The sequence below is a fragment of the Molossus molossus genome, unplaced genomic scaffold (assembly GCF_014108415.1).
Source record: "Molossus molossus isolate mMolMol1 unplaced genomic scaffold, mMolMol1.p scaffold_m16_p_1, whole genome shotgun sequence".
NCBI classification, from domain to species: domain Eukaryota; kingdom Metazoa; phylum Chordata; class Mammalia; order Chiroptera; family Molossidae; genus Molossus; species Molossus molossus.
The window spans coordinates 75,887,754-75,959,842 of NW_023425344.1; the positions used below are offsets into that span (position 1 = coordinate 75,887,754).

At 37.9% G+C, this 72,089-nt stretch overlaps 1 pseudogene; it reads left to right on the top strand.

Annotated features, from left to right (window-relative positions):
* Positions 1-10,903: 10,903 nt before the first annotated feature.
* Positions 10,904-43,071, top strand: LOC118629434 (annotated as a pseudogene).
* Positions 43,072-72,089: the final 29,018 nt, after the last annotated feature.

Genomic DNA, 72,089 nt, shown 5'->3' on the forward strand with positions numbered 1-72,089 from the left:
AAAGAAAGCCCCAAGTAAGAACCCAAACAGGCCCACACCAAGACACATAGTAATTAAAATGCCAAAAATTAAAGATGAAGAGAGAATCCTAAAAGCAGCAAGAGATAAGCAACAGGCTACCTACAAAGGAAACCCCAGAAGTCTCTCAGCTGACTTCTCAACAGAAACACTATAGGCCAGAAGGGAATGGCATGAAGTAATCAAGGTCATGAAAAACAAGGATCTGAATCTAAGACTACTCTATCCAGCAAGGCTATCATTCAAAATAGAAGGTCAAATAAAGAGCTTTCCAGACAAAAGAAGACTAAGGGAATGTATTAACACGAAACCAGCACTGCAAGATATGTTAAAAGGACTGCTGTACATAGTAGATGAAAAATATAACCACACTAAACAAAAATGGCAATAAATAAGTACATATCAATAATCACCTTAAATGTAAATGGTTTGGATGCTCTGATAAAAAGACACAGACTAGCTGACTAGATAAGAAAGCATGACTCACATATATGTTGTTTGCAAGAAACCCACCTCACAACAAAAGACTCACATAGGTTGAAAGTGAAAGGATAGAAATAATCTTTCAAGCAAATGGAAAGCAAAAAAAAGAAAAAGCTGAGGTAGCAATACTCATATCTGATAAAGTAGATTTTAAAATGAAGGCCATAAATAGAGACAAAGAAGGCCACTATATAATATTGAAAAGATCTATCCAACAGAAAGATATAACCTTGGTAAACATATATGCACCTAATATAGGAGCACCAACATATATTAAAAATCATTTGGAGAACTTCAAAGGAGAACTCTACAGCAATATAATCATAGCAAGGGACTTCAACACACTGCTTACATCACTGTATAAATACTCTAGACTAAATCTTGACAAGGAAACAGAGACTTTAAAGAAGCCCTCGATTGGATTTAATAGATATCAAAGAGAATTACACCTCAAAACTGCAGAATTTGCATTCTTCTCAAGTGAACATGGGACATTCTCAAAAATAGACCACACCTTAGAGCACAAACTAAGTCTCTACAAGTTCAAGAAGATTGAAATCATATCAAGCATCTTCTCAGATCACAATGGCATGCAACTAGAAATCAATTGCAATAAGAACATGCAAAGACATCTGAAAACATGGAGGCTAAATAGCATGTTATTGAACAATGAATGTGTTACTATTCAGATCAAGGAAGAAATTAAAACCTTCCTGGAAACCAATGAAAATGAACACACAACAACACAAAATCTATGGGATGCAGCAAAAGCAGCTCTGAGAGGGAAGTCCATAGCACTACAGGCCTATGTCAAGAAACAAGAAAATTTCTAATAGACTATCTAACCTCACAACTTAAAGAACTAGAAAGCAAACAAAAACAAAACCCCAGAGCAAGTAGAAGAAAGGAAATAGTAAAGATCAGAGCAGAAATAAATGTCATGGAGACCAAAAAAGCAATTCGAAGGATCAATAAAACAAAAAGTTGGTTCTTTGAAAAGATAAACAAGATTGATGGACCCTTAGCTGGACTCACTATGAAACAAAGAGAGAGAATCCAAATACACAAAATCAGAAATGAAAGAGGAGAAATAATAACTGACACCACAGAAATACAAAGGATTGTTAACAAATATTATGAACACTTATACTGTAACAAATTAGACAAGCTAAGTGAAATGGACAAATTTCTAAAAACCCATAGTCTCCCAAAACTGAACCAAGAAGAGATAGAAAACTTAAACAGACCAATAATAACAAAAGAAATTGAAGATGTAATCAAGACTCTCCCAGCAAACAAAAGCCCAGGCCCGAACGTCTTCACAGGGGAACTTTACCGAACCTACAAGAACTAATACCCATTCTCCTCAAACTATTTCAAACAATTCAAGAGGAAGGAAGTCTTCCAAACTCGTTTTATGAGGCCAGCATAATTCTAATTCCAAAACCAGAAAAGACACTACAAAGAAAGAAACCACAGTGCAATATCCCTGAGGAACATAGATGCCAAAATCCTGAACAAAATACTATCAAGTCGAATCTAGCAATACATCAAAAAAATTATTCACCATGACCAAGTTGGAGTCATCCCAGGGATGCAAGGTTGTTACAGTATTTGCAAATCAATAAAAGTGATATACCACATAAACAAAATGAAAGATAAAAATCATATGATCATATCAATAGACGCTGAAAAAGCATTTGCCAAATACAGCACCCATTTCTGATAAAAACGCTCAGCAATGTGAAAATAGAGGGATCATATCTCAATATAATAAAGGCCATATATGAAAGGCCTACAGCCAACATCATACTCAATGGGCAAAAACCAAAAGTGTTTCCCTTAAGAACAGGAACAAGACAAGGATACCCACTTTTGCCACTCCTATTTAACATAGTACTGGAAGTCTTAGCTACAGCAATCGGACAGAAAAAAATAAATAAAAGGGATCCAAATTGGAAAGGAGGAAGTGAAACTGTCATTATTCACAGATGACATGATTCTATACATAAAAAACCCCAAAGACTCCATCAAAAATTTACTAAACTTAATAAAGGAATTTGGCAAAGTAGCATGATACAAAATTAACATCAAGAAATCAATGGCATTCTTATACACCAATAATGAACTCACAAAAAGAGAAACTAAAAAAACAATCCCATTTACCATCATGGCAAAAAAATAAGATACCTAGAATAAACTTAACCAAAGAAATAAAAAACCTATTTGCAGAAAACTACAGGTCATTGAAAAAAGAAATAGCGGAAGATATAAAAAAGTGGAAGCACATACCTTTTTCATGGTGGGTTGGAAGAATTAACATCATTAAAATGTCCATACTACCCAAAGCAATCTATAGATTCAGTGCAATCCCCATCAAAATACCAATGCCATACTTCAAAGAAATAGAACAAACGCTTCAAAAGTTCATATGGAACCAAGAAAGTCCCTGAATAGCCACAGCAATCTTGAAAAAGAACAAAGTAGGACGGATCACATTACCAGATTTCAGGTTATACTACAAAGACACTGTAATCAAAACAGCGTGGTATTGGCACAAGGACAGACATATAGACCAATGGAACAGAACAGAGAACCCAGAAATGGACCCAAGGCAATATGCCCAATTAATATTTGACAAAGGTGACAAGAGCATACAGGAGAGTAAAGACAGCCTCTTTAATAAATGGTGTTGGGAAAATTGGACAGCTACATGCAAGAAAATGAAAGTAGACCATCAACTTACACCGTACACAAAAATAAACTCAAAATGGATAAAAGACTTACATGTGACTCATGAATACATAAAAATCCTAGAAGAAACTGTAGGCAACAAAATTTCAGACATCATACGCAGTAGAATTTTCACTGATACATCACCTAAGGCAACAGGAACAAAGGAGAAAATGAACACATGGGACTTCATCAAACTCAAAAGCTTCTATACAGCAAAAGATACAATCATCAAAATAGAAAGGCAACCCACTGTATGGGAGAGCATAATTGCCAATGATGTATCAGATAAGGGCTTAATTTCCAATATATATAGAGTGCTCATACAACTCAACAAAAGGAAAACAAAAAACACAATTAAAAAATGGGCAGAGGAGCTGAATAGACACTTCTCCAAACAGGACATACAAATGGCTAAGAGACATATGAAGAAATGCTCAACATCACTAATCATCAGAGAGATGCAAATTAAAACAACAATGAGGTATCACCTCACACCTGTCAGAATGGCCACCATCAACAAATCATCAAACAACAAGTGTTGGCGAGGGTGTGGAGAAAAGGGGACTCTAGTACACTGCTGGTGGGAATGCAGACTAGTGCAGCCACTATGGAAAACACTATGATGTTACCTCAAAAAAATTAAAAATTGAACTTCTATTTGATGCAGTGATCCCACTTCTAGGAATATACCCTAAGAAGCCTGAAACACCATTGAGAAAGAATATATGTACTCCCATGTTTGTAGCGGCACTATTTACAATAGCTCAGATCTGGAAACAGCCCAAATGTCCATCAGTAGATGAATGGATAAAAAAGCAGTGGTACATATACATAATGGAGTACTATGCAGCTGTAAGAAAGAAAGATATCTTACCTTTTGAGATGACATGGAGGGACCTGGAAAGTATTATTCTAAACAAAACAAGCCCAACAGAGAAATACAAGTATAATATAACCTCACTTATTTGTGGAATATAATGAGCATTAATAATCTGAGGAATGGGGTTGTCCCAGAGACGTGGAAGTGGGGTACACACTGACAATCCCCAGAAGAGGGTGTGGTGGGGGAGAGATAAACCACAGATGTTATATGCATTTATGCATTAAAAATGGACATGGACAACAAAGCTGTGGACAGAACAGAGAAGGAGGAGGAGGAGGTATCAGTGGGAGAAAAAGGAGAAACATCTGTAACAAAAATTAATTAATTAATTAAAAAAAAAAACTGAATGATGTAAGTATATGGTCACATTTCCCCTAGCAAACCAGATCTTTGGTCATCAGCTTCTTACAACTTTGCCTTTAAAAATCATGCCATATTCTGTCCATTTTGGGAGGTATTCTTATTCATACTGAGGGCCACATTTCCTGATTCACAAATCATTGCTAAACATACTCTCTTTTAATTTTTCAAAAAGATCTTGTGGAGTGTTTTTTACAAACCCAGAGTGGAATTGCTGGATCATGTAATAACTCCATTTTAAATTTTTTGCTGTCCTGCCACACTGTTTTTCATAGCAGATATACCATTCTACAGTCCCACCAATAGTGCATAAAACTTCTATTTCTCCACATCCTTACCAATGTTTGTCATTTCCTGCAGTTTTTTGTTGTTATTTTGTGTTTGTGTGTGTATGTGTAATTTTTTATTTATTAAAAATTTTAAATTACAATTCACATTCAATATTATTTTGTATTTGTTTTATGTGTTTTTTGTATTTCCTTTCAGTACTTTTTATATTTATTATTAAGAGTATTACAGAGGTCCCCCCTTTTCCTCTAGTGACCCCCTCCTCCCCACTCCTACTCCCTTCCTGCCTTCCCCACACTAATATCTGTATCCATTGGATATTCATATATGCACATAAGTGTATTAGTTTTAATTATACAGTACAGTGGCTAGACAATCGTATACTTTACATAGTGTTCTCTCTGATATTTTCAGTACCCAACAGGCATCATACATAGTTATTGTGATATTATTGACTATATTTCCTATGCTGTACTGTACATCCCCATTACTGCTTTTTAATTTCCAATCTGTAATTCTCAATCATTTCACCTTTTTCACCCAGTTCCAACAACCATCAGTCTGTTCTCTGTATCTATGAGTCTGTTTCTGTTTTGTTTGTTTATATTATTCTTTAGATTCCACATATAAGTGAAATCCAACATGATGTTTCTACTGCATTGATCTCTTTCAGAGGTAGTATATATACTTTGCATTGGTAAATGTTGAGGTATGATCCTTCTATTCCCACATTGGTGACCATTTTTATTAAAAATGGGTGTTGGATTTTGTCAAATGCTTTTTCAGCATCTATTGATATGATTTTTATCTTTCATTTGGTTTATGTGGTGTATCACATTTATTGATTTGCAAATATTGTACCAGCCTTGCACCCCTGAGTTAAATCCCACTTTGTCACGATGAATACTTTTTTAAAATATATTGCTGGATCTAATTTGGTAATATTTTGTTGAGAATTTTGGCATCTGTGTTCATCAGAGATATTGGTCTGTAATTTTCTTTCTTTGTGGTGTTTCTATCTGATTTTGGAATTAGGATTATGCTGGCCTCATAAAAAGAGATTGGAAGTCTTCATTCATCTTGAATTTTGTGGAATAGTTTTAAGAGAACAGGTGTTATTTCTTCTTTAAATGTTTGGTAAAACTCCCCTGTGAAGCCCTCTAGACCAGGGCTTTTGTTTGCTGGGGATTTATTGATTACTTCTTCAATTGCCTTAATTGTTATTGGTCTGTTCAAGTTTTCTGATTCTTCCTTGTTGAGTTTTACAAGACTGTATAATTCTAGAAATTGTCCATTTCACCTAGGTTGTCCAATTTGTTGGCATATAATTGTTCATTGTATTTTCATATAATCTTTTGTGTTTCTGTGGTGTCTGTTGTTACTTTACCTTTTTCATTTCTGATTTTATTAATTTGGGTCCTTTCTCTTTCTTTCTTGGTGAGTCTGGCTAAAGGTTGTTCAATCTTGTTTAGCTTTTTCAAAGAGCCAGCTCTTGGTTTCATTGATCTTTTGTATTTTATTTTATTTTATTTTTTGGTTTCTATGTAGTTTATTTCCTCTCTGATCTTTATTATTTCTTTCCTTCTACTTACTCTGGGTTTTTCTTCTTGTTCTCTTTCTAATTCTTTAAGTTGTAGGGTTAGATAGTTTATTAGAAATTTTTCTTGTTTCTTGAGGTGATGCTATGGACTTCTCTCTGATGATTCCCTTTCACTGGGTCCCATAGATTTTGTGTTGTTGTGTTTTCATTTTCATTAGTTCCATGAAGTTTTTTATTTCTTCTTTGATCTAATTGGTAACCCATTCATTGTTTCATAATATGCTATTCAGCCTCCATGGGTTTGAATGTTTTTGAGTTTTTATTGTAAGAGGTTTCTAGTTTCTTGCCATTGTGATCCAAGAAGATGCTTGATAATACTTCAATCTTCTTGAAGTTGTAGAGACTTAGTTTGTGTCCTAATGTGGTTCTGTCTTGGAGAATACCCATGTGCACTTGGGAAGAATGTATATTCTGCAGGTTTAGGGTGAAGTGTTGTGTAAATGGCAATTAAATCCATCTGTTCCAGTGCATCATTTAGGGTCTCTGTTACCTTGTTAATTTTTTGTCTAGATGATCTATCCAGTGATGTCAGTGGCGTGTTAAAAACCCTGCTATGACTGTATTGCTGTCAATCTCTCTCTTTAAGCCTTCCAGAAATTTAAAAAAATATATTCTGGTGCTCCTATATTGAATGTATATATGTTTACCAAGGTTATTTACTCTTGTTGGATCAATCCCTTTTATATTATGTAATGACCTTCTTTGTCTCTTTTTATGGCCTTCCTTTTAAAGTCTATTTTATCAAATATCAGTATTGCTACCCCTGCTTTTTTGTTTGTTTCCATTAATAATTGTAATAGAGAATGAAGATATTGATACTTTATAATCTGGTCATTGATCTTTCTCTCATATAGTTTAAAAATGCACACATAGAAATCCAAGGTGCTAAATTTTTCTTTTGCCCTATAAGAAAGTTGTTAAATTTGTGTATTTATTATTGCATAATAATGATTTATTTGTTTAGCCTTCATCCCTAGTTCTTAAGAAATAACCTCCTAACTTTTGAAATTTCCTAAGTGTTAGCAGTATCTTTGTTATTCAGGGTGGGCCTTTGGACCACATTTGATAGTTTATGTTAATAATGACTCAAAACAGGAGCTGGCTGTACCTTAAAAACCTATCATGTGGTTAGAGGGTTTGGATTTGAGCACTTGTCCTACCTCCTAGAGTAGGGAGGACGTAGATTGAGTTCAACCACACAACCAATGTTTTAACCAGTCACGTCCACATAATGAACACTCGGTAAAGACTTTGGACACCGCAGCTGGGGTGAACTATCCTGGTTAGCAACACTCTGAATGTTGTCACACTTTGATTCTGACAGGGTAATACACCTTCCGTTGCTATAATAAAAACTAATTGTAAGTTTGGTCTTTTCAGTAGTCACCTTGTATCTTTCCTATAAACTGTTGAATCTGAGGGAAGTTATGGAAAGCCTTGGATTTATAGCTAGCACATCAGAATTAAGGGTGGTTCTGGGACCCCCCCAAACTTGCAGCTGGTTCCTAAAGTGAGGATTATATTGTGGGGGACTGTACACTTAATCTCAAATTTTGCAAACTTCTATTACTTATTCAAATAAATACTGTGTGACTAAAAGAATAGCCAGCTACCTTGTGCCAGGATACCTTAGTGCTACCCTTCCTGCCACCCCAAACAGCTGACATTTCACTATTAGAGAAATACAATTAAAGACCATGTATCTCCAGAGATGCCCTTTAAAATTCAAATGTAGCCCGGCTGGTGTGGCTCAGTGGTTGAGCATCGATCCGTGCACCAAGAGGTCACTGGTTTAATTCCTGGCCAGGGCACATGTCTAGGTTGGGGGCCCGATCCCCAGTGGGAGTATGCAGGAGACAGCCAATCGATGTTCTCTCTCATCAGTGTTTCCATCTCTCTCTCCCTCTCCCTTCCTCTCTCTAAACAATAAAGAAAATAAATAAATAAAATAAAATTCAAATGTATCTGTGATTGAAAACACATCAAAGTGATTTTAGTCACTCATAAATCTAAAGCCACTCAATCTATTAGTCAGTAAAAGCAACCTGTAATCACAGTGTGAGGAATAACAGTTTCAAGAAAGAATAGTAATCTGAGATAGTTTTCAAGGTTGGCTTTGATGCAGAGTCCCAGAGAGCATCATGTACTCTGGAGAGGTAAATGGAAAGTGAGGTTGTAAAGAAAAGGGGCAAGATACTGTAAGAGCAGGGGGGAATTGTCCCCAAAGCAAATCACCAACTTCATCATTTTGCCTGAGGCTAACCATACATTTCAAAATAAAAATCGCTACTCTCAAAATCCCCAGAAGATGCAATGCATATTTGATTTTCTTTGTAAAAAAAAAAAAAAAAAAAAAAAAGCCTTCCTAACCTCATCCCACTTAAGATAGATAAGAATATAGCAGGGTAGTCCCAAGCCATTAACCAACAATGAAAGCCATTGACCTTTATTTGTTGTTGTGGGTACCTGCGGAATTATAGACAAGTGACCTAAGTAAGTGTGTGGCAAACTCCCTAAAGGGACTTATGAATTGTGAAATCCGTGCATTAAATAGTCATTGAGAAGTACCTATCGTTCACCCCTATACTAAATTGTATAGGGTAGTCAAAAGAACAGCCAGAACCAGATTATCTTCAGAAATCTTCTAACTATGTTGAAAAGTCATTTTGCAATTTCTTAATAAAGACAAATATAGTAAAAAATAATTCATTCTGAAAAGTTGATGAAGATGAAGAAGTACAGAAACACACGACAGTCATAAGTTCTTTCTGGTGGTGATGAGCATAGCACCAGGTGTTAGACCAGTGGGGTCAGACTGGACCTTGGTTCAGCAACACCAGTGATTGAGTTCTGTCATAACTGAGTTCTGTCTAGGAAACAATTCAGCGTCAAGACTCAAACTATAAGAAAAAGTTTATTTAGAAAGTCACAGAGGTGGAAGAAGTGGGCCATAAAAGAAATGGGCTCAGGAAACAAATTACAAAGGCAAAAGAAGGGCCCTTGGAGCTTAGGAGAGAGGAAGGTAATGGTAACATGCCTGGGGGGAGGAAGGGTCAGGGAAAGGAGCAGGTGTTCCCTAGAGGGAGAGTGCACTGGGTCCTCTGTCCTAAGGGCTTTTAAGGGGGGGGGACTTTAGGGGAGGACCCAGGGGGAGGATCTGGATAGAATAGTCCTCAGCTTTCCAGGTATAACAGGGCAGAGGGTCATTAGTCAACGAAGCTGGTCTTGAGGTCAGCCTTGGGGTCATTTGTCGGTTTTGCTGCTTTTCTGGGCCTGGAGCTGAAACACAGCTGAGGTCTAGGTGTATTTGATTCAGGTCAGAACCTCATTGTCCTGGGGGTTAATGCTTAAGTGTGGGCCTCCAGCCTTCTTGTTCATTCCCTCCTCTAAGGGGCTCTAACTCACATGACTAGCAACATGCCAGGGGAGGAAAGGGCAGGGGTCTAAACAATGTGACCAGCCACATTCTAGGTGGGAAAGGTTGCTCTGGGGTGAGGTCCTTGTTTTCCCAGTTTTACCTGCTGCTAGGCACCCAGGGCTTTCTGCCTTAGTGACCTTCTGTACCTGGCCCATCGTCCTTGCTCTGCTTATGTCTGTCTAACTGCCCAGCACAGCTTTGCATAAGATTACTTCTGAGAAGGAATTTATAGATCAACAGGAATTGCACAGGCAGATCATGACAGGATGTGTATTTTGAGTGGATAAAACAAAGTATGATATGTTTGCAGAACAAAAGGCAATGGAAGCATAGATTAAAAGCTTAGATTAATAGCAGGACAGTATCTACCTATAAATCAACAGCTAAACAGAATGACCTTTCTGGAGGTAGGGAAGGTTCAGTCAAGGTCCTGTACCCTCCTCCAGCACTTGGGTTTTGTCAGGTAGTGAAAACCAAATAAAGGGTAATTGGGAGTAGTGATAACTGTTAAAAATAAAATAGAACTCTGGTGTTAGTGTGGAAGACAATTAGATGGGAGGGGATGAGAAGCAGAGAGATGAGTTAGGGGCATTACTGCAATAATATTGCTAACTAATAATAAGTATTTAATAATTAATATGATGGGAGCAGGTTTAGGGCAGCGGTAGAAAAACTGAAGATATACAAAGATTCTTTCTCAGGAATTGGGTAGATGGTGATGCTACCAACTGTAAAAGGGAATACAAAATGATGAGCAAATTATTGTTACTGGGTGAGAAGGATTAAGAGAGACCTTTAATCCGTTCAGTTTTAGCATGTTGTATTTCAGGTATCTGCGAAAGATTTAAGTGTACACATTCATAGGATAGATAGAAATATTAGCATAAAACTCGAGAGAAAAGTCACATCCTGCTTTACATCAGAGTCATCATGACATTGATTCTAGTTGAAACCCTGGTAGTGGGTGAAATCACACAAAAAGAGGAGATGCAATAAAATGAAGACAAGAAAAGAAATTTGGAACACTAATCCCAAAGGAGATGAAAAAGACGAGAATTGAGTAAAGAAGACTTTTGTGGAATAATCTTAAAAGGGGAAAGAAAATGAGGAGAGAACAATGGCAGCCAGTGGAACAGCTTTTCACAATGAAGTGATGGCTGATGATTTCAATCACCACACGAGCCCCCGAAAGAAAACGACTGAAAAGTGCCAACTGGGTTTGAGAATCAGAAGGTTACGGGCAACCTTGTGTAGTACAGGGTCAGTTATGTGCTGAGGATCAGTGACGCTTCGCCCAGGGGGCCTGGAGAAGGAGGAAGTGGAGGTATCACAGGTGAGCTGGGCGGGAGGCCCCAGGAGCCGGAGAGCTTGCTCAAAGGGCCAGCGAGAGGCTCGGGCGTGTGCAGAGGCGCGGAGAAGCGCCCACTGGCATATCTGAGGGACACACAAATGGAAATAAAGGACAAGTACTGGAAGAGATAGGAAATGGCATCAAGGGTTCCCGTGGAGGATTAACACTTGTGATTAACGTAAACACATAATGTGCTGAATATGAGGAAAAAAGACGGTGCTGGGCTTGAGGGACCTGAGAGAACTCCTTGCAGGTCCAGGCTGTCCCGATCCTGAAGGTAGACCAAAGAGAATGGGAGCGAAGATGAGGGCATCCCAGGCAGGGGACAATGTGACCAGAGCCACAACGCTGCTCATCAATTTTAAGAGAAGCTTCATGGGGTGAAGATCTAGAGGTACAAACTGAAACTGAGAAATGGCTTCAGTTTTTTCTAGAATTCCTCTTCCAAATTAAACTATAAAAGTTTGATAGCCTATGAACTGGACTAGGGCATATCACCATGTTTGTCTTATTTTATTAGTGTATAAAAGACAGAATCAAAAAGGAGCACATGCCACAAAATATACCACTTGCACTCACCACAGAGAGCTAGGGTCCATGGGGATGTGGCCTGTCCTTTTATTTTCACTTGCACACTAAATTTGTTTATATGTATTATTATAAAAGTTAATTTTCATAAAGTTAATATAAAGAAGCAAAATAAAATCATCTATACTACTTTCAACTAAGATAATAATTACTGTAGATAATAACTATATATCTTTCTAGGTAAATACCTTTCTAGTCTATGTACTTTTTACATAGTTGCGATATTACAAATAGACACAAAGACAGAATTTTACTTTAATTGCATAAATTTATAAACAGTTTCCCATGTCTTTAAAACATTTTGAAGGGTTGAAAAACATACTCTAATATAGTTAGCCATCTGTCTATAATTACGTATTAGGTTTGTGTTCATTTTCACAAATCCAAATAATTATTTATGTGCATAAATCACTGTATACATTGTAGATTATGACCTTATAATAAGTATGTAGACATTATTACAAAAACATTGAATGGAACTGAGATACTTTATTTTGACAACCAACATCTTTATCAAATTCACAAAATATTTGTCTTATATAATTCAATGAATGCCCAAGAATGAAACCCACACCCTCACATACACAGAGCGAAGTAGAGTTTTCTCTTCTTGGGGTCTCTGATATTGTAAGGTTGGAATGAATTTGTGGAAAATCGTTCTGTAGAAAGCACTTGGTTTCTTCAGCTGAGCTTAAGGAAAAGAAGTGAAACAGTTATACTGATACCTGGGACCATGGTGCACGTCCACAGCAATGCACGTCACGAAAATAACACATGATTTATAATGTCATTTAGAACAAGAGGCACATCCTATCAAGGGGTATCCATGGAAGAATGCTCACCAGAAATCCGAGCCTGCCTGCACCGCCCGAGCCCACAGCTGAAACTAACAGAAAGCTTCCTTTTATTGAACAGCTTAATGTAAGACTCAATGAGGAAAGGTAGTACGCCCTCCTAGACAGACACTAGGTAGACTGATAATTTTATACACCAACCTGGATCAATTAGGGTGTCCAGTTGTTTGGCAATATCAGTCTACATATTACTGTTTAGGTATTTTTTAGATGTGATTCATATTTAAATAGGTAGATTTTGAGTAAAGCAGATTACTGTGCATAATGTGGGTGGGCCCCATGCAGCCAGTTGAAGGCTTTGAGAGAAAACACTGAGGTCCCTGAAAAGGAAGGCTGTCTGCCCCTGGACTGAAGACTGCCTCAGCACCTCCTGCTCCAGCCTGCTGGCCTGCCTTGCAAAGTTCAGGCTTGCCAGCCACAGTCACATGCACCAGTTACTTCAAATCTCTCTCTCTTTCTTTGCAGGATAGCAGATAAATAGGGATCTATCTATTATCTATCTTTCATCTATCTATCTATCTATCTATCTATCTATCTATCATCTATCTATCATCTATCTATCTATCTATCTATCTATCTATCTATCTATCAATCATCTATCTATTCCATTGGTCTCTCGTTTTCTCCGGAGAACCCTGACTAATATAGTGGATGGATAGAGAGGTGAGTGGACATGATGGAAAGGTGGCGAGATGGACAGGTAGATAGAGGTGCTGCTCCCAGGTGATCTGAGTGTGCTGAAAGTGCTTTGGAAAAACAGTCATAAGACTGGGGTTTGATTCCTGGCTCTACCATTTTTACAAGTTGTGTGCCCAGAGAAAATTCTTTTAAACTCTCTGACTTACAGTTTTATCATCTATCAATAAAAGCAACAGAAAAAATATTACCTTTTTTGTCCATCTTGCCAGAATGTTGTGAAAATTTGTGATAAAAATAACATGGATAGTGGCTGCTAATATTTATTGAGTGTGAACTATGAGTCACGGAGTCTTGATTACTTCTCACATATGATTCATTTACTCCTCAACAAACACCTTCAAGGTAGATGCAATTGTTATCTTAATTTCACAGACAAGATTTCTGAAAGACCTTGATTATTTTACCTAAAGTAACACCTTCTTTAAGCAATTCTCACCTTTATTCCTTAAGAGCACTAATCACAATCTAAATGACTTGTTTATTGTTTTAACTCGGTAGAGAGTAGAATCTCTTTTAATACTTGAAAAATAAATGAGTCGATAAGTGAATGAATGAATGAACAAAACTTGTTTTGGGGAGATTCAACATATGTAACCATTAGAAGTAAAAACTCTAGAGGTAAACATTACTAATGTTTACAATACTATGCAAGCAACGGGGCCTGACAGACGCATTTCCACTCTTTCTGGAGGGGCCTGAAGGGCAAAGCCCCTTTCCCAGCTCCGCCTCCACGGTCCTCTGGAGCCGGAGCGGAGCGTGGGGAAGCCAGGCTGGGGAGGGAGATGCACTCCACGTGGTACTTCCTCCCTGTGTAGTACTCACCCAGGAAAATATATGTAGTGCATAATGTTGACTTTTGCCCTCCTCCACCATAATTTGCCCTCCTCCACCCCATTCTTTCAGTAACGCAGTTCATTTGGCCTTGCTATGTTGGTATTATGGTCTTGTTTTATTTGAAGGACCTAGATGACAAAGAGGAGGACTTCCACCTCTCCAATAACTCAAGTAAACAGCAGGCTGTATCTTAGAGAGACGAGGAGTTCTAGAAGGTGGCCAGCACTGTCATGAGTGAGCCCCAGAGATGCTGTGTCCATGTGCCAATCAACAGCAACCAAGAACCAACACCCGCATTCCCCACTGCAGTCCATGGTGAACCAATCTAAAACACAAAACAAAACAGGGGCTTGAGGAATCTGCAAAGAGGTATTTAAACTGCAGTTTTATTGGGGAAACTGTGACCAGACGGGTCATGAATTGCCTAGGTTTACACCTCAGTGACGGGACAAGCTCTAGAACTCTAGTAATTTTTTCCACTATGTGGTCTTCACTTTTTTTTTCCTTCTTAACTGATAATGAGCATCACAGAGTTTGTTCTTAATAAATACATTTCAATAATAAAGAGAAGAATTATTTCGGAATATAATAGATGAATATCTGCATTGGGGGAGGCATTTTCTTCCCAAAGGCACAATTAATGCTTTCAGACACAAGTTGCAAAGGGCACGTTCCATTTGGCTCGTATTTAGTGTCTTATGGCTTGAATATCATATATCATCCAGCAGAAATAGCATTCTCTGGTAGACCAGTGCTTCCTTTCATTGGAAAATTGTGCTTTGAAGTTGTGCAAACAATTTTTTTTTCCTTTATTGATTTTAGAGAGGGAGGAAGGGAGAGGGAGAGAGAGAGACATCCATGAGCGAGAACATCGATTGGCCGCCTCCTGCATGCCCCCCACTGGGATCGGGCCCACAACCTGGGCATGTGCCCTCACCGGGAATCGAACCAGCGACCTCTTGGTGCATGGGTCGATGTTCAACCACCGAGCCACACCAGCCAGATGTGCAAACGATTATTCAAATGGTTCTGACTTCAGACTGAACAAGACAAACTGAGCTCAAGTGGATGCAACACAAGCTTCCCCATCGGTATTAGAGGGCAGCAGGCCTCACAGGGCTTCATTAGTTATATTTTTGATGATAACATAATTTCATAGCCTCTTCTTCCCTAAAGACATTCACATCCTGAATCCCTTCCTTTCTCTATTACTTGGTATTACTTTTGCGTTATTTCTTTTGTCCTTTTTTTTTTTACCCCCTGGGTCTTTGTCCTAAACTAATTCTTTTCATCTTTTTTTGAACAAAGTATTACCAGAAAGCAAACTTTGTTTCAATGTGTCACTGACTTGGCATACTGTATCTTTACCAGAGTGGAACAAATTTGGAAGCTGCTACAAAGATATGCATGGTTTCCCTTAGGCCTTAATTATATATTTCTTTTTACAACACAAGACGATTCACTAAAATAAATGTTTTCACAGCATAGCAGTGAGAGCAGTAGCCATCTAATTAAATCTCTTCCAAAGTGAGAGACAGCAGATAAAAACATCTAGGTGGTCTCTAGGTAACACCTCGTCTACTCTTTCTCGAATTTTCATTTATCTTCCTTTAAACAAAGAGGGGAAAGGGAGCCCTCACTTGTGAAAATGTAAAGAAAGCCATCAAACGGCCACCAGTGGCCCCGGGAAACAGGTCTTGTAGAATGAAACAGAATGTAGCCCTGGCTGGTTTAGCTCAGCGGTTAGAGCATTGGCCTGCAGTCCAGAGAGACCCGGGTTCGGTTCCCGCTAAGGGCATGTACTTCAGTTGCAGTTTGTCCCCGGCCTGGTTGGTCGTGTGGGTGGCAGCCACTCGATGTGTCCCTTTCACGGTGATGTTTCTCTCTCTCTCCCTCCCACTCTATTTGAACAGAAAATGGAAAAATGTCCTCAGGTGAGGATAAAAAAGAAAAAAGAATGAAGCAGAAATGTAGAGAAACAGTTCTGCTGTGCCAGTATTCCCTCACATATGTAACTGAATAGACTGAAAGAAGACAAACACGATGTATATACCCTGCTCTGTACTAAGAGGACAGAGTTTACGAATAAAGATCACTCCTGGGAGAATGTGCATATACAGACAGACCACACCCACCTCCATGGTTTCGGGAAACCTGTGAATTCTCCCTGAAGATAAATGCTGACTGTGACCCTCTCTCATCCACTTCACTGCCACCAAAACCTGAACATATCAGTGACCTAATTCCCTTGCTCCCACCCCTTACTCTTTATAGTATTTTATCAACTCAGCACTTACAGTGATGCTCTTAAAATATCATTTAAATAAAATTAATCCAGCTCAAATGTGGCAGTCTCTCACTCAGGGTTGAAGCTGTACAATGGCCTCAAAAGCTGTACTGGGTATTAAAAGCAGTGTTCTGGTTTTTTACTAATGATTTACAAATCATCCCTGAAATTAGTGGATGAAAAGCAGTGATCATTTTATTATTCTCTCCTGGTTCTGGGGTTGATTGGGCTCAGCTAGGTGGTTCTCTCTCAGGTTCTCTCATGCACTTCAATTTGACTGTGGCTGGGCTAGAATCACCTGACTGGCTTTCTCACGTACAAGTCTGACAACTGGTGCTAGAGGAAGGGAGAGGGAGAGAGAGAGAAACATCGATGAGAGAGAACATCAATTGGCTGCCTCCTGCATGTCCCCCACTGGGGATCGGGCCCACAACCTGGGCATGTGCCCTGACCAGGAATCGACCTGGCAACCTCTTGGTGCATGGGTCGATGCTCAACCACTGAGCCACTCTGGCCGGGCAATAGCCTCTCCATGTGGCCTGCACTTCCCATGGCCAGACAGCTATTCCAAGAGCAACCACCCAGCAAATTGTAAGGAGAAGGCACCAATTTTTTAGGGTCTGGACCTAGAAACTGCACAGCACAGCTTCAACTATATTGACCAATTTGTCACCAGGCCTACATTCAAGGGGAAAGACCTAGGATCCACCTCTCTATGCGAGCAGTGTCAAAGAATTTGGGGATTGTGTTTTAAAACTGCTATAGATGATCACTTCTCAGACCTTATCCCTATACCTCTTCTCTTTGCTCACTCAGTTCTAGCCATACTCACCTCCTTGCTGTTCCTTGAACAGACTGGCTATGCCCGTTCCTTAAGGCCTTTGGACCATGGCTCCCTCTACATACATAAATCAAAATGCCCCTGCCCCTCTCTAAATTCAATAATGCTCCTGAAAGCTAATTCTGAAGTCCCCTCTTTGAAACTATGCTATATTCTACATGAGGTTATTTGTTTCTTAAAGAATCTTGATCTTAGTCTTCCTTTGGTATGCTTAATGAATCAAGTCATTAAACTCATTACTGAATATAGAGAGGGCTGAAGGATGATTATTCACTGATATTTATAATAATGACAAAAGAGCAAAAACACCTTGACTCATCAAACATTAAATTATGTTTGGTATGATGTAGTTAGTAAAGCAAGGGCTTAGTAATTTAATTTTAATAAGATTTCAATGACAAATATTGATCTAAAGAGAAAACTCTGGCAAATTTAGGGTTAACCATAAAAGGATTTAAAATAATTATTTTCCTAGATTTCTTTTAGTTCAAGTTTCTACTGAAATAAACATATAAAGTTCTTTCACAACAAATGAAAATTGTTTCTTATATACACATGAGTTGTATGTCCAGGTTTTTTTTTTTTTACTGGAAAAGTAATGTGATCATTTGTTTAAAGATACATTTTATTTTTTCTGTTTTAGGACTGGACAATAAAAACCATTATAAATGGATGAACATTTTCAGCCTTTCACAAGGGGTTGGAGAACGCATGCTTCGGTGAAGAACTATAAAACATGGGCAAGTACAGTGTTACAAAAACGTCCTTTGATGAATGATGAAGGAGGAAGGGCTAAAACATAATTATCCTAAGTCACTCCTCATGTCCAATTAACCACTAAGTGCTCTCCATTCAATCTCTTGAATCTGTCCTTTCTGCTGCACCCTAGCTCCAGCACCTTGAATTATGGCGTCATCATTTTGCACTTCACCATGGTAACAATTCCCTAAATGGTTTCCAAGACTCCTATCTTGCCCTCTTAAGTTCACTTTTCACATTGTCACTGAGGTAATATTTCTTTAAAAAAAAAAAAAGCCGAATTACGCAGTGACACAATTGCTTTCTTAAAATTACTCAACGGCTCTCCATTGGCCTAAGGAAAAGTTCCAACTCCCCAGTGTGACATCTAAGTCCTTGTATGGCCTGGCCCCTGCTCCCCTCTTCAACTCCCACACATGCCTTTCCAGGTGGACTCCTTCTGAGGAGCCTGGATCCCTGAAAGAGCCCTGCTTCTCTTAGCTCTGAGGTTTTGCACTTGCGATTCCTTCCGTCAGGACACCTCTTCACAGTCCATTATGTCTCTGGTGATAATGTAAACAGGTTACCTGCCCATTATCTAGTCCTCTGTATACGCATGCACTGGGAACAGTGAACTCGGAAAATTATGAGTAAGTCAGATGGTTCTGAGAAAGTGGGACTAAGACCCGGAAGGACTGATCAGCATGAGTTGTCACACGCAGTACCCAGGTTAAGAAAATCCAACAGTGTGCTGCGGTGGACCGCTGAGCCTTGGGCTGAGGCTGGACTCACAGGCCCTTGACCTCAAAGCCAAGTGCGTGTAGAGTCACCAGGAAATTCTCCTGGCTGCACTGGATTTGGTGCTTGTACATTGGGACATTATTGCAAGAAACTGGCCAGCAGTCAGATCTGAGGGTTAATAGTCACCTGCTCCTGGAAGACTTAGCTTATTCTTCCTGGCCTCTTCTTCCCAGACAAGATGCGTGCCCATGGTAGCCCATGTTCATCTCGGTAGCAGCATGTTGTGAACCTCTGTTGTAAATTTCTATTGATTCTTTTACCTCTTACACCTATCTATATGTTCTTTAAGCACAGGACTATAAATAATTCCCCATCACCTAGCACCTGACACACTGTGGACTCCAAATTAATAACGTGTGTGAGACTTAGAAGGACACCGAAGTTCGAGACTGTCATTATAGAGGGTTTACCCTCACATTGCTGTGGGGGTGGGTGGGAAGACAAGTAGAGGACAAGACTTCCCTAAATATGAATATCTCAGCTTACTTGGTAAGAACCTGTGGTTCCAATACACGTAACAGCATTATGTTATAACGCAGTGGTTACAGTTGACCTCTTTGCCTTATTGCCAATCTCAAAGGAAAAGTGATAAATGTTTCATCTTCAGGATAATGTTGGTTCCAGGTTTTTCATAGCTGCCCTATACCACACTGAGGAAATGTCCTTTTGTTTCTCATTTGCTAAAAGGTCTTATTAAAATGGGTCTTAAATTTTATCAAATGCCTATTATGATACTATCAAGATTAATTTATGATATTTTTTTCCTAATATGGTAATTAAATTGAAAAAGAATGTTATTTCCGAACAAACGATTTTTTTGACATAAACTCTACTTGATTATGATGTTTTATCATTTTAATGTATTGCTTCATTTGATTCCCTATATTTTGTTGAGGATGTTTGTGGCTACGTTCACAGGTTTCATATTTAACAAGTTGTATTGACATAGATTCAAGTTCACTGGATCTTTCCCCATCGGTGCCCAGACCACATTAATTCATCAAGTAAATTCTTCTGATTATATGACATATTTCTTTTATCCCTAGGAATGCTATTTGATTTTTTTCCCTATATTTTTCATCTCTCCTCTGTTGTTCCCTTAAGTTGCCAACCCTTTCTATAGAATATTTAACACATTCCTCATAGTTATTTTTTTTCTTTATTGATTTTTAGAGAGAGAGGAAAATGGAGAGGGAGAGAGAGATGGAAACATGCATGAGAGAGAACATCAATTGGTCGCCTCCTGCATGCCCCCCACTGGGGATCGGGCCCACAACCTGGGCATGTGCCCTGACTAGGAATCAAACCAGTGACCTCTTGGTGCATGGGTCGATGCTCAACCACTGAGCCACACCGGCTGGGCTCTCATAATTATTCAAAGTCTCTGTCAGAAAATTCCAATATTTGAGCTATCTCTGAGTCTGATATTATTGACTCTTTCCTCTTTTGACCATATGTAAATAATTTTTTTTCTTCTTTATGTCTTACAAATGTTTATCATATAACAGTTACTATGCAACAAAACAAAACAAAACAAAACAAAACAAAACAAAACACAGTAGAATGTTTAACAAATGTTATTTAACACCTGGACAAGTCACTGTGTTGGGAAAGGCAATCTCATACTCATCGACTCCTGCACCCAGCCTCATAAGAATGAGCCTTGTGTCTGGAACACTTCCTTACCAAGAGATAAAGCCCACACAGCCTCCGCCAGGTGTATCACCTGGTTTGAGAATAGCTTTCCCTATTTTGCGCTCAGTGGGTGCTCCTTGGTTCTGCCTAGGTTGTCCTAGAGCATCTGTCCAACCTCACTTCCATATCTGTTTTCCATGCGGAGGGGAGGTCCTTCCACTAGAGCATAAGAGAAATGTGCACATAGGAGAAATGCTCTGTGCTTGCTGCTGAGAGAGACCCTCGCTGGCCACGACAAACTGACACCCACTATAGAAGCTGGTCTTTCTCTGTCTCTTCTCTAGGTAGGTAACGCATTGTTCCTCCCAGAGCTTGCCTGCATTGCGTTTTCCTTGGTGACTCCAATACCAAGATGCAATGGGCAGAAGTGTTTGGACTTCTGCTTTTGGTGGTTGGTACAGTGATGGTCTTTGTTATCCCCATGTGGATGTAGTCCTTCCTGAGACTGGGAACGCATGCAAGATATTCTGCTGGATGCTATGTCTTTTATTTTACCGGGTTATTGGCATGTGGGCCCGAATTTTGTAATCTTTATATATAAATATGTATTTTTTTTATTTTTTGGTCTGAGCTTTGTGGTGCTTTTAGTCAAATGCAGTTCACCACTGGTTTCAAATTATTTAAAGGCAAGATCATAATCTTTCAGAAGTTAAGAGGTTAGAAATGCAGGGCCTGCTTCTGAAAACAGCATTATGATTTAGGAATGATCTTTGGAGGCTGCAGTGCATTTTTAATATCCATGTGATAGAACAGATTGTTATCCTTTAAATGGACTTTTGGTGTTTAAAAAATAGATTATCTTTGAGTCAACTCAGTTAAATAAAATTTGAGTGACCAAAGGGTAAACATTGTTATGATTACAGCGAGGTAGTGTGGCCACGAGGAAAAGATAATGATTACTTGTGGTGTTTTATGATTTGCCCCAAAGCAAAGTTTTAGCAGGTTTCAAACAATGATAGTCTCTTTGAACTAGGTGTACTACTCAAGGCAATTACTTGGAAAAGGACTAAGTATCTGAATCAGCAGTTTGTTTTAGTCTAGTGCTTCTCAGAATATAGTAAGCTTACAGATCACCTGAACATATTACCAAATAATAGGTTCTAACCCAGTAGATCTGAGAGGAGACCTGAGACTCAGCATTTCTACTCATCTCCCAAGTGATGCCAACCCTCGGATGATACCTTAAGTAGCAATGATTTAGCTTCCTAGCTCTGACTCCCTCTTACAGTAGCTGGCTTCCCAGATGGCCCTCGGTGGTCTGTGCCTCCTGGTAGTAACTCTTGAGTAGTCCCTTCCACATTATACTAGGTCTGTCTATGTTACCTAGGGCAGACGTGATGGCGTGTCACTGCCAAGGTTAGATTACAAAGGCACTGTGGCTTCTGTCTTGGTCTCCCTTTTCCTGTCTTGGATCCTTCACTTTGGTAGATGAACACGGCCACATCATGAACATCTCTGCGGAGAGGCTGGCCTGGGGAGGAAGCGACGCCTAGAGCTGCCTGACAGCGCAGAACGGAGATTCGACGTGGGTCCTCCAACCCTACTTAAGCCAGCAGATGTCTATAACGTCAGATGAGTTTGACGACAGCCTCATTAGAGACTGAGCTTGAGCCACCTAAGCTGCTTCTGGATTCCAAACCCTCAGAAACTATTAAGTGATAAAGGCTTATTATTTTCATTTGGGGAGCTGTTTTTTATAGAGCAATAGATAACTAATCCATCTTGCTTACCTTTTCTATCTTAAACCCCATAGTGTCCTGGATTTTAGGAAAATTACGTCAGTACTTTTTTCACTGTGGGTGCTTTAGTGGATGGAATGGTGTTACCTCCCCTCCCCACAAATATGTCCCATTCCTAACCCCAGTACCTGTGAATGTCCCCTCATTGGGAAGGAGGGTATTTGCAGATGTAATCAAGATAAACCATTCTGGATTTGGTTACTAAATCCAGTGACCGGTACCCATACAAGGAGAGACACAGACACAGCCGCACAGGGAAGAAGGCAGGCGGCAGAGGGGGCAGAGGATGGAGCGATGCAGCTGCCAGCCTAGGAGAGCCACAGGGTGCCGCCCCCACCAGAAGCGAGGGGCAGGCCAGGAAGATTCTTCCCTTTCAGAGCCGTCAGAGGAGCACGGCTCTGCTGACACCTAGCCTCCAGGCTGCCAGGGAATACTTGCAGCTGTGCTAAGCTACCCACTTTTTGATACTTTTTCATGGCAGCTCTAGGAAATGAATACAGCTGCCCAACAGAATGATCTGTGAAACATCTAAAAATGTAGATGTCAGGTTCCCATGAAAGAAGCGGTAAATAAAAACTCAAATTCTTATTCATACATATCTAGGGCTCAGGTGTATGTATTTCTATTGCAAAGCTTATTATAATGCATAGTCAAGCTTGAGAATCACGGGAAGACATGATTTTGAAGTGCTAACTATAACAACTCCTTGTGGACTATTTTAAATAAAATAATGTATTAACTTATAGTCCGCTTTGATTAGCTATGCAAACACACAAAAGCCATTTGCAATTGTTTGCATGGATTCATGCAAACACCTAGTTAACCATTTTGTATACAGACATTCTAGGTGTTGAGTCGTTCATAGTAAACTATTTGTTTTGGAGTTAATATCAGTGTTGAAGACAACTGCATTTAATGTTTAAAGATTTATAATGATGCCAAACAAAGAACAGCATATGGTTTCGCTCCTATAAGTGCTCCACAAAAAATAACTGACTATATTGTTATGTATTTTTAATTGGGTGATAAAGTGAAAAATTATAAGATTCTGGCTTTTTAGTTTTTGCTAAAATAATTACTAAAAAAATTGAATTGGATGTCAATAAGTTTCATGGACTCAGATATTTGGGGATCTTCTGTGGATCAGGGCACCACTTGTAACGATATATTTATGACGGCCTCAATGAAACGATTATTTAAGACTTTCCCAGGTCAGTGCAATCTCTCTTCCAAAGGCACCGTAGCAACATGGAGTCTGAATGTCAGAGTTTACATCTGGCATCAGGAGGGCAAACAGGCTCTTATTCCTTTACAACCAGAGATGCAGCAGTCATAAATAACTTCCAAAACAAAACTGCTCTTCTCTTTTATTCTTTACAGGCAGTACCCATAGCACAGGAAGTACAACACCCCTACTGAAAATAGAGATTCTGACATTTGTTTCTGTGGCTTATAAAAGGAGAGGTGATGCCCACAGAATGTGACCACACAGGTCTCGGCACACCCGGCTCCTCAGCACACAAAGGCTGCCGCTCCTCTGCATCATCAGGTCTACCAAAGAGGACTGACAAGTACCACTCGTGGGAATTAAACCTAGAACTGTGATGGCTGCCACACTCAGAGTAATACAGGTAAAATAAGATGAGCAGGCACAGAAAAGTGGAGACGTGTAACAATACATTTTTAACATGAGACACGCCCCGGAGGGCAACTTTGGCTTTACGCTGATTTCTGCGTGTTCGGGCAGAAGGAGCCGGCGTTCGGCTGAAGGTGCGGCTCACGTGAGAGCCTCAGGTAGGCTGTCGAAGAGCAACAAGGGAGTGAGCTACGGGGGCAGGGAGGGACTTAGACCTTCTCTTAACATTCCTTGCCAACCTTTTATCAGCAGCAGATGGTAGGTGAGCAGGAATTTGGGGGGAAAGCCACTTTTCTTGGACATCACCTCTGATTAAGAAGGTTTTCTCAGTTATTAGGACAAACTGAAATCATTGTGTTTTTCTCAGATCAATATTAACTCAAAAGGTGTACTGACGTCTGTCCTCCTTCTATCATTTACTCCAGCTGCTTCCATCTGCTCTAAGGTAAAAACGATGAGCTTCTCAATATTCTAGTCCAGTCTGCACACTCAGGGGTCCCCAGTGACTCGCAAGCGTCACTTCACATTGGGTAACTTTTAGGGGAGAATCATCCTAACTAACCACACCACTGAGTCAGACCTGGAAGAATGTCAAGTGCACTCAATATGTGAGACCACTATTATATCACAGAGAGGGAATTTGTTACCAGCAACAATGAAATAAAACATTGCTACTTTGTGTCAGCTTGAAAGCCATACTGTTTTTGGAAGAAGAAAGCCATCCTAGGCCAATGCAAGACCAATGTAAACTAGGCTTTTAGAAATCTCTTTTGAGGTTTATTAAAAAGAAAAAAAAAAAAAAAAAGACTTTTTAATACCTCTTCATGAATCCTATTCTCGGCCAACTCCAGGTTAAGACAATAACTCTGCCTAGAGGCCCCTTTCTTAAATGTCTGTGGCAGGTGTGTATTTGTTACCTGCCTCTGATGAATGCACCTGATACAATGTGAGCACTTCCACAGCTTCTCTTTTTACAGAACACTTGTCAGTTACTCTGTGGCAGTCATTCCCAAAGTGTGGCCCTCAACCCAGCAGTGTCAGCATCACCTGGGAAGTTATTAGGGATGCAGATTCTCAGGCCTCGCCCTAGATGCACTGAATCAGAACCTCTGGGGTCAGGGTTCAGAAATCTGTTTTAACCAGTGTTTTTTTAGGCAAACTAAAGTTTGAAGCTATAATATTAGGAATAGATACCAATCACTGGGTGATATTCCTTACCGTATTAGATGCTTTATAAGCATTATGTCAGTGAATGACCATGTGAAACACATTATATTATTATTCTCATTGTAAAGATCAAGAATCAAATGATTATCAATGTACAGTAACTTGGCTAAAGTCCCAGAGCTAACAAGTGGGAGCTAGATTTCTAACCACATTCTAACCCATCTAAAATGCATGCTCTTCACTACTGAAGAACAGCCAAGGAGAAACAAAGAAGATGAAGACAAAACTTTGCACTATAGCAATGTTAACTGTAGGCCCAAAATAGAAAAGTCTACATAAAACTTAAAAAAGAAAATCAAGGCTCTGGGCGTCAGCAATTGACCCAATGCTTAAAAAAAAAAAAAAAAAATTGCCTCCCTTATAGACAAAAAAATTCTGTACTATAGAATAAAATAGTTGTACCCCATTTTAAAACATGATTTTCAGCTATGTTAATAAGTGTTTTCCAAAGTCTCAGTTGGGAAGCTGCTGAATAATAATTCAAAGCATAGATAAGTTAGTCTTGGAAACTATGGCAGTAGTGTCTGCATTCCATCCTTACCAGTTCTACGACCACAGGAGGTATGCAGTTTTGATTCCCCCAGGACCATCTTTAACACTGCATTTTGGTGCTAAACACTGAATCTTTTCAAAATACCAACAATATACTTCACAGAACTAGAACAAATACTTCAAACATTCATATGAAACCAAAAAAGACCTAGAATAGCCACAGCAATCTTGAAAAAGAAGAACAAAGTAGGAGGGATTACATTACCGATTTCAGGTTATACTACAAAGCCACTGTAATCAAAACAGCACGGTACTGGCACAAGAACAGGCACATGGACCAATGGAACAGAATAGAGAACCCAGAAATGGACCCAAGGCAATATGCTCAATTAATATTTGACAAAAGTGGCAAGAGCATACAGTGGAGCAAAGACAGCCTCTTTAATAAATGGTGTTGGGAAAATTGGACAGCTATATGCAAAAAATGAAACTAGAACATCAGCTTACACCATACACAAGAATAAATTCAAAATGGATAAAAGACTTAAATGTGACTCATGAATCCATAAAAATCCTAGAAGAAAATGTAGGCAACAAAATTTCAGACATGATATGCAGCAGAATTTTCACTGATACATCACCTAAGGCAACAGAAACAAAGGAGAAAATGAACACATGGGACTACATCAAACTAAAAAGCTTCCACACAGCAAAAGATACAATCATCAAAATAGAAAGGCAACTCACTGTATGGGAAAGCATAATTGCCAATGATGTATCAGATAAGGGGTTAATTTCCAATATATGGAGAGTGCTCATACAACTCAACAAAAGGAAAACAATGAACCTAATTAAAAAATGGGCAGAGGAACTAAATAGACACCTCTCCAAACAGGACATACAAATGGCTAAGAGATATATGAAGAAATGCTCAACATCACTAATCATCAGAGAGATGCAAATTAAAACAATGAGGTTTCACCTCACACCTGTCAGAATGGCCGCCATCAACAAATCATCCAACAAGTGTTGGTGAGGGTGTGGAGAAAAGGTGACTCTAGTACACTGCTGGTGGGAATGCAGACTGGTGCAGCCACTATGGAAAACAACATGGTGTTATCTCAAAAAATTAAAAATTGAACTGCCATTTGATCCAGTGATCCCACTTCTAGGAATATACCCTAAGAAGCCTGAAACACGAATCAGAAAGAATATATGTACCCCCTGTTTGTAGCAGCACTATTTACAATAGCTAAGATCTGGAAACAGCCCAAATGTCCATCAGTAGATAAATGGATAAAAAAACAGTGGTACATATACGCAATGAAGTACTATGCAGCTGTAAGAAAGAAAGATCTCTTATCCTTTGAGACTACATGGAGGGACCTGGAAAGTATTATCCTAAGCGAAACAAGCCAAGCAGAGAAAGACAAGTATCATATGATCTCACTTATTTATGGAATACGATTAACATGACAGTCTGAGGAATGGGGTTGTCCCAGAGACGTGGAAGTGGGGTACAAACTGACAATCCCCAGAAGAAGGGGTGGTGGGGAGGAGATAAACCACAGAACTTATATGCATGTGTACATGAACAATGGACATGGACAACAAAGCTGGGGACTGGGTGGGGAGGAAGAGGGAGGGGAAATCAGTGGGGGGAAAAAGAAACATCTGTAACCAAAATAAATAAATTAATTAAAAATAAATAAATAAATAGCTGATCAAAGTAAGCAAATGCCAGGTCAGTAGCTTTTTTATTATTTGTGTCAAAGAAATTCTAAGTATACTATTCAGTGCTCCTATAAGGACACACATTAAATAAAACTTCAATATGACTTTTCCATAAAGATGATTCAAGATAAGTCATTAGTTCTACAAGATTTTAGAGTCTTTCGGAAACTTGTTCTGCTGTTGAGTAGGTCTGCAAGCACTAGATCAGATCCAGTCACTCTTCTGTCCACATGGCACATCCCAGAGCCTCTAGCATGCTGCGTGATTTGTGAATTTCCAAGGAAGTTATAACATGGGTAAAGTTCCCCAATGATTTGAACCATGGGATTGACACTTTCTGGATAATCGTTGTGAAAGGCTAGAGTTCTGTGGAATAAATGCTAGGACACATCTTTATAATTAAGTATCAGAAGAAATGTATTTCCTGAGATGTCACTATACGTCATTTTTGCCCTACATTATGGAGCGCAGAATCAAGTGAGATCATTCAGTTGTGCAAAGCGATAGCATAACATAGAGAAGGAAGCATGAGCTCCAAGGCCTGTCTACCTGATCACATTCCAGTCCTACCACTTAGCTGTGCGACTCGAGAAAGATTCTTACGCTTTCTGTGTCCCCTTTCCTTCAGCTGGAAAATGTTACCTACTTATGTATTTTTTTGATAAGAGCAACCTCTAGGAGTTATTTTCAGATTAAAATTTGTGAAAGGCTTAGAATACCTGCACATGGTTAAAACTACTAAGTATTTGTTAACCAGCACTTAAACAAGCTCTGTGGCCAATGTTGTTGCTTTCTCTGTTAATCTAGCTCCTGCTCGCCAGCATCTATTTATCTTTTATTAATTGTAACACACCCAAGCCACTTGTGGGTGGCATACTTTTTTGGAAGTACATAGTGACATAAAAGCATGTGAAGCAGATGGTACAAAAAGGAACTTTCAGGGTTTCTGAGAACAGTTCCGGGAAATACGGGATGTGTCCGTCAATGCGAATGGTCAGTGGAGAGCGTCCGGTGATCCTGTGGGTCCCTGGTGAGTACCAGCCGGTGACACGCCTCCCAGCTCAGTGTCATCCAACTCCATGTGCTCTGACTTCAATTTCCCAAGAAACTTTCCTACTGGGATAAACCTCTATTGTGTGAATATTCTATTCCTTTAAACAGTATTTTAGTCTAACTTTTGTTCTTTTCTGACTTTGGGTAGCATCAATTAATTTACCAGTTTGAACACTGAGAGGGAATTGGTAGAAGGGTATAATTACATGGACGAAGGGAAGAGGTAGGAGAAGCTGCAAAGGAAGCAGAAATGGAAGCCATGCCCATCAACGGGGAGCACGGTCTTTTTTATTATTTTTTATTTATTTTTTATTTTTATCTTCACCCGAGGACATTTTTCCATTTTTTGTACAGACAGAGTGGGAGGGAGAGAGAGGAAGAGAGAGAGAGAGAAACATCGATGTGAAAGGGACACATCGAGTGGCTGCCACCCGCACGACCAACCAGGGCCGGGGACAAACTGCAACCGAGGTACGTGCCCTTAGCGGGAACCGAACCTGGGTCTCTCCGGACCACAGGCAGACGCTCTAACCGCTGAGCCAAACTGGCCAGGGCAGGGAGCACGGTCTTGATGATGCCAGTGAGCCAGCTCTATTTTCATTCCCAGGGCTGGCGCAGACCTGCCCCAGAGGACTGCTTTTCAAGTAGAACTGGTGGTGAATGCATGTATTAAAAAAAAAAAATGGAGAAAAGGTGTTGGCCACCTGACAAGAGTACAGTTGTGAGATGATAATTAAGTGGAGATGGAGACCAGGTTTGGAACCTGCCAGTGTTAATGAAGATTTATTCACTGGTGACATTTGATGAGATCTACAGGGTGGATTCCTAGATTTCATTAGTTGAAGACATAAAGCAGTCTGTCTGATTAAAGAGGAAAAAACAGTGGGGAGCACCCATAAATTACTGTAGCTCAATTAGGTGCAGACATTTTAGTGAGTGTTTATTACTAGTACAAAGAAAGATTTTCCAATTAGATTAAAAGGTTTTGAAAACAACAGTTATAGGCACAGTGATTTAGACCGATGGCTAGAATAATGCATCGTGAGAAGCTTTATTGATTAAAAGTAAACTGAAAAGTTATTTGTAGTGTTCATTGTTTATCAGTAGAACCCCTCTGTGAGGTACAATTTTCCTTACAAGATCAATGACAGGACTGGGCTAATTTCTTCTTGCCCCAAAAATTGATAAGAATATAAAGGGCAGCTATATCACTGCTGCAAATACCAGCATGATTTATTCAGGTTAATCATCAAGAAAGTGACATTGCATAAATCACTGGGAATTTACCTCACCAGGCTGGGTCCTTCAGGCTGGTTCCACTGTCATACATTGGACCAAAAAAAAAAAAAAAAAAAAGACAAAAAGAAGTGTAACATTTACTTAGACAAAGCCTTTTGCTCACTGAGCTGCCATAAGCTATTGTAAAACCTGGAAATGGCTGGAAATTAAAAGGAAGTTGCATAGACACCTTCTCTAATAATGACCACTAGAATTTATGACAATAGTTTGGTGGGATAAAGCCTAAGATGCAAGGTGTTAGCTCATGTGTCTTTTTGTCTTGAAGCATCCATTAGACATCCAGGAGTACTGAGCAGGCTAGAAATCCCATCACTTGGCTAGAGGTCCTAGAGCGGACAGTTCATTGGCCACAAATGACCACTGTCTCACTACATGTGATTAAATATGAAAAGAAGAAAAGCAAAGCAAAGAAGTGATAGCTGAGTCTCTGGATTCTGCAGATGCATTCTCTCTATATATAACATGTAGATATCACAAAATATATTACAAAAATCCTGCAGAAAGAATGGAATAACAAATCTTTTCCCCTTAAAACTCTTGTTCTTAGACTGACAGCTGTCAGAGAAGAGGGGGGTAGAGGGCTAGCTGAAAAAGGTGAAGAGATTATGCAAAAAAACAAACAAACTGGCAGATGCAGACAACAGTATAGTGATGACCAGAGGGAAAGGGGGTGGAGCAGGTAGAAGAGGGTAAAGAGGGGATAAATGGCAACAGAATGAGACTTGACTTTGGGTGGGGAACACACAATACAATATACAGGTGATATATTATAGAAGTGTACCCCTGAAACCTATATAATTTTATTAAACAATGTCACCCCAATAAATTCAATAAAAATTAAAAAGACTCTTATACTTTAAAACATGGTTTAGAGATAAGCAGTATACATTTTTTTATCTCATTATTGAAAAATATCCTGATTGTCCTACTGATGGATTTGCCCCCTTTGGTTCTGTTCTTTCTCACCTACCTTTCCTCATTTTGACTTTCATAACTAAAATTTTGAAGCCAGAAATAGCAATCTGAAACATTCAAAAGGCAGAATGAAACAACAAACTAGCATTCCATCTGTTGTGACATTTTGTATTTGCTTTTCCAGAGAATCATCATATGAATCAGTCTTGTGTTCGCATTAAGAAGTTAAGATCTGCGTCTTAATCCCTGCTTCTGGAATCAGGCGCCCGGTGTGAACACCTGCCCTGCATGTGTGTGGCCTTGGGCTCATTTCTGACGTCTCTAAACCGCGGCTTGCTTGTCTGTAAGGTGAAGGGAGTAGTCTTGAGCACATACGATTGTGCAAAGGAATAACTGGGGAAATATACTAAATATGCTCCCCACAATACCTGGTAAATAGGAAGTGCTCAATAAATGTTTGTTTTCTTATCTATATTGTTATGTTTTTCTCTAAATACATTAAATAATGATATATCAATGTAATGTAAACATGTTCCGATCTTTCATCTAAAGTTTTCATCATTGAACGAGTTCTGACTGTATTTTCCTATGGACAAGAGAAAAACATGGCAGCAGAAAATTCCTTTCTCATTGCTTTAAAAGTGAATGTTCTTACATGAAAAAAATGAAATGCTCCTCTAATCTGGCTCACATACTCAGGGGTTTAGAGTTTAGAAGAATCTCAAACAAGCCTTGACTATACTGTCTGGAATCAGTAGCCATCAGTGGGTAACCAAACGTGCTGCCACTTTGCACTAGTTAAACCATCACGTTAAGCAGGCAGAAATTAGTGACCAATACAAGATATTTGTTAAAATAATTAGCCTGCATTGTTTCTCAGTGAGCAGAAAAAGGAGAGAGGGAGCTGTGAACAGAAGCCAGCGGAAGGCTGAGAGCTAAAGACCCCGACAAGAGATGAGAAAAAGGGTCATCGTCCACGTGCTGAGTGCATGAACCAGGTGCTAGGTGAAGGATTGTTTCCCCTTGTAGATCGTGAGAAAGCACCGAGAACTCTGTTTCCGGCCTCCTGGAAGAGTTTATAACCTAGTGAAGCTGGACGTCTTACTGAGCATTTGGAAGCAATATTCTTTGATCATGCGAGTAGTCATTTTTAAGGGAAATCAATGTCTTGGAGAAAACAGGCCTAAGGCTTTCTCCACTAATGACCTCTACCTTCAAATGGACAGATGTTGAGCTTAAGAAATAAAAACTAGCATACTGATTTCATTTCTGGTTCCAGGTAAATACCTATTCAGGTTCTCAAACATTGCATAAGAACTACCTAGAACATATGTATTGAGATTTACTCTTTCAGAGAGAATGCTTAGTTGCCACAAACTCGTCACATGTCTGTCCTAACAATATGTGGGTCTGAAAACACAAGAAGGCTATGGACAACTTGTTTTCCTATCTGAAACATATTTTATTCCCCTTCTAATATGCATTAATATAAGACAAGTAGACAAATTGAAAATCACTAGCAATCTTATGAATTTGGAAACTTGCAGTTACATGCTGTCATAGACTCCTCTTCATGATGCCTTTGAGATAGCAAATATAGCCCAGCCGGTGTGGCTCAATGGCTGAGCATCAATCCATGCACCAAGAGGCCACTGGTTCAATTTCTGGTCAGGGCACATGCCCAGGTTGTGGGCCAAATCCCCATTGGGGAGCATGCAGGAGGCGGCCTATTGATGTTCTCTCTCACTGATGTTTTTATCTCTCTCTCCCTCTCCCTTCCTCTTTCTCTAAAATTAATAAAGAAAAAAAAATTAAAAGAGAAAGAAATCGCAAAAACACCTACCCCTTGTTTATATTTACAATTCTCATTTTCATTCTAGGCCATTATTTCTTCTATTCTAAACTACAGCAATTATCTCACAAATGGCTCCACTTCTTCTGTTTCTCTTTATTCAAATCTATGATCCTAAAATCTTTTGTAAGCTGCCATTTGCTGAGCATTTGCTTTATCTCAGACATTGTGGTAAAGGCTGACACACAAATCCCATCTAACCCTCATAGCCACTTTGAGATGATGATGTGGATTGACTCCTTCAACATTTAATCTTTTTCCTAGTGTGCCTTCCTGGGCTCGGAGGTGGGAAAGCTAAATGCTACCTTCCCCAGGCTGGAGTCCAGCCAAGATTTCAGACATCATTCTCATGCATTCAGGGAAAACTTGAATCAGAACTGTGCGAAGTCCAGAGAGAACTGGAGCTGTCCGTTTTCTATGGTAAACTGTAGCAGAGATGTTGTGACTTGGACCTAAGAGATGAGTGGAGACTTCTCGGTATGGCAGGAGCAGCAGCCTCTGTGATGGTCCAGTTCTGCAGTGTGGCTTTGGGCATCATTCTTTAAAAGTCAACCTACAGACTGCTTTCTTCACTGCAGCCAATGCTTTCAAAGGCCATTTAATATTTTGTAGTAACTCCATCCGTGCTTAACCAAGCCAGAGTAGGTGACAATAACAACAGTTGAACACTAAACTCTATACATAAATATGTCACCACTGTACATGTGAGATAGAGTAGTTATATTTATAGGGTAGTAAGTAATGGTTTGGGATTCGAATCCAGGTGAAGCTATCTGTACTTTCACTATTCCAGTGTCTCTTTATAAACTCCTTGCTGCTTGACTCAGTAAAGTCCAATTCCTTTTCCTTGTCACCAAAAACCATTTTTAGCTTATCTGAAGCTCCTTTCTTATTCCTTTCTCACCCAAAGCACTGCGTACTCCAGTCACGCTGAGCTTACTCCTGGTCTTGCCCACCTCTTTTTTTTGTCCTAATTCTCACATCTGGAATCCTTCACATTCACTTAACTTACCCGAATTCCACCCATACTTCAGAGAATTTATTCCCCAACTATCCACTCCTCTGAGAAAGTTGTAGGGCATAATAATCCTTTCTTTTTTATTTCAAATCTCTTATAATATAGCATTGTTTTGATAATTAAACATATAGGGATTTATATCTCACTTGTCATTATTGTACATATTAAATTTTTTAACTCGTATCCCTTTTATCTTTGTGGCTAGATCAGAAGGTTTTTGATAAATGGGCTTTGTCTCATAGTTCACTGAAGCTTCCTCACCAAGGTGACTGACTTCTTCCATTTGTACAGTAATATTAAGGTGCCGACTGACAAGTTGTGGCTCTCACAAGGATTCTGTGTAGAGCTGCTTATAACATAGAGTCCTGGGTTCCTACCTCAAAAATTTTTTTCCAGTAGAGCTGGGATCTGAGAACTGGATTTTTAACAAGTGCCCAGGTGATGCAGACGCTCCTAGTTCTGCAACTAGAGTCGGCACTCTGGTAAGTCAGAGTGACAGTCATTTCTATAAAGTGTACAGATTCTTTTAACAAATACCATTTCATTTGATGCTTCCAATAGCTCTCTTAGACATCTAGTATTATCCCTATTTTAACAATGAAGAAAAGATATGTAAGAATGATTACATTATTCTCCTTAGTCACATTGCTGGTAAGGAGCAGAGACAGACTTTTAACTCAGTCCCATTAATTAAAAATTCTACTATTTTGATTGATATCACAATGCCACCCCATCTCTTGCAACTTGAAAATAATTTATAGGAAATAATTCTTTGTTATAATAATTTTTATTTCTTATGATCATGAACTCAAGTAAATTTTTCTTGTTATAAGGCAGATTTATGTAATAATCCTTGGTTAAACTAATTTGATGTCAAGTGAATGAATAAAACAACAGTTCTCTACAACTCTGGTAATGAAAATTCTTACAGAAGAGGAAAGCGAAAGAGGAACAGAAAGAAAGCATATATTCAGCCCCTGCTACCCCCTAATATTCTAGAAAAGCACATATATGAGTCAAGACTACTGTGGATGCAAATGACGGAAAACCAATGCAAACCAGTTAAAACAAAAAGAGAAACGTCTTGGTCATAAATTCAGGGAATTGAACTTCAGTTAAGGTTGTATCCGTGTGTTTAAACAATACTACTAATATTTCCTTTTTCTCTGCAACTGTCAGTAATTCTTTTCTCTGCTCTGGAGAATTCAGATAAGCTATACCTCATGGTGGTCAGAGAGAAACCAGTAGCTCCAGCTATGAATCTTAGTATTTCTTAAACCCCATGAAAAAGATGGTCTTTCCCCATAGTTTCTGTCAAAGCTGTCTGGCTCACCCCTCTTGGCTCTGTTTGGCTCAGCCTGACTTATATATACACCCAAGAACCAATGACTATGACACCTTAAAGCACAGAATAGCCGACTAAGATGTGGAGACTGAAAACAATTAAAGGGCAATGAACAACCACAAAAAAAGGGGGTATTTTTACCAGAAGAAGCTGAAAAGTTTTCCTAAATAGGCAGAAACAAAAAAATGTCTAACAGGCCACTAAATATCTGGATATAAATTATGGAAAAGGCCAAGGCTAGGTGGCTCAGTTGATTGGAGCGTCACCCCGTCACCCTGTGAACCAAAAGGTTACAGGTTTGATTGACAGGGCATATACCTAGGTTGCAGATTCTGTCCTCGGTCAGGGCACATGTGTGATGCATCCAATTGCTGTTTCTCTCTCACATCTCTCTCTCTCTCTCTCTCTCTCTCTCTCTCTCTCTCCTTCTTCTCTCTCTAAAAATACATATCCTCAGCTGAGGATTTAAAAAACTTATAAATTATGGAAAAGGTAATATTAATCTACATATTATATCGGTTTGGGGAGTTTGGAGAGATTAAACATGCACATGGATAAAAGTTTGCTAATTAGTTGTTTTTCAAAAAGCCTTTGATGAAGGCTACTAATATGATTCCTTTCAGATTACAATTACTATGTTTAACCAGGAGATAAGAAACAATAACAATAACCAAGGTAGAGCCAGAGGTTGAAATTTAAAAAGTACATCTATGGAGAGAAAAATACTAATGCTTGTGTTATTCAGATGTCAGAACTAGTGTTGTTCTTTGGGATAGATTGCACTATGTTCAAAATTATTTTCTCCCTATTGCCTCATTAGAAGATCATGCATTTCTACTTTTTAAAAAATTTATTTATTTAAACAAAAATTTTTTTCTTTATTGATTTTAGAGAGAGAGGAAAGAGGCAGAGAGAGATAGAAACATTGATGAGAGAGAACATCGACTGGCCGCCTCCCCAACTGGGCATCGGGCCCACAACCTGGCATGTGTCCTGACTGGGAATTGAACCAGCGACTTCTTGGTGCCTGGGTCAACATTCAGCCACTGAGCCACAATGGCCGGATCATTTCTACCTTTAATCATGTGACTTGCAGCGCCTCTCTGTGGAAGGAGCTTTCTTCCTAACCTTATGCAAAGGCTTCTTTGGGAAATGGAATTTGAGTTGAAGTGAGAACATGCCAGTTGTGACCAGAGGCTTCCAGAGCCTTCACATATTTTGGTTTGGTCTCCTGTCCTTTGTTACAAGAATAGCTTGTTCTAAATAGGGCCTTCGGCTCCCTTTGTAGCCTGCACTCTAGAATAAGGAAGTCATGTGGGGCAGGAGCTGATTTTCTGTGACAAGTACCTAATACAAAACAGGAACAAGAAAAACATTAAAAAGACCACAAAGAAACCTTACATATTGTTATAAGTCTAAGCTACTTCACATTTTTGGGAGAGTCATTTGTTACAGCAACCTAATCTAGAAGAAAAAGGACACGGTCTTATGTAATTCTGTTTAATGACTGGGAAAAAAGCCTCTATTGTTTTCCCTTCAATTTGCAGATAACAGTCATTTTGAATAATAAAATGAAAACAAGTAAATTATCTGAGCATTTGCTAAGTCTGAAGCATTATGCTAGCAGCCTTACCAACTTTATTTCTGATATCCTATTTAATCCTCTTACAAATATTAAGAATCTCTTTTCCAGGAAGGAAATTCACTTGGCCAAGGTCATGGATCTACTACCAGGCAGACGCAGATTAAAACCCTGGATTCCAGTGTCTGGCTTTCTAGCATTAACAAATTTTGAAGTAAACAGGCAACACAAAACCAATGCATGTAGTAGTAATCCAAACAATGGTAATGGATCTGAGGACCCAAAAAATGTAGACACTACCCTGGAAAAGATAAGAGCACCTATAAGAAACCTGAATAAAATAATTATCACACTATAAACACTAAAAGTAAAAGCTGAAAAGAGAGATGACTGAAATCTAAAAAGCCAAGAAGATTGTTAAAACATGAATATGGTTTCAAACATAAATTTCAAACTATAATGAATTATTTCTTATTGCTTGACTAAACTTAATAAAATTGTTTCACGGGTTCAATTATGTGCCCCCACCCCCAATTCATATGTTGAAGTCCTAACCTCAGTACGTCAGAATGTGATCTTATTTGGAAATAGATTTTTTGCAGATATGATTAAATTAAGATGAGGTCATATTGGCCATGGCTGGGTTGGTACAGTGGTTAGAGTGTCAGCCTGTGGACCAAAGAGTCACAGGTTTGATTCCAGTCAAGGGCACGTACCTGGGTTGTGGTTTGGTCCCTGGCCCTGGTTGGGGTTGTGTGGGAGGCAACCAATTGATGTGTCTCTCTCACATCGATGTTTGTTTCTCTCTCTCTCTCTCTCTCTCTCTCTCTCCCCACCTCCCATTCTATCTGAGGATAAATGGAAAAATATCCTCAGGTGAGGATTAAAAAAAAAGATGAGGTCATATTGGAATAAGGTGGGCTGCTAAACCAAAATGACTGGCATCTTTATATAAAAAAAGAATTTTGAGACAGACACAGAGAGAATGCTGTGTGAAGGTGAAGGCAGAGATCAAGGACATACAGCAGAAGCTAATGAAGGCTGAAGGTTGCTGTCACACCACTGGAACTGGGAGAGAGGAATGGGACAGAGATCTGCCCCTGGCCTTCTGAAGGAACCCATCTGGCTGACAACTTGATCTCGGTGTTTTAGCCTTCAGAACCAAGAGACAATGTTTTCTGCTCTTCAAGTGACCCAGTTTGTTACAGCAGCTCTAAGCGAACTAATACAACTTAATTATTAACCCAGAAAATAAGTTGTAAACTTAATTAACACACATCACTGCAAAATGATAATAATTTATCAATAGAAAGTTTGCGTAAATTGATAATTCATCAAGTTATAAAGGGCCGTGAAGGACAATTGTAATATCTTCATGCTTCTAGTTTTTGAGGTTGACTTGAGAGAGAACCTGATAGCATAAAAAGGTTTTAGTTTATTATATTAATAGGATAAACATTCAAGGTTACTTCTATAATTATGTATACGATGGCGATAATTTTCCAGATTGATTTTTGAGTGTTTTCCAAGAGTGTCTAATATCTCCTTGTAACTGTTTAGTTGCTTTAGCAATGCAGGCATACAGGAAAGGGCGGGAGTACTTTGGCCTCACATGGAAATAGTTTATTCTTTCATGCCCTCTGGCACACAGCTGAAAATAGTGTCCTGATGGCCGGAGAGAGTTAATTCACATCCCAGATGCCCAACTTACTCCCCGGGAGTAAATTACTCATTGGCAGGACAAGGTCATTCTTCATTTGAACCATTACCATAGCATTTTATATTGTCAAGTGCTATGTGGTTTTGCAATCCTTAAAATCCCCTGGTGAAGTAAAGGGGATGACAAACACAATTATGTCTGATTTACAGACTAGGGAACTGGGACTCCGGCAAGAGACAAAGCCATCATTGGTAAGGGCCATCCCAGCAGGCAGGAGCTCTGGCTCGACTCTCTGTATATCATGTGTAGAGCACAGGCATTCACCTAAGGGATATTAGCTATGCATGCAATTCTTATATTTCTTGGAACTTTAGCTCCCCACCCAAGCTGATTCTTGGCAGCAGCCATCTGTCAAAGAAACAAAGGTACAAAGAAAGTTAAGTACAAATTGTGTGTAGTGTGTTAGAATTTTAGCTATTCAGGATTAGAGATGTCTCCAAAAGCAAAGTGAAACATACTGTAACTACCAAGAACAGTGACAGAAGGACTGAGGACACTACTATTTGCCACTATTTTTTGACAGGTGAATCCAGTTAAAAAGATTAGCAAAAGCATGTGCAGGAGGCCAGGAGAGACAAAACTCAGAAAAAGTACAGAGTAAATATTCCATTACGTAGTATAATTGAATCTAAAAATCCATATTAATTTGAAAAGACTCTTATTTCTACTTTATCACTTAATTATAAGATGAAACCATGACTTGGCATTTGTCCCAACAAGCATGTTTTACCTACTCTCAGGCACATAAGCTTAGCGTTGGTCAAGCTATTGCCTGTAAAACAGTGATGAGCTCTTGGTTGTGCGTGTTCTGGGGATGTAGCTTCCTATCTAAGCCCACGGCATAGGATCCCAGCTCTTGAAAACGTTTTTATAGTGAAATATCTGAAAGATGCCTTAAGAATCAATCAGCATTTGAGTTTCGACTAGAATTCTGGGCATTGGGCTACAAGGTCAGCATGGCTGACTGACTTTCAAATTTCTGAACTTGACGGTTGGACATTTCATGTCTGCCTCAAGCTAAATCTTAAGATAACAAGCAGCCAGAATAGATGTGATTTTATGTAATGTAATGTCTACTTGCTTGTATTTGATAAAGTCTGAAATGTTCTAGCCCCCTTTCCTGCTGCCAATCAGAGAGCTTGTGTGGCCCTGATGAACCATTGATTCTGAGGCCGATGCTGCGCGGCTGGTGCTCAGACAGCCGACCTGCTCTTTCAAAGCAAAGCTGCTGGGCCCGGCGGCCCTTCTGAGCTCCATCAGTTTTTACCACAAGGAGGCAGAAACGTTAGGAATCAGTGTGCTGACCTGTTATATCCACGTCACTCCGGTCCAGGGCTCTTCTGACACAAAGACTTTCAGATGGAAATTACAATTTGCAGGTCACAAGTGTGGAAACAGCGCCCTACATCTATGACACGAAGCATATCAAAACCTTTTTTTTTTTTTTTGAGCGATTTTACAATTCAGTTAAGCGAACACATAATTGGACTTAATTGTATGATCCAAATCATACTCTTTTATACAATTATAGAATTCCTTGTTTGGTGGCAAGACCCTGGTGGCTACTGAGCTAAGTAACTTTCTAACAGACCAAGCAAATTAATTATCACTGTCTGCTACTTCATGTCAAAAATGAGATAGTCCCCAGCTATTCTTTCATGTAGGCTTTAAGATAAAATCCTACCTGTTACAAATATTGGGAAAGAAATTTGTACTTTAGTAAGAAATTAAACTTAAAAAGAATATATACGATTCGCTTGATATGGCATTTTTTTTTTATAATTCACTCTTTATTGTGATAGAGAGTTAAAGCTAAAATTTACATGACATAAAATTCACCATTTTAACTATTTTAAAGTTTATTTACTGTATTCACAATTGTTTCCAGTCTCCATCACTAGTTCCAGAACACTTTCATCACCCCAAATGGAACCTTCACACCCTTTCCTCCTTACCCACAAACCCTGGCAACCACTAATCTGCTTTCCGTCCCTACAAATTTGCCTATTCTGGATATTTCATATAAACAGAATTATACGATACGTGGCCTTTTATGTCTGAGCTAAACTGTCACTTAGTGTAATGTTTTCAAGGTTATCCACGCTATTGTATATATCAGCGCTTCATTCCTTCCTATGGCTGGATAATATTTTATTATTGATATAACACATTTTGTTTATCCACTCAGTTAATCAACATCTGGGTTGTTTCCACCATTTTTACTAATCTGAATAGGGCTGCTATGAGCATTATGTACAAGGTTTTGTTTGAGCATCTGTTTTTAATTTTGGGGCGTATATACCTAGGAATGAAACAGCTGTGTCACATGGCAACTCTGGGTTTATTGAGGAAATGCCAAACTGTTTTCCACAGTAGCAGCACCATTTTACATACCCATCAGCAACATATGTGTTCCAAATTCTCTGTGTCCCTGCACTATTTGTTATTTACTATTTTATAATGTTATTATAGTCATTCTTGAATGTATGTCAGACCTTGGTATCAACTTCCAGGCTGCTATCCAAAAAGAAATAGCTTCCGATGACACTGCATCCTGCCTATGCTTGAACTCTCTGGACTGCTGCCCAAAGCCAATCAAATGTATTAAATTAACCAAAAAAAAAAAAAAAAAAAAGAAGTGTTCCAATTACAGTTTACATTCAATATTATTTTGTATTAGTTTCAGGTGGATAGCATAGTGGTTAGAAAATCATATACTTTACAAAGTAAACATTTCTTACGACTGTCCACCTCTCTTAGAACTGCCTCTGCCTCACTTTTTTCTGCCCACTTACCTATATAGTCAATGTCAATTCTTTCCAAATAACTGACATCTTTAACAGAGCTCCCTCAGTCCTAGGGTGGACCTGTTTGTCCTTTCCATCTAGTCCTGCTGCTGGTGGTTTAGAAGGTATGTCCCAGGACCGGTCCTTTTCCTAGCTGGCATGTGGCTCAATAAACCCCTTCTTTCAGAAAGCTTTTAGTGCCCTGGCCGGTTTGGCTCAGCAATTAGAGCATCGACCCACAGACTGATGAGTCGTGGGTTTGATTTCGGCCAAGGGCATGCACCTCGGTTATGATTCGTCCCCAGCCCTGGTTGGGGTCATGTGGGAGACAGCCATTTGATGTGTCCCTTTCACATCAATGTTTCTCTCTCTTTCTCTCTCCCTCCCACTCTATCTGTACAAAAATGGAAAAATATCCTCATGTGAGGATAAAAAAAAATGAAAAAAAGAAAGCTTTTGGCTGCAAAGGTTTTGGTTTAATATTAATTAGTAAAAAAACAACAACAGACTACAGAATGTCTAGATACCTTGGATACAATGGGTTACTTCAGAGAAATCATTACACTTTAAAAAACCAACAGGACTATTTGATGATCATATTTCAACCTTAATTGATATTATGGCTGCTAACTTATACCTCCTCCAAAAAACAATAGTGATACTAAGATAAACCCTTCTGGCTGTGACCAACATAATCAAAATATACACTGGTTTTCAGAATGACTACTTATATTAACAAAATATTGTTTGTCCGGTGAGTAAATAAGAAACTTGCCAGCCCAAGACCTATTTATCACGGAAGAAAGCAAAAAGAAGCCCGGTAGCGAAACAAAATAGATTTTCAATTGCGAAGGGGCAGGGTGCTGGGCGCGGCGGCATCAGCAGCGAGCAAGCTGCTGGAGACCCTCACGCTGGCTGGGCTCTCCCACACTGACCTGATTGATCTGGGTACTACTGATGTCAGCAACCTCAACAGGCAATTTTGTTTCAAAAGAAACATGTTGGAAGATCAGAGGCCCAACTTGCCAAAGAGAGTGTACTGTGGTTTGACCCCAAAGCTAAAATCATAGCTACCATGACAGCATCATGGACCCCAACCACAATGTGGAATTTCCCCACAGTTAATATCGGTTATGAATGCTTCGGACTGCAGAGCTGCCCGCAACCGTGCGTCTGGCCACGAGGTCCCTCCTAGGGAGAGGAAACTGCTGGTTATCTTGGGGAAGCGACTGTATGGAAAGGGACATGACTGAGTGTGATGAATGTCATCCCAAACCCACTCCGAGAAATTTTCCTGGCTGTACAATGTATAACACAACTTCAGAAGGTATTCATTGCATCGCTTGGGCAAAGTATTTGTTCAACCAGTTGTTTGGGGAAGAAGATGCGGATCCGGAAGCAGCTCCTGACAGAGCTGCCCCTGCAGCCTCCTGGGAACCGCTGGGAGCCACAGCCGGAGCCGGAGCAGGGATGGAGATGGTGACGTTAAACATATTTCCACAAAGGAACAGGTGAAATCAGCTGGATATGATCTAGTTGAACACTTTACCAAGCGTTTTTAAAAATTATTTTTTTCTTTATTGATTTTAGAGAGAGGAAGAGAGAGGGAAGGAAAGATAGAAACATCAATGAGAGAGAACATCGATTGGCCGCCTCCTGCATGCCCCTCTCTGGGGATCGGGCCCACGACCTGGGCATGTGTCCTGACCAGGAATCGAACTGGTGACCTCCTGGTCATGGGTCGATGCTCAACCACTGAGCCACACCAGCGGGGCTTTTCCAAGCCTTTAAAAGATATATCAGGAATCTGTTGGCATTGGGCAAACTATGGCAGAAAAGCAAACCTCCGGTTCCATCGGACGGGGCTAAAGTATGGGATCAAGAAGAAATCAATGCAGCAGATCAACAAAACGAATTCCAGGTTGGTCTACAAGACCAGCCGGTCTAGATGTAAAGAACTGTGCACGTCTTTTTTCAAAGAGCCTTGAGAGTTTGAGAGTTTATTTAGCAGAAAAGGGGGATGGCGCTGAGCTCATGTGGGACAAGGGTGACCCATCCACAATAGATTTTGTCACCTCTGCTGCAAACCTCGGGATGCATATTTTTCATATGAACATGAAGAACAGAGGTGACATAAAATCAATGGCAGGGAACACTATTCCTGCTATCACTACTACTAATGCAGTGATTGCTGGTTAGTAGTATTGGAAGCATTGATGGTTTTATCAGGAAAAAATAGACCAGTGTAGAACAATTTTTTTTTTTTTAATAAACAACCAAATCCAAGGAAGAAGCTCCCTGTGCCTTGTGCACTGGGTCCTTCGAGCCCTAACTGTTATGTATGTCCACCAAGCCAGGGGTGACTGTGTGGCCAAATGTCTATAAAGTGACGGTTCTCACATTACAAGATAAAGACTGTGAGAGAAACATTTATTACGGTAGCACCAGATGTCCAAATAGAAGATGGGAAAGGAATAATTCTAGTGTCTTCAGAAGAGGGAGAGACAGAAGCTAATAATCACGAGAAGTTGTCAGAATTTGGAATGAGAAATGGGGGCTGGCTTTAAGCAGACAGCTGCCTTCAGGACTACACCTCATTGATCAGCATCCTTCATAGTGAAGGCCTAGGCAAGGATGTTGAACTTGAAGTCATTGGTGATGCCCCAGAAAAAGTGACACCTGTGACTTGAAGATGATTCTATTCTCTTTGAAAGCACTCATTTTGCTAGAACTATTAGGCATGTTGCGGTGTGCTGTATGGAAAGTAGGAGTATAGTGTTAAAACCCTTTGAACGAGGCATTTGCATAAGCAGTCATACAATGAAACCACACAATGCATGTTGTCTTTTTAGTGTAAATATTCATAGGTATCACTTAATAGTCGAAAATTTTATCAGCAATGCTAATACCTGGTTATAAATATTATGCCTTTATTTTTGGTTAGAAAAATAATTATTTGTAGCCTAGAAAAACATTTTCATACTCTTAACTGAAACATTTAAAAAGGGCTATTTATTGAAACTTGTTTTTAAATATTAACTGGCACTATGTGAATTGATGTAAAACAATGTTAATTTACTTAAGTATTTAGCTTGTACTGCCTGGTATGTCTATGTAAGAATGGAATTTTTGTGTATTGTTTCAGGTTATTTATATGTGATGTTTTGTGAAACTCAAATGCAACTATACTGTACTTATGGACCAAATAAACGGCTTTTCAGGCTTGTACGTACCTGCACGGTTCGTGGTTCTGCTGCCTTGTGGGGTTTATACATTGCACTTAGTGCAGGCATGCTAACTTCTTTCCTTTCAAAAAATTAACTTGTAATATGGATATGCAAGTTAAAAGATCTCTACTATTTGCCATTGATCAGGGGTGGGGAACCTTTTTTCTGCCAAGGGCCATTTGGATATTGATAACATCATTTGCAAGCCATAAAAAATTATCAACTTAAAAATTAGCCTGCTATATTTGGTCAAACACTGAATTAACTCACCACCAATGTGATGGCTGGAACTGCTTCTCTGTGGTGAGGCTGTGATGTTAGCTGGTACTGATGGTGTTGCTCCTCACAGCCATTTTTCCAGGTTTGCATGGGTCAGTCTGGAGCGGTCAACCCTGTGATGGTAAGTTTTGAAAAGAACTGCTCGCAGCAGTAAGTTGCTCTGAACACAGATGCATATTTCAATGTATGACTCCTCAAAGTGGGAAATTCATCATTGCATATAGAACATTTACAGAACCCAAGCGGTGGGAGGTTGTTTACCTAGCTTTCAGCTCATCATCACTTTGCAGCTGAATGATTTCATGTTGTAGGTTATCAGGCACATCAGCTGGTTCCACTTTGAATGGTGTAGCAAAGATGTTCAATTCCATTTATTTACTTTTCACAGCCTTGAATCTTTCATTAAATGCCTCAATTAGTTTCACACATTCACCAGCATATTCAAGTGTCCTAGAAGGCTTTTGTCCTTCCAGAGTGGGGAAATGCGCCGTGTTATCCTTTCGAGTTGCATATTCCACAGCCTTAATTTGGCTTCAAATGATTTCACGTTTGAAAGCAGGGAGCTGAGAAGCTGCTTGGGGCCCTGCAGCTTGTCCTTAAGCTCTGAGAGGTACTTGGTAATGTCCACCATGAATGCTAAATCACACAGTCACTTGCTATCATTGAGTTCCCTGACAGGTTTTCCCGTCACCTCCATGAACTGCTTGACTTCATCCTGCAGTTTCCAGAACCTCATGAGCAAGTTCCCTGGACTCAGCCACAGCACTTCACTGTGATAAACATGATCACTGTACTCAGAGTCAAGATCATTCAGTAACTCTTGAACCTGGCAGCCATTAGATCTTCTGCTTTTGAGAAAATTTATGCATGATGCTACAGTTGACATCACATCATTGAGCCTCAACAATTGTGCACAGAGTCTTTCTTGATGTATGATGCAGTAGCATATAATTAAATCTCTTGGATCAAGACTGAGGTGATTCAGTTCTTCCTTGACAAATACAATTAACCCTATTTGTGAGCCAACCATGGCTGGAGCTCCATCTGTAGTAAGGCCACTGAATTTTTCAAATGCTAGTTCAAGTATTTTCATTGATGAAACAAGTTTCTTAAATAAGTCCTCACCTCTTGTAGTGCCATGCATGGCTTCCAGTGACAGCAGTTCCTCTTGCATGTCACACTCTGCAGTGATCCCACAAACAAAAATGGCCATTTGGGCAGTATTTGTTATGTCCATCGTCTTGTCAAAAGCCAGAGAGAAAAATTGGAAATTTCCTGCAGAACCCTTCATTGTTTTTTCAATATCTCCTGCTGTCAGTAATCCAATCGGAGATGGTTCTCCAAGACAAAATAACACTCGGAAACAACTTTACTCTGTCTGGTGCTAACAACTCTGCAGCAGCCCCCATGCACTCTGTCACAGACTCTCCCTGTGCATGAGGCTTCCACTTCCACTTCTAATTAGCGCGCTCACTACACAACTGGATCAAGGTTGGATTGGTGCTATCATCTGTGTCAACAAAGACGTCGTCAACATCATCAGTCATTGAAGTCGAGGTCATCAACGTCATGAGGAATCATCTCATTGCACCTCGTCTCATCATCACCAGATCACCATACAGTTGTCCCTCGCCACTTCGTGCTTTGACTTTCATGGCTTCTGTCTATCACAGTTTTTTCAAATATATTCATTAAAAAGTTGATCTAGACAGTGAAAATGATACAGTGCACGCTCGGTTGTCTGAGTCAATTATACACCCCTGTATTACAATTACAAATAAACTTACTGTACGTGTGTACTGTAGGCCTATGTATTCAAGCACCCCCACAAATCCTTCAATTCCAGGTGCAATGGCTCTACCACTCCTTGTGTGTGGGCAATAACTTTTTTCCAAAAAATCAGGTGTGGTGAAACCAAGCCAATCAGAGCGTGCTGTTCACTGATTGGCTATCCTAGTCTCTTCCTATCCTGGCCACTGATTGGCTCAGCCTCATGCAAGTTCATTTCTCTCATACAGGCTTCCACATGGCTACGCATAGAAAGCATCTTTGCTCTTGTAAGTGTTTGTGATTACTGAGAACATTTATCTAAGCCCCACGATGGCTCCTAAACGTGCTGCTTCTTCTAAGGCTCCTGATGATGAAACTAAGCGCCGGAGGAAGATGCTTACCATCCAGGAGAAGGTGAAACTCTTGGATATGATCAAAGATGGCAAAAAAAAAAAAAAATCATGGACATTGCCTGCCACTACAACTTGAATGAGTCTACCATTCGCTCTATCCATAAAGATGAAAAGAGCATTCGTGCAACCGCTACTGTCTCTTTCAACAAGGAAGCAAAGCGCATCATGACAAGTCTTAATAAGTTCATAGTGAAACGGAGTCTGCCTAGCTGTTTAGATCAGCAACAGGCACAAGAAAACATCCTGTTGGATTCGCTGGTCATCCGGGAGAAGGTGAAGCAGCTCTATCAGTGCTTTACGGTGGACAAACCTCAACCAAGACCCTCTTCTGCAACATTCATGGATTTACTGTAAGTGTTGGTTCAAGAAGTTCCAGAAGAGGTATCATCTGAAGAGTGTCATTCTCCATAGAGAAGCCGCCTCTGCTAATCAGCCTGCAGAAGAGGACTACGTGAATAACATGTTCCAGAAGATCCTTAAGGAGGGCGAGGATCATCCAGAACAGGTATTTAATATGGACAAAACAGGACTGTTCTGGAAAAGAATGCCTTCCCAGACATTCATTTTCAAGGATGAGGCCAAGGTCCATGTGAGTGAGGAGGAGGAAGAGCAGCCAGAGGTTCCTGGGGGTCAGGAGGAGGAAGTTAGCCTTACACTTGAGCATCCCTCCCAAGTTGTGAGAACTATTAAGGTAGTACAGGACATGATTGGCGAATGGAACCCACAAATGATGCGTGCATTGTGGTTCCGGAATGCACTTGATGGAGCGATAGAACCCTACAACAGCCTCCTCACGCACACGAAAAGACAGCGCCAGCAATTGCCCATCACGATGCCTTTCAGCCGTGTACCCAGACACTCCCAGCTTGCCTGGCACTGACTGTCCTGTGAGTCGCCACAATACAGACAGACAGGCCGAGGACAGCCGATGAGAAGCACACGTGTCTGTCCTGTCATGTACTTGTGCGTGTCCTGTCTATCCTGTAATGGGTGTTCCTTGCTTGTTCCTCAAAATTTATGTTATTATTATGATTCACTTAATATAAATTATGTTGCTATGAAAAGAGCTCCTAGATTTATTGAATTTCGAGTCCTGCTGGCAGTTGCTTTGGTCGGGCCACACCAAGTGATTCTGTGGGCCTTATACAGCCCGCAGGCTGGACGTTCCTCACCCCTGCCAGAGATGATTACTTTCTAAAATAAAGCTTTTAATGGTGATGTTGCTTTTTAAAAGCAGTGAGTCGATATAAAGACTTATTTTAATACTTAAAACTCACATATATTTCTTGTGCAAATTTATCTTAAATAGCACTTTGGTTCCTGTCAGGCCACAGGTCCTCTGTCTATTGGTAGAAACTTCTTAGTATTTACAGACAAGTTTAAACCAGAGCACTGGAAAGTCTGTCACTACAAAGAAAATAAATACACAAACTTGATGTCACAAAAGGTTGAGCAAATTTTATCAGTGAGCAGAAAGGATTTATAAAAAATATTAAAGAGCTTAGCGATAAGGGAGAAGCAACTGAGTACCACAGAAAGAATCTAGCCCAGAGATAATTATATGATTAAAAAGGGGGGTGGGGAGAGGATAAGAACTTAATTCTCCAGCAATAAAGAATAAGAGCTGAAGCAGAAATAGGCTGGCTCGGGGATGAAATGGATCACAAAGGAAAACTGAAGGAGCTAAACAGGTTCATGGCCAAATATAGGGACAAAAACCTGGGGAAGAATCGGATTTCAAATTAAGAGCTTAATGAACAAAGTAAGTAGTATGTGGAGACCTGAAGCCAGCAGAGCTGTGAATCTGTAAGCCTCCTATTTGTGGTGCTGGGAGAACCTGAACTCTTCAGACAGAAGTGTGCAGAAACTGGCTACAAATATTTTAGGACAAGTAACATGGATACAGTTTATGGCATCAAGGGCAAGGCATTTCGAGTAATTTTGTTTTAAAGGCCTGACTCAAATTCCCTTGAGTAGGAACAGTGAGAGAGAACAGCGAGTGCTCTTTAGACTTTGCTCTAAGTCTGTTTTATTGTACTGATCCAAAGTCTGAAAGTTCAGGTCAGCATTCACAGGGTAGGAAATCATTTAGCATTCAAAATTTCAAAGAGTGTTCATACATAAAAGTGAACCCTGCCTTTAGCAACATTGAATAGATTGGTTATCTTAAAGCTGAAATCTAAATTAGTGGGTGATCATTTCCTTTATGAATTAATTAAGCCTTCATTTGCAAAAGTTTTGAACATGGCATCTCTTATCTCATAATTAAAATGGTTCAAAAATTTTTTAAAAATATCAATCTCTATCGGGTATCAGATTACCTTTTACATGGAGGAAAGATGAGCTCATGGGGATAGTCACTCTTCCATGCAGCAGACACTGGGATGCAGTACCCAGTTTCCTCTCAGTGAAGGACTCACCGCCTCGCTGCCTGGCAATGTTGCCAGACAGCCTTGAACTGCCAGCCCCTTCGAGTGATTGACTCAGCTGCAGAGAGTCACCTTGCACAAGGCTCACTCATTCCTGGGGGTGGCCCACATCCAATGACTAATCTATGCGGGCGTATAAAGGCCAACCATTGCAGCCCAATTTAACACAACTCTGAAAATCCATTCATGGATTGACTCGGTGGCTGCTGTTGACCTTGAACTGTAGCTCAACTTCTCCCTCTGCTGCATCCTGCTTCCTTCCACTCCCTTCCATACTTGTTGATCTCCAGGATTCTTAAAAAAAACATTCTGCATGTTAAATTGCATACCAGAGGCTGTTTTCCAAGAAGCCTAAGTTCTAATATTATAGAAAATACATCAAATATATGTGTTAAGGAAAATGTATCCAGAATGCTGAATGATATACATAATTTCAGAGATAACAGAGGACTGAGGGAAACATTAAAAATGGAAGAACCTGGATAATATGGAGTAGAAAATTAAGGTTCAAGCCAATATAAACATAGTGGTTAAAGGAATGTGTGTACGTATGCTCTGAATGATATGCCTTTTCTTTAAAAAAAAAAAAAATGCAAACTTTCTATTTCCAAATAAGGTCATATTCACAGGTACTGGGAGTCAGGACTTCAGCATCATTTTGGAGGACACAATTCAACTATATACATATAAGATTCTTTTTATATGTACAAGGACATTTTGACACATTCTAGTAAGATATGTACATTGGATGTGGTGGAACGATTCTAATAGCATTGCTCTAATATTTAACTTGAGCAAAAGGAAAAGAAAAACAACTTTGTTTTGCTGCATCTCTTATTTTATCATCAATCTGGCATGGGCAGAATTTATCTTAGTAAATCAACATGTGTTAATGGATTGACTATTACATACACTTTGGATGATATGCAGATATACAAGTTGAGGACTTTGGTTTTGAAGAGTTTATAATGTTGCATTTATATACACCCCAAGGATAGAAAAACATCTGAGTCTGCCCTCTGCAATTTAAGAACAATGTTATAGAGTTCTTCGGTTTTGTACACATTTTTACATTGAAGAATTTGGTTTGTACTCTGAAAGCTGGAAGTTGTGAAAAGCCCCTGAATCTTGTAATTCTGACTTTATACCACCATTATATTAAGAATCATTGTGATGGAACAAGATCTTATCAATTGTTAAAGGATATTTAAAGCATATTTATTGCTAAATACAACAATGATTGCACAAAAATTTGGATTGGTAGTTAACTTCTTTGTTGTTCTATGATCAGCAGTTTACATTTACTAGACATTCATGAAAAATTATCCTTAGGTATTAATTTCATGACTTTAATTGAAACAGCTTTAAGAACAGGACTGGGAAAAGAACTTTTCCTTTATTAAAAATTTGTTCTGTGACCCTTTAGAAAATAGTATACAATACATTATCATTCTTACATAAAAAATAACAGAGCAATTAATACTATATTAAGTTTGCTCATCTCGCTATTATTAAAAAAAGAATGAGAATTTATGCAAGTAAAAACCACCCTCTAAGAAGATGGGTTTAAGTGACATATCCCACAGAATCCTATAGATTACATAGAGATCCCTATTCACTTCTGAAGCAATTTACAAGATTAAATTCAAAATGAGGCAATTTGCATTTTTGGAATAGTGTCTTTTTACAAATCATTTTGCAACAAGATTTAAGACAAATTTAATTATGTGAAGAGAAGCTTCAGTGATGAGCTTAGGCTTTTCCTATGATATCATCTGCTAAGAATGATGTTAAATCCAACTTCAGATTTTTTATTATTTGACTGTAGATAAAATAATATGTATACTCACCAAGGTAAACTAAAGACAGTTCATCAATAAAATCTACTTCACATGAAGATAAAATCACATCATCAAAGTATATGTCATTCTGGATATCTGAATTATCTAGATGAGCTATAACCTTTTAAATACTATCAACTAAAAAATTTAATTATTTTTAATGGACACATTTGTAAAATCTATTATTCACTCCAGTGTCATGTTCAGTAGATGATGTTCAATGAAACTTTCTTGATACCTTAGTCCTTATTATATAATATTTGCTACTTAATATAGCAAAATATGATTTTAGATACAGATATATAATAACAATATTTAGTTCTGAGGGGGCCCTGACCAAGACATGGGTCCTGAACTTTCTTTTTTCCAACTCTTTATAAGAATTAAATTTATTGGGGTGACTGACATTTGTTAATAAAATTATATAGGTTTCAAGTATACAATTCTATAATACATCATTTGTATGTTGCATTGGGTGTTTACCATCCAAAGTCAAATCTCCTTCCATCACCATATATTTGTCCACCTTAACCCTTTACTACCTCCCACACACACCCCTTTCTCTCTAGTAACTACCATACTACTGTTATCTATGTCTATAAGTTTCTGCCAGTTTGTTTGTCTTATTGGTTCACTTGTTGCCTTCCGTGAAATCACATGGTTCTTGACTTTTTCTATCTGACTTATTTTGCTTAGTATGATATTCTCAAGATCCATCCATGTTGTCACAAATGGCAATATTTCATCTTTTTTTCTTTTCTTCTTTTTTTTTTTTTTTATCCTCACCCGAGGACATTTTTCCATTTTTTGTTCAGGTAGAGTAGGAGGGGGAGAGAGGAACAGAGAGAGAGAGAAACATCGACGTGAAGGGACACATCGAGTGGCTGCCACCCGCACAACTGACCAGAGCCGGGGACAAACTGCAACCGAGGTACATGTCCTTAGCGGGAACCGAACCCGGGTCTCTCGGGACCGCAGGCCGACGCTCTAACCGCTGAGCCAAACCGGCCAGGGCTCTTTTCTTCTTTTTTTAATTCTCACCTGAGGACATTTTTGCATTTATCTTTAGATAGAGTGGGAAGGAGAGAGGGAAGAAGAGAGAAACAATAATGTAAGAGCGACACATCAAGTGGTTACCACCCACATAACCCCAACTGGGGCTGTGGACAAACTGCAACCAAGGTATGTGCCCTTAATGGGAACCAAACCCTGGACTCTCAGGTCTACAGGCCGATGCTCTAACTGCTGAGCCAAACTGGCCAGGGCTCATCTGTTCTTATGACTTAAGGATTCCATCATATATATGTACCACATCTTTATCTAATCACCTATTGAAGGACACTTTGGTTGTTTCTGTGTCTTGGTCACTGTGAATAATGCTGCAATGAACACAGAGGTGCATATAATATAGAGAAAAGAAAGCCTCTTCAATAAATGATGCTGGGGAATTTAGAAAGGCACATACAAAAGAATAAAATTAAGCTGCTAATTGTCACCATTTACAAAAATTAACTCAAAATGGATTAAATATCTAAATATAAAACCTGAAACATTAAATTACATAGAAGGAAACAGAGGTACTAAACTTATGGACCTTGGTCTCAGAAAAAAAATTATGAATTGACCCCAAAGGCAGGGGAAGTAAAAGCAACAACAACAACAAAATGAGTGGAACTATATCAAACTAAAAAGCCTCTGCTCAGCAAAAGAAACCAACAAAACAAAAAGTCAACCAACCAAAAGAAAGGAGATATTTGCAAACAACACCTCCAATAAGGTATTAACATCCAAAATATATAAAGAATTTATACAACTCAACAAACAAAAACCAAACAATCTAATTAAAAATGGGCCAATGACCTGAACAGACACTTCTCCCAAGAAGATATAGAAATGGCCAACAGATATAAAAAAGATACTCAGTTTCACTAGCTGTTAGGGAAATGCATATCAAAACTACAATGAAATACCACCTCACACCTGTTAGAATGGCTGTTATCAGCAAGAAGAAGAATAAAAAGTGTTGGAGAGGTTGTGGAGAAAAAGGAATTCCCACACACTGCTAATGGGAATGATCATTGGTGCAGCCACTATGAAAAACAGTATGGAAGTTCCTAAAAAAAAATTAGGAATAGAGTTACCATATGACTCAGCAAACCTTCTTCTGGGTATCTACCCCCAAAATCTGAACATTCATCTGAATTTTATTTCTTGACATCAGTTTGTTTTTTAATTATTCGTTGACTCAATATAGAAGCTGCCTTGTGGAAAATAAACTGGTACTTCATGTTACCTTCTATGTGGCTTTCATATTGTTCAGAAGTCATATTCTTCATTGTATTGATCACCATTACTCAGTTTTGTCTCTGACTGAACATCACTGGCTCAAAAGCACCCTCAAAGGTCTTATATCCTTTCTTCTATGCTAACTACCTTATTTTCAAAAGAGTAAAAGAAAAACATACTCCTTATCTTTTCAGAATTAGGTGAAAAATTTGGTAGTTACCATAAATATATATAAAAGAGCAAATTCTTAGACTTTGCTGCAAGATTTTCTTAACGACATTTACTATGATTCAAAATATATTAAGGACCATACTTAACTTGCATGATTAAACATTATATTGAGTGTTTATGAGTACAAGATTATAAATCAAAGAAGTTTTGTTATCTTGAGTTTTACAGGTAAAACTCACTCAACTTTTAAAGTCTCTATTTCTATAGATAAATAGACGTTTCTATCGACAGATATTAAAAAATGTTCAATGAATTTTCTCCAAATTTAGGGAAAATTATTGGAAGGGTCTGATATAAAATAATGGAAAATAGGGTACATAAAATACATTTCAATAACCTTGGAGATAAGTAAATAATTATCTAGAACTGCTAAAACTGAAGTACAACAACACTAGTTGATAAATAGCAGCTGATTAGAAAAAATTTATTATACTAATTAATATGCCAGAAAGCAAGAAAAAAAACAATGTCTTTAAAATTAGATACAGAATTTCAGGTCACAAGGGAGGTTTGTTTATATCATAGTTCCTGCTTGCAATTTAGCTGCTTCTCACATGGGAAACTCTAGGCCACAAGCCCTAGTGTGAGCAGCAGAGATTTATTTATGTTACCATGTTTAATGATAACCCTGGGCAACATTGGGAAAACTTGACAGTGTGTGAGTAGCAGCATAACTCTTGAGAGTGCCCACATAATAGATCATCCTGGTCATGAAATCTCTTTTATAATAATTTAATATTCTGAACATTAACATATTAAACAAAGGTTAAATTGGTTAGCAACACTAAAAAACAAGAGATGATTAAAAGTACTTCTAAACAAAAAAAACCTCCCTTCTTAAAATCAGCTCTGTAGTTTATGAAACAATAAAGACATGAGTTTCCTTAAGAAAGCCTAATGTTCAGTGATAGTAGTTCAACTGAAAGAGATAAAAACAAACAAGCAAATAAGAGATGTGTTGGATGAAATTATTAAAAAGGATCAGTGGTTTGTCGGGAAGCCTTTTTTAATTACTTCTGTTTTTCCAATTCGTTCTGGTCTAAAATATATTTTAAAATTAAGATTATAAATCTCATAATTGTTCTATTAAATAATTAATACATTATTTTAAGAGATATGACGGGCAACTTTCTCCACATTCTGGATTTTCATTTTTCTTTCATGAACAGATTTTCATATTAGGTAATATATTGTAGAAGAACAGAATTAAGAGGAAGATAATAAAATCATTCCATAAAGTTTCATCTTAAAAGAATACATGCAAGGGTGTTGCAACACAGGTAATGTATCATAAATGCTCTTGGTTGTCTGAATTTTCTGTGACCAGAGCTATATTTTACATGCTTCACATGACATATGAAGAGGCAACTGCTTAAAACAAATTACTATAGGGATGATAGAAAACTTGGGAATTATGTATCTAGAGTTTAACTTCACCACATAAACACCTAAAGGAAAATACTCGCTTTAGGGCTCTATCCCAGAGTATAGACCATAATAGTTGGGGAGTTGTTAGGTGTTGGAAAGTTGTCATATTTTTACCAACTCACTTGGTGATTGCGAAGCAGTGTCTATGTATGAAAACCACTGATTTAACACACCGAGTACATCATTTAATAGCCATAGATCAAAGAAAGCGGTGATTATGTAATTTATTTAGGGTTACAGAGCTGGGACATGAGCTCAAGGTTTCTATCAACGACCCGTTCTGCGCTGTTTTCTCAATTCAAGTCAGTTCGATTTGTCTGTATGTGTGTGCTTTACAGAGCATTGACCATTTAAAAAAAATATTTAAATGTATTGGGGTGACATTGGTTAATAAAATTATACAGGTTTCAGGTGTATAACACTATAATACATCATCTGTATATTGTACTCTGTGTTCACCACCCCAAGTCTCCTCACATCACCATTTATCCCCCTCTCCCTCTTTTAGGCAGCCCCCCCCCCATCTCCCTTGCCCTCTGGTAATCACCATACTGTTGTCTGTGTCTGTGAGGTGTTATTTCTTTGTTTAATCCCTTCACCTTTTTCACCCAGCCCTGCAACCTCCCTCTCCTCTAACAGCTGATTCTGGTTGACTGAATTAAATTCAGTTCAATTCAATTCATCCAATCTAATGGAAGATCAAGTAGTCATTGACCATTTATTTATTCTGGAATTTATTGTTCCAATTTTAAATGATTAATTTTTGATACATTAATAGAGATATTTTGGATGAAGTTTTCTTAAATACATTGAAAGATTTCAGAGGTACTTGAATCATTTGAAATTATGCCAATGTTTATGTTATTTGCATAAGCATGATTTTAACAATAAAGTTTCCATAGCTTTTATCAAAATTTCAGAGGGGCTTATGTTGCCCCCTCAAATTAGGGACCATTAATCCAAATCCTTATCTCTGACTGATTTGTTTTTTAAAGCCATGTTAGAAGTAAAGCATTAACACCAAAAACCTTGGGACTTAATATTTAAGCTTATCCATCTTCCTCAGAAATGTAGGCTACGCCCTGGCCGGTTCGGCTCAGCGGTTAGAGTGTCCGCCTGCGGTCTGGAGAGACCCGGGTTCGGTTCCCGCTAAGGGCATGTACCTCGGTTGCAGTTTGTCCCCGGCCCTGGTTGGTCGTGCGGGTGGCAGCCACTCGATATGTCGATGTTTCACATCGATGTTTCCCCCTCTCTCTCTTCCTCTCTCTCCCTCCTACTCTGTCTGTACAAAAAAAAAAAGGAAAAATGTCCTCGGATGAGGATTAAAAAAAAAATGTAGGCTACTGGAGAGAGAATTAAATGTATTGCTACAATTTAATCACTTTTTTCTTGCTCTCCTATTTGTACATAAAATTCACACAAAATAAAACATACTGAATATTTCTTTTATGATTTTTATTCTCTACCTTTATAATTTCAGAGAACTAAAGAGTGAGAAAATAAGTCAAGTGGATAACACTTACACATGATAACATCATTTTCTTTGTTTCAGTCTAGTGTTCGGAGAGTAACAGCATTGTCTAGGTAGAGAATGAGATTCTAAAGTAAAAAAGAAATGTTTTTTATATAGAATCACTAGTAATATATGTTTAGAAAGAATGCAATAAATAAATATAAATATTGCTTTTGTAATAGAAATTTTTTTTGAGAAAAAAATAGGGAATTAACTGTCTTACTAGAAAAGATTTTTCAACATCAAGGTTAGAAGAGCAATTACGTTCCTTTGAGTTGCTGATGGAGAATATTGTCAAAACAGAATTACTTCTTGGTAAGAAAACTGTTGGCTCATCTTTATATTAATAAATAATAACTTTGGAATATATCTGTGGGGAAAGAATGCTGTTTTAGTAAGTGATGTCTCTATTGTACTTCTCACCCTAAGCCAACATAGTTTTTCAGATTGTTTCTCTAGTTACATTACCTAAAATAAAAAAGATAAAACAAATTTTAAAAACCTTTTATGTCTAACCAAATTGACTAAATATCACTGATATCAAGTAGCTTATATTATGTCATAATCCCAGCTTTTAGATCATCCCAATGACTCTGCTGGAGACTCAATCGGCTAAAAGTGTGTTTTATAATATATATGACACTTGCAATTGTTTGGATGTTACATCATAATAATAGTGATTTAATAAGAAGCATTAACTGATAGAACAGAAAAGAACCCGATAAACTGTTAAAACTTTCAAAATATAATTTAATATATTGATTTATCCATTAATAACTATTCTGGGAATAAAACTCTTTTATAATTCAATTAGCTATAGAAGGTACTTGTAACACATAAAAGGGTATACTAGGAGAAATACCGTTTCTCTCTAAGTTTCATATATGTGAAATTTCACATGACAAAAATATTCTATGTTCCTTTCCATTATGACCAGGAACAGTTGAACAAAATGTGGCCTACTTGACCCAAGGTAAACCTGTGAAGTGCAGAAAATTTATTCTGGTGACATCATCCTTGTATTTAACATTCAGACTGACTTGTCCCCCATTTTCAATCGGGCCACACACTTCTGATATCTAGCTTGTTCCCCTTCATCCAAATATGAGAGGAGCTGACAGCAGCCACTGAACATGTTTATTCACTCATTTTTCTTCTGAGTTAGTGTGGTAGCTCAGCCAAGCATTAAACTTCTCTCTAATTGAGGAATAAAATAGTTTTTCATGACAGTTAATGCAAGGAAGTCTCCAGATGAAAGTATATGTACTGAAATGCAGAATAATTCTGAATGCAAATCTGATGGTCATTTTGGGTTTTTTGTTTGTTTGTTTGTTTTTTTGAGATTCTCTAGTGATAATGACAGTAGAGTATAAAAACAGAAAAGATAAAATCACTAATTTTGTTCATCTGTCATGGAGCAAGTCTGGCTTTAACTTCTGAAGGTTTGTTGGACAGAGGGTTTAGGATGTGGGCAGGCATGTCTGGGACACTAAATCCTTTTTGAAGAAATTATTTTTGTGCAATACCATGTAAAAATAGTTAAGTAATTAAACATATCACCTTAACATATTCTTGTAGTTTATAATGTGATAAATAATCCTCAAAGAAATACATCTGCAAGTAAGTTTACAAATACATATATTTCCTTAAAAGGAATATGTACTTTTAGTAGGACAATAAGTAAATCATTACATGTTAGGATATATCATATCTACTAGATATATATTTTTAAATTTTATTTTATTTATTGATTTTAGAGAGAGAGGAAGGGAGAGAGACAGAAACATTGATGAGAGAGAACATTGACTGGCTGCCTCCTGCATGCCCCTCACTGGGGATCAGGCGCACAACCTGGGCATGTGCCTCGGGTCAACGCTCAACCACTGAGCCACACCGGCTGGGCTACTAGATATTCTTTTTAGTCATAAATGTTCATCCAAAATAAAGGATTGCAGGTATTGTTTGAGAAGTAAAGAAAAAAAGAGCTAGGCAAACTATAGTAAAGGAAGAATTTCAGATATGGCAGAGTAACTCTTTGCAGACAAATTATCTGAGAAAAATTAGAGAATTTATCTTTGTTTATATCTATTTAATAGCGTGAAGAGTTACACAAACAACCAGGTAAGTCAGGGCCAGCGTCCTGGTGAGAAGGGTGAGGCAGGAACAACATTGCAGTGAGCCTTACAGCCCCTTGAGGACTCTTTGTTCTAAGCAGCATAGGGCAAAAAGGCTAGGAAGGTAGCCACTAAGTGAAATGGAACCTAAGCTGATATTCTGGCCTTCTCAGGATCTGTAGAAACAAACTTTATAGTTTAAGTCCAAAACAGCAGGACTTGAAGGGACAAAATCCCCAAGGAAAGGGAAGATTTTTGATGAGATTTTGGCATTGTGTCATTTTTCCACTCAAGACATTTGTTAAATTATATTTTAGGTAGGGCCAAAGAGACTAAGAAGTAGAATCAAATGTGGCAGCTAAAAGTCTGGGCAGCTGGACGGTGACAGTCTCACAGGGTGAAGGAAAAAAGAATAGAGAAAGAAATCCAATGACTTCCTGTTAAGATCACAGAAACATTGCACCCAGGGAACATGGGTGGTGGGAATTAGATCAACATTTACAAAAATGTGAAACACAGTCCCAAACAAAATCTCATGCTGCAAACAGTTAGTTTGCTCCATATTTGAGGCACCCCAGAGAAAATAAAAGGATATCCTTTCTAGAGGAAGTTAATATGAGATAAAGCATCAAATTTTCTCTATAATTTTTCATATGACCAACACTTGATCAAGTATATTAGCCATGCCAGAATATAGAATCTAAAGACAGAAACTATGAGAATAATCAAACACTACAAGCAGTGTAAAGGTGAGTCCAAGTTTTATAACTTTTATAATAATGAAGAGTAAAATGTGTAACACAATTGTTGATAAGATCGAGAATTTCACCATGTATTTGGAATTTGTAAACAGTAATCAAATGTAATAATAGATGTGTTTATTTGCTTTTGAAGAGAGGATTAGTGAAGTAGAAGCAAGATAATTAGAAAATATACAGTCTAAAATACAGAGACAAAGAGGATCTATAATATAGAAAAGAATATCCAATATGCATGGGACACAGTAAAAAAGATTTAATCTATATAATTACATTTTCAAAATAAGAGAGAATGTTATAAAACCAATATTTTAAGAGGAAATGGGTAAGAATTTTTTACAACTGATAATAAGACATTGACCCACATAATTCAGAACTTTATTAAGGACAAATATTCTTAAAAAATGAGGATAAAATAAAAATGTTTTTGAACAAACAAAAACTAAGAGAACTCATCAATGTCAAACATGCATGAACATAACATATTTAAAGGGGTTCATTAAAAGAAAGAATAATGATCCCCAAAAGAAGCAGAGAAATGAAATAAGAAATTAAGAGCAATGGAGCAGATAAGTATGCAGGTAAATCTAAATGAATATAACTTAAGAAATAACAATAATAACAATAATAACAATAATAACCTCTCATGGTGTCAAAACTAGGTATAGAATTGAAAATTATGTTGATTATAGCATAAAAAGCAAGGCAGTAGTTTTAAATAAAATAAAATTATTTTCAAATCTTTGCATTTTAAAGGAAATACAGCATATTAATAATAATAATTATGTGGATAGTTAATGGGCTATTGCTCCCTGTCATAACAAAATGTATAATGAAAGCAAAAGTATAGTGTGTGCAACAGAATTTAAAATAAGACATTATTTTCAACATAATTTATTGATAAATTCACTACTCTAAAATATGGAAGTTCTAGACCAGTAGTGTTTTAAAAAAAATATGAGCCTATAACCACATTTAAAAAACTAAAAATGGCCCTGGCCAGTTTGGTTCAGTGGTTGGAGCATCGGCCTGCAGATCAGAGAGTCCCGGGTCGGTTCCCACTAGGGGCATGTACCAAAAAAAAAAAGGAAAAGTAAAAACAAAAAACTAAAAACTAAAAATGAAAAGATAAAAATCATCATAATAGCATATTCAATTTAACTCAATATAACTGAAATATTCTCGTTTCAACATATAATAAATAAAAAATATTGTTAATGAGATATTTTACTCTCCTTGTGTCAAACTAAGTCATCAAAATCTGGTGTGCAGATTTTACACACTTTTCAATAAGAAATAGTCACACTTCACGTGCTCAGTAGTCACATGGGCCTAGTGGCTACTATTAGGACAGCAGAGGTCTAGACTGTAGCACAAAATAAACTCTGGTAATACCTATAAATATTGTATCTGATCCAATAAGTAGTGTAATGATATATCAGATAGTAAACATTATATTTTATCACTTTAATACATAACTTTCTGTTTATTTATTTATTTATTTTTTTTAATATTTTTTTTTTTTTTTTTTTTAATGGAGGTAAATTTTTTTTTTTTTTTTTTTTTTATCCTCACCCGAGGATATTTTTCCATTTTTGTACAGATAGAGTGGGAGGGAGAGAGAGAGAGAGAAACATCGACGTGAAGGGACACATCGAGTGGCTGCCACCTGCACGACCAACCAGGGCCGGGGACAAACTGCAACCGAAGTACGTGCCCTTAGCCGGAACCGAACCCGGGTCTCTCCGGACTGCAGGCTGATGCTCTAACCGCTGAGCCAAACTGGCCAGGGCCATAACTTTCTGTTTAGAATCTAGTTCTCCAGCAATCATTATAATCTCAATAGTTTCCTGAAATATAATGCCACTTGCTTATTGTAAATGCTGAAACAAAGAGGAATCTTTGGAATACAGTAACATCAAATTGTTCAAGTTTAGTCCCATCTTTTTTAAAAAAAAATATCAAAGTCTAAACCACTATCATAGGCATTATTATACACTTAAATGTTTAATCCAGAGGTCAGTATCTATTATCTATTTAAATAAGAATATTCTAGTGCAAACTTGCTTTGATTGTACAATTTGGTCAAAATGCCTAAATGTTTCAATGAGATATAATATCACAATAATTGACTAAAGCAAGGCATTATTGTTTACATAACATTTTATTTAAAAAGATAGATTAATTAAAAGAAAGGCTATCACTTTCACTTCATTAAGGTAACTCTCCTATCTTGGCATTAAAAATAAATGAAAGGCAGACATAAAAATGAAAATGGAATGGATATTCTTGACCAGATTGACAGTTATTTCTAGAAGCATGAAGACTGTCCTCTACTATAATCTGTTAATTACTCCTGGAGCCATAAACATAACCAATTTCTAGCAAAGAGCTGAAAATACTTTTTTTTTTTTTTTATCTTCACCCGAGGACATTTTTTTGATATTTTGTTCAGATAGAGTGGGAGGGAGAGAGAGAGAGAAACATCGATGCGAAAGGGACACATCAAGTAGTTGCCACCCACACAACCCAACCAACCAGGGCTGGGGACAAACTGCAACTGAGGTACGTGCCCTTAGTGGGAACCGAACCCTGGTCTCTTGGGAACGAAGCTGATGCTCTAAACACTGAGCCAAACCAGCCAGGGCTGAAAATACATTTCTTTGAGGAGAGAAAACAATTACCTGACCCAAAGATTCTGTAAAACAGGTAATTTATGTCAAAAATGTAGCAACCATATGATGCAGTGAGGACAAGCACACTTACCTGTTAGAAGATTCGGCATTGCTTCCTGAGCACTTCTGTTTGGCTTTTTGTTGTATTGTAGACATGCTGTCTCTCCTAATCAGTAACGAATGTGGTAGAATGACATTAAACGTTCTCTTCAGAACAGAATGTTTTGAAAATGAACTGAGCTATGAAGATTCAAAAAAAAAACAAAAACAATAGCAATATTTTAATCATATAATTTATAAAATTTGAAAAATAATTTATATAAATCAATGATGAACTCATTAATGCAAACAATTTATAACGTACCAATACTATGTATTAATATCTTAGACATTTATATTTCTAGAGTTAATATCTATAAGTATACTTTAAAATGTAAAGTGTAAAAAAGTTACTAGTCATAAAGTTAACTAAAGCATGTTTAATAGTTTTACCAAAAAAGCACACATATTTGAGAGAGACTGAAATCTTTGGTGAAATCATAAACCATTAAAAAAAGAAAAGAAATTTAGCCCTGGCCAGTGTATCTCAGTTGGTTGGAGCGTTGTCCCATACACCAAAAGGTGGCGGGTTCAATTCCTGGTCAGGCACGTAGCCAAGTTGCCGGTTCAGTCCCCGTTGGTATGTGTGTGTGGGTGGCAACCAATTAATGTTTCACTCTCACATCAATGTTTCTCTCTTTCTGTTTTCCCATCCTCTCTCTAAAAATTAATTTTAAAAAGTTCATAATTTTTTTACATATGTTAATATCAAAAAACCTTTATTCTAAAATAAATTTTGCTTCCAATAATGGTAGATACTGATTTCCCAGATTCATTTTCTCTCCATATTTATCCTTTCAACAGTATTGATTAAATGCATATCATCTGCCCAAAACTATATTTAGTACTGTGCATACAATAACAAGATCAAGTTTGTTTACATTCACCATCACCTACCAATAAAAACATTGAGAAAGACAGAAATTTGAAACAACTCTTTTAGAAACTAAAAAAAAAAAAAATCATGTCTGATTTTCAACTACCATGAGAAATGTCTACAAAATCTCTTGCAAAAAAAATGACTGAAAAACAAAATTAGTAAAATACAAATGTAACCAATATTTATTGAATACCTCCTATGTGACAGGTGCCAGCCCTAATATAGCTCTATCAACACATCTTTTTATTGCATGCCCCAAACCCCAAGAGTACTGGACAACAGAACATTTGAAACAGTTGGAAACTGGTTGATAAGTACAACTTGTTGAGAATACTATATTCTTAAATTTATAGTTTTTCATTGGCTGGTTGTGATACAATGAAAAGGATAATTAATAGATCTCAGTGAAAATTTGGACATAGACACTTCCAATGTCTATGGCCTTTGGAAGGTTATCTCTCCTTTCTAAACCTCAGGTTCCTCAGTCTCAAGTGGAGTCAATGTTATCCACCTTATACAAACTTTATGCGTATGTTAACTGAATTAAAGTATGTAAAGCAGTCTTCATTTTTTTTTAATTTTTATTAATTAATTTTGTTACAGATGTTTCTCCTATTTCCCCCAGACATCCTCCTCCCCATACTGCCCCCGACCCCCCTGCATTGTCCATTGGTTATGCATACATGCATATAAGTTCTTTGGTTCATCTCATCAATCCCTTCACCCCCTACCCTGAGGTTTGTCAGTCTGAACCATACTTCTTTCTATGTCTCTGGGTCTATCTCTTCATCAGCCCACCTTGTTCATTACATTCCATAAATAAGTGACATCATGTGGTATTTCTCTTTCTCTGATTGGCTTATTTCACTTAGCATAATACTCTTTTGGTTCCTCCATGTTGTCTCAAAGGATAAGAGATCTTTCTTTCTTACAGCTGCATAGTATTCATTATATATATATCACTGGTTTTTTATCAATTTATCTATTGATGGACACTTGGGCTGTTTCCAGATCTTAGTGATTGTAAATAGTGCTGCTATGAACATAGGGGTACATATATTCTTTCTGATTGGTGTTTCAGGCTTTTAGGGTATATTCCTAGAAGTGGGATCACTGGGTCAAATGGCAGTTCAATTTTTAATTTTTTGAGGTAACACCATATTGTTTTCCATAGCGGCTGCACCAGTCTGCATTCCCACCAGCAGTGTATTAGAGTCCCCTTTTCGCCACACCCTCGCCAACACTTGTTGTTTTATGATTTGTTGATGGTGGCCATTCTGACAGGTGTGAGGTGATACCTCATTGTTGTTTTAATTTGCATGTCTCTGATGATTAGTGATGTTGGGCATTTCTTTATATATCTCTTGACCAGTTTTAAATCCTTTCTGGAGAGGTGTCTATTTAGATCCTCTACCCATTTTTAATTGGTTTCTTTGTCTTCCTTTTGTTGAGTTGTATGAGCACTTTATATATTTTGGAAATTAACCTCTTATCTGATGTATCATTGGCAATTATGCTCTCCCATATAGTGGGTTGCCTTTTCATTGTGATGGTCGTTTCTTTTGCTGTGCAGAAGCTTTTGAGTTTGATGTAGTCCCATGTGTTCATTGGAAGTCTTCCTTTTTCTTGAATATTTTGGAATAGTTTGAGGAGAATGGGTGTTAGTTCTTCTTTGAATGTTTGACAAAACTCTCCTGAAAAGCTGTTCAGATCTGGCCTTTTGTTTTCTGGGAGAGTCTTGATTACATCTTCAATTTCCTTAGTTGGTGTTGGTCTGTTCAAGTTTTCTATCTCTTTCTGGTTCAGTTTTGGGAGACTATGTGTTTCTAAAAAATTGTCCATTTCACTTATATTGTTCAATTTGTTCATAGTATTTGTTACTGATCCTTTGTGTTTCTGTGGTGTCAGTTGTTACTTCTCCTCTTTCATTTATGATTTTGTGTATTTGGGTTCTCTCTCTCTCTGTTTCTTGGTGAGTCAGCTAAGGGTCCATCAGTCTTGTTTATCTTTTCAGAAAAACCATCTCTTTGTTTCATTTACCCTTTAAATTTTTTTTTTTTTTTTTTTTTTTTGGTCTCTGTGTCATTTATTTTAGCTCTGATCTTTACTATTTTCTTCCTTCTACTTGCTCTGGGGTTTACTTTTTGTTTGCTTTCTAGTTCTTTAAGTTATGAGGTTAGATAGTCAATTAAAAATTTTTGTTGTTTCTTGAGGTAGGCCTGCAGTACGATGAACTTCCTTCTCAGAACTGCTTTCACGGCATCCCATAGATTTTGTGTTGTTATGTGTTCATTTTTATTGTTTCTGGGAAGTTTTTAATTTCTTCCTTGATCTCCTCGATAACCCACTCATTGTTTAATAACATGCTATTTAGCCTCCATGTGTTCAGATGTCTTTGCATGTTCTTGTTGCAATTGATTTCTAGTTTCATGCCATTGTGATCTGAGAAGATACTCGATATAAGTTCAATCTTCTTGAACTTGTAGAGACTTAGTTTGTGTCCTAACATGTGGTTTATTGTTGAGAATGTCCCATTTATAATTGAGAAGAATGTGAATTCTTCAGTTTTGGGGTGTAATTCTTTGTATATATCTATTAAATCCATTTGACCTAGTGCTTCATTTAGACTCTCTGTTTTCTAGTTAATTTTGGTCTAGAGGATCTATCCAGTGATGTCAGTGGGGTGTTGACATCCCCTGCTATGATTGTTTTGCTGTCAGTTTCTCCTTTGAAGTCCTCCAGAAGATTTTTAATATATTTTGATGCTCCTATATTGGGTGCATATATGTCTACCAAGGTTATATCTTCCTGTTGGATATATCTTTTCAATATTATGTAGTGACCTTCTTTGTCTCTAGTTATGGCCTTCATTTTGAAATCTACTTTATCAGATATGAGTATTGCTACCCCAGCTTTTTTTTTTGCTTTTCGTTTGCTTGAAAGATTTTTTTTCATCTCTTCACATTCAAACTATGTGAGTCTTTTATTGTGAGATGGGTCTCTTGTAAACAACATATATATGAGTCATGCTTTATTATCTAATCAACTACTCTGTGTCTTTTGATAAGGGCATTCAATCCATTTACATTTAAGGTTATTATTGAAATGTACATATTTATTGCCATTTTTGTGTATTGTGGTTATATTTTTTTTCCTATTTCTTCTGTTTGTTACAGCAGTCCTTTTAACATTTCTTGCAGTGCTGGTTTGGTGCTAATATATTCCCTTAGCCTTTTTCTTTTTTTTTTTTTTTTTGTCTATAAACCTCTTTATTTGACCTTCTATTTTGAATGATAGCCTTGCTGAATAGAGTAGTCTTGGATTCAGATCCTTGTCTTTCATGACCTTGATTACTTCATGTCATTCCCTTCTAGCCTATAGTGTTTCTGTTGAAAAGTCAGCTAATAGCTTTATGAAGATTCCTTTGTAGGTAACCTGTTGCTTATCTCTTGCTGCTTTTAGGCTTTTCTCTTTGCCTTTAATTTTTTGCATTTTAATTATTATGTGTGTTGGTGTGGACCTGTTTGGGTTTTTCTTAGTTGGAGCTTTCTGTGCTTCTTTAACTTGAATGCCTTCTTTCTTCACCAAGTTAGGGAAGTTTTCTGTCACTATTTCTTTAAATATATTCTCTAATCCTTGCTTCTTTTCTTTTTCATCTGGAACTCCTATGATGCGAATGTTGTTACATTTGTGCCACAGTTCTCTTAAGCTGTCTTCCTGTTTTTTATTTTTTTTTTCCCTTTTGGTTTTCTGATTGGGTGATTTTTTCTACCCTGTCTTCTAATTTGCTTCTCCGGTCCTCAGCTTCCTCTCTTCTGCTGGTTATTCCTTCCAGTATGTTCTTTATTTCTGCTATGTCATTCTTCATTTTTTTCTTGGTCGTTTTTCATTTCTAACTGGTTGATTTTCAATGTTTCTATATCTTTATTCATGATGTTGATGTTCTTACTTATGCTGCTGAGCTTCCACAAGATCATGGCTCTGAACTCTACTTCTGATAACTTGCTTAACTGCATTTCATTGATCTCATCTTCAGAAGAAATTCTCTTATTCTTTCAATTGGGATTTGTTTCTTTGTTTCATCATTTTGGCTATCTCAGTGGGTTTTGGAGCCTGCCAAATTTTCCCTGTGGCTGTTGGTGTTCTGCTGTTTGTGGCTTCCTCTACTGGGTTTCGATGAGCCTGGGTGGGCCCACATTAAACACCACTGTCAAGTCTTACTTTTATGGATAGAGATGCAAGCCCAGGAAAGGTTTAGTTATCATCTAGCTTTTTGCCTAGAGGCTATTAGTCTCAGTTACTTGATGAGCCTTTGGTTGTAGCCCTCAGCTGAATGAAACACTCCCTCAGATGTTCAGCATAAGAGGATTTGCAGAGGGTGGGGCAGGTGCTGGCTGTTAATGGGCCTCAATTTGCAATTTTCTGGTACAGCTGTATGGGGTTAAATCTCCGATGGAGGGGCTGCTGCTTCTCCCCAGAACTCTGGGAAGAAGCAAGCTGGCCACGGTCCTGTGTGGCCATTACTCGGCAAAAACTCTGAGCACCCTCCAAATCCTGAGTGTCCCCACACAGTTCCAATACAGCCCACCCTCCCTCTGCTGGAGCCCAAGGTGAGTGGCTGTAGCTTATTCAGTGCTCTGTCCCTGCCCTCTGCGCTGTGGAGCTGGTTTGGGATTTTAACGCCAAGGGAGCTGCTCACAGCTAAAATAACTGTTTTCTATGGGCTCCCAGCCCACCATCTTGCGCCTCTGTAGACATACCAGGATCAATTCAGTTTCCTCTTTTCCTGTCAGTGGTTATATGGATCCTCTCCCATATGCTTTTCTGTTGCTTTTCCTCGACAATTTGACTTTAGTTGTAATTCCAATTTGGTCCTAGGAAATGGTCTGTGAAGCTTCCATTTACTCCGCTGCCATTTTGGAATCTCAAGTGGTCTTTGCTCTTGAGAGGTGATATAGCTTAGTGGTTAAAAGCATGGATTTGCCATTTTTTTAGAAACTTATCCTTGCTATCTACCTTCTTTGTGTCCTTATGCAACTTACTTAACCTCTCTGTGCTTTGGTTTTCACATTTGGAAAATGAGGATAAAATATACCTTTTTATAGTATTGAGGATTAAATGAGTTAATATATTTAAAGCATATCAAGTCTGGCATATTAAACCATTATGTGAGTATCAAGTGGTATTATTATCTTGTATAGTATTTCCCTAAAAGTAAATATTGTTATCAAGTTACTTAAGAATACATTTTTATTCTTATAGTTTGAGAAGTGTGAAACAGGGAAGGTATAATTAGCCCTCAGTCTAATGGTCTGCAAAAATACTGAAAGTTCATTGAATATATTACTCATACAGGATAAAATTACAAGTAAGATTATTTCCATAATAAGAAAACAAAAACAGAGTCTGGGCAGTCCACATACCATGCTGTCAGAAAACATTAAATTCTGCCTGGCCTTTGTGGCTCAGTGGATTGAGTGACGTCCCATGGACTGAGAGGTCCTGGTTTGATTTGCAGTCAGGGCACATGCTTGGGTTATGGGCTCAATCCCCAGTAGGGGATGTGCAGGTGGCAACCAATTGATTTTTTTTCTCTCTCTCCCTTTCTTTCTCTCTGGGAAACCAATAAAAACATATTAAGAAAAAATATATCATATTTTCATAGATGTCCTCTTTAGAAGCATGAGCAAACATAAATATTGTACAAGATTCTAATGAATATAATGAATCCTAAAGGAAAATAACATTAATCTGAATAACAAAGTATGGAAAAAGCTCTAATATTTATTTATAATATGAAAAAATATTGGAAATTATATTTTGCATTCAGCCAATAATCAGTTCCCTTTGGTTCCCCAACTTTAGCACTGCCTGGAGGCAGCTTTACTCAATGATCATGGTCCAAGTAACAATGTTTACCCGGTGGTTGAAGACGAGAAATTTTAAGAGAGCAGAATGGTGGTGACATTCCTCATGTCTGCTCTTGAGACCATGTGTAAAGAACTGGCCACGTTCAAGGCAAAAGTGGCCTCATCTCAGGGTATGAAACAGCTGTGTGACAGGAGAACCAAGAGAAGACATGCTTTTGTCAACACTAGAAAAGATTTTCAGAAGTTTTTAAAAATAATATTGTGTTGAACAAGAAAAGGCTACAGAGATGCATAAAATGAAATCTACCACCCAGACATACTGGATGAGTATTGATGCTGTAAAGATTGAAACACTTGGAAAAAGAGTTGAGGACTATTATCCAGAAATTAAACTCAGAAAAAAATAAAATAAAATTAGAAATACATAAAGCTTGAGAGATAAACCTTCAGTCATTCAAAATTTAAAAAGCATTTAAAATAACTATTTGATTTAAAACAGAAATATAAATGCAACTGTTTACAAAAGAACAATGAATCAATATTCATAGACTTAACCCAAAGCTACAGCCATAATCCAAAAATATTCATGATTTAAGAAAGGAAAACTGAGGAAATTCTACTTATTTCTCCTTGCTTTCACTCATTCCGCAAGTGAATATCAAGTGCCTACAACATGTCAGGCACTGTACTAGTATCTAATGATAAAACTGTGAACAAATAAGACAAAACTTCAGGCCTTGTGAAATCTACTACCAATAATCAGATAATCATAAAATAAATGTAAAATCAAAAAGAGTTAACTCTCAAGAAGAATTGCAGACAAATAGAAAGATTTTACCAAGTGAAGGCAATCAGAGTTTTCATTAAGGAGGTAATAATTGAACTAAAATCTGAAGGAAGGAGAGAACTTAGTGAGGCAATGGTGAGGAGGGGTGGGAGGGAGGTACTCCAGGCTCAGAGACCAACATAAGCAAAGACCCTGTAGCACGTTCTAGTAACTGAAAGTCCAGTGGACGTGGAGTGCCATAGAGAAAGAAAGGCATCATGAAGGATGATACTATTAAGGCAACTAGACCAGATTAAGGATTTTAGTCTTTAAAATAAAAGTAATGAGGGACCATTAAAGTTTATTAAAAAGGGTGAGAGATGATTTTCTGATTTAATTTTTGAAAAGATAATTTATTACTATAATTTGCATTAATGTTTTTATTATGCAAACACTGAATATCATATGCATACTAAGCCTTTAGGAGCTCCCAAATTCCAGGCCATATATTGGGAAGAAGATTATAAAAAATATAAAAATGAAATAAGTGGAGAGAGTGGAGGAATGTAAGAGAGTAGTGTGTCAGGGGAGCCAAGAAAAGAGGTTGAACCAAGATTTTAACACTGTTGAGAAGTCTGATAATAAGTGGACTAAAAAATGTTCATCATATTCAGAGAAAAGGAGTACATTCATTAATTTAGATGAGGTAAACTAAAGTGAATGGAAACCAAGTTGGAGGAAATTGAGAATAGAAATAAGAAAGTACAGCAGTAATGAGAAACTTTTCTTGAGAAGTTAGCTTCAAAAGTAGAAAGAGAAACAGCCAGGGGTAAATAAAGCATCTGGAAATATTTGTTTACAATTTTATACTTTTTAACAGAAGAGATTGGAAAATATTTAAAAGACAATGGGAATCTCCCTGTAGTTGAGAATGAGAAGGAATAACTGATAGTAAAATGTCACAGAAAGAAAATAAAATCCATAGCATAAGACATTTGGAGGAATTGGTGTTAGATAGAAAAAGAGGTGATCTATTAGAACATTGGAAAAGACTGTAAGATAAATTTAGATTTATATATACTTATGAATTAATTACACATAATTGAGAGAATCTTCGTCTCATGTCTTTTTGTTTGTTTTTCTCTATAACTGGTGTCAAGTGTTTCTCCTGCTCAAATTTCCATCTGATGACCAAAGCTTAGGGAAAATCCTGTGTTAATGTTGAAAAACAGGGGTAGAACATTTATCTGCTCAAATTTTCAAACAATAACCGATATATATATATATATATATATATATATATATATATATATATATATATAAAACAGTGATAGGAATGGACTGAAGAGAGATTTAGAAATAGGTTTAGAGCTATCTCCTATCCTCAACCAACTTCCAAGAAAAAATCTTGACTTCAAGAAGTTGAAATTTTGTCATTCTCAATCTAGAAATGAGGAAGTAATGTCATATCATTGGGAGCAGAATATATTTGAAGTATTGGGATTCAATGAATTTTGAGATGCTCCAAGTTTCAATTCTGGCACAGTACACAGAACAGACTTAGGAATGAGCATGTCAATTTGGTTTCTGCCAATGGGAGTTAGACAAAGCTGAGATACCAGCATCTCTGAATTTTTGCACCAGGAAGAAGTGGAGGTATGAGGATTTATCTATAGCAGAGGAAAGAAATGAAACTCTTCCTGTGGATGTTCACTGCACAGGTTCTCTCTATACCTTTTCCCAAAGGCTTCTGGATCTGAAAAAGTCTGAAATTGAAGGCCCATCTGAGAAAGATTTAGAGAGGTGAGACGGTACCAAATATTATAAATTAATGCAAATGTATAATACATAAAACAATGTTGCCCAAGCCCAAAAACAGGTGTTAAATTTAGTGGAAAAGTAGCTTACTAGACTTAAAATAAAAATACGCATTTAGCATATGGTAAAATTGGTATTTCAAGTCAACAGGAAAAGGATGTACTCAAAGGTAATTGCTACTGCAATAATCAGATTTGTAAAAACAAATGACTGTATATAATATCTTCACATTACGGGTTCATGCATATTTAAATGTTTATCTTAAAATAGAAAATTAAAATAAATAGAAGAAAAAAACAAGTCTATATCAAGATATGATTTTATTTTTAGGAAATCATCCTGATTATTCAGAAATTGCTATCTGAGTTCATATGTACTGTATTTTTTTATACAGATAGTAAGAATGCCAATAAACTCTTTCACATTTTCTAGAAAGCACTTAACATACTATTTTATAAATTATTTCCAATATAGGAAAAAATAGAATGCTATCATGATCATTTTATAGTTAGCTATATGACTCTAAACATGGCTATTGTTCACTATCAAAAATATGTGCACTGTCTAACTTCAAGACTTACTATAAAGGTACAATAATCAAAATAATGTGGTATTGGTGAAAGAAAAGACAAAGAAATAAATGAAACAGAATAAAGAGCTCAGAAAAAAATTCACACAAATATAGCCAACTGAACTTTGACAAAGGAGCAAAGACAATGTAATGTAGCAAAGATTGTCTTTTCAAAAAATGATGGAATAACTAGACATTGAAATGCACAAAAACAATGGTTCTAAACACGAACCTTACACTACCCTTCAC